Genomic DNA, 71400 nt, shown 5'->3' with positions numbered 1-71400 from the left:
GTAGCACTAGCAAGAAACCCATAGGGCATATAATCCTTAAAAAATCTACCATCTAGTATCAACCATCATACAAAAAAACCACAAAAAAATCATGCTTCTTTCTTTCTGCATAAAATTGCAGTGTTTACTTATCAGAAGGAAGTTGCTGCTGCTGCTGTTTTTAAAAGAGTTTTGATAACTGTTACCAGGCTCATCCCAAACCCTTTGCATTTTTGTTTTATTTTGCATTGGAAAAGACCGAATAACCCAAATTTCTAGCCATTTGTGGTTTGGTTGTTTGGTTGTTTTTAAAAAAGAAATAGTCCTTTGTTTTGATAAATAGCCTCTAAAATGACATTTCTGAAAAAGGCTTTCCTAACAGTTATTTTTTAGGCTGCAATTGCCACATCCCTGGGATTAAGTCCCATTAAACTCAATAGGGCATCCTTCTGATTAGACGTGTACAGGACTGCACAGTCCACCCTATTTTCTAAATCAAATCCTGGAGAAGATAAACATTGAAATTATTTGTCTGACAGAACATAGACTTTCCACCCAATAGCCGAAGAGGGCAAGATTGCTCTGTGTGCGTGTGTGTGTGTGTGTGTGTGTGTGTGTGTTAAGGAAAATGTAAGTTGAGCTGTTAATGTGCATTAGAACCAGTCCAGTCACTGTGCACATTCACTAGGGTTCATGGAGAATGTGTGCATAACCATTCCACGAAGAAGGAATTGTGCACATTAACCTGTGTTAATCTCCAACAGGCCTTGGGAATTATGCATATCTTGGCTGAATTTTGTACTATTTAGTTTCCTCCATGGGTGTCTAATGTGCTGCTCTTCCTGGCAACCTCCTATTCTCATTGGCCTCCTTTTTGTGCATAAATCAGTCTTTGCCAACCTGGTGCCCTCCAGATGTTTTAGACCACAACTCCCATCACCAGTCATGCCAGCTGTGGCTGACAAGAGTTGTGGTCTGACAGATTGGGAGGGTACACGCAGTTGCAGCATGCATGGAGAAGTCTAGATCCAACATGTTAATTTTATTAGCCATGACTGTATCAACTATGAAAGTTATCATAAGGTGTTTTTCCCCCCTTGGTTTTTTGTTTTTTTTTTAAGGATTCTATCTATATATCCCAAACAACCTTAGTTATCATGGGCACAACCCACAAAGAATGTCTCTTCCATGAGTCCCTCTGAAATGAATGGGGACTGCACCATCATTTCAGTGCAGGAGGACATCCCAGTGGGATGTGCACCCAAATCTTTTCAACCCCCTGGGCCAAGTCTTGTCCAGTCAGTGGGAAGAATTCCACAACAACCTCATGTCTTAGTAACTTGTTGAAAAATAGGTGGATCTCAGGAGCTTCTCCCAGGAATCGGGGCCTCCACCGTGCTGAGATCTGCCTGTAGCTTAGAGACACGAAGGGATGGCGACCCACCTCCGACACTTGGTGCCCGGCCTGTCTTCTCAATGCCATGCCAGGGAACCGAGAGGCGGTCTTCTCTCGATCTCAGCCTCTGTCCACATCTTAGTTCTTAGCAATGTGCCTAGAAGCAGAAGGCTTTCCACTCGTTAAGACAAAACAAACTACTGTACAGTGACTGTGACATGTGGTTCCATTTTTATTGTAATGAAATTTAGCCGTAATGGAAACAATACTGATGATTATGATATTATTATTATTATTATTATTAAGAAGAATTAATAAGAAGAATTAAAATAATTACTGTTTGATTACTCCAGGCCCAGAGCATTGCTTGGGAGGCATGCTGAGGGGCCTGGTCAACCTTTGAAATCGTGGCTCTCTGGTTTCTTATTTGAATTTTATAGGGATGTAATAAGCTGCCTTATACTGAATCAGACCATGGGTCCATCTAGCTCAGCGTTTGTCTTTGTTGACTGGCTCTCTGGGATTTCAGCCTGGGTTCCCTCCCAGCTCCACCTGGAGATGTCAGCGATTGAACCTGGGGACTCCTGCCTCCAAAGCAGGTGTTTAACCACTGAGCAGTGGCCTTTCTCCTAGGTGGTCTGTCTGCCGCTGGCTTGAGGAAAGGTGATTGGCACTGCAGACATTATGGAGAACTGTTCAAAAGGCCAGAGTGAATAAATAAAATCTGGCACTGGAGAAGTCCCATGTTCTTCTATGGGATCAGGGTGGCTCCCATGTCCAACTTTACAGAGGACGGTCCTCCACTGGAAGGGCTGCCAGTCGTCTGTTTGAAACCGTCCTGTTTCATTGGTCTTCAGCTGGTGGGACATGGCCTGATCTCAGGTGGGTTACAGCAGCAGCAGCAGCAGCAAGCAAATAGACGGTACAGAATTAAGAAACAAGTCCCCAGATGAAGACTACTGCTTTAATGGAAGGGGTGTCCAGTCCAGGAATGATTTAACGATACAAGAACCATAAGGAGGGAGAGCAAGAGAGGCCTCAGAGTTGGCCAGCCACCACCATCAGCATTTGGACAACAGACTGAGCAGGCAGGCACAGAGGACACCTGGTCACAGTCTTCCCTACTATGGAGAGATGAACTGTATTTCTATTTAAATTACAGTAATCATTTCTAAGTTTGCATCTGTACATATAAATTAGCACATGCAAATTTTATGCAAATCTGTATCCTCTTTTGTCCTCTTTCTTTCTTTTTTGGTGATGGATAAATTGCCACTCTAAGGAGTACACACCCACCCACCGACTGTCCCCATTGGTGTGGGAAAGTGTTTATTCACTGGTATGTGTCCCTGGCTGTATCTTGCCCCTGTTTTCATTGATGCTTTTTTTAAAAGGGTGGGGGGAAGGGAAATGTGCTCATGGCCAGTTTACTGCCACCTCCTGCTTCAGGAGGAGCCAGCACACAACTGTCTGTTGCAAAAAAAAAAGTGGATATCTATAGCCAGAGTTGCCAGCTTTTCAACCATTCCCTGTAGCTGTGCCTTCAATAGTAGCAGGAGCTCCAGCAATTACATTTTTTCTCAGTTATGATTACGTTACAGTGGTACTTCAGGTTAAGAACTTAATTTGTTCCAGAGATCTGTTCTTAACCTGAAACTGTTCTTAACCTGAGGTACCACTTTAGCTAATGGGGCCTCCCGCTGCCACCAGGCCACCGCTGTGTGATTTCTGTTCTCATCCTGAAGTAAAATTCTTAACCTGAGTTACTACTTCCGGGTTAGCGGAGTCTGTAACCTGAAGCGTTTGTAACCTGAAGAGTTTGTAACCCGAGGTACCACTGTATATACTGGTTAATGTCAAAATAGGCTTCTTGGTGGTTTACAAGTACACAAATCAATTCAAACACTGAAATATGAAAACCACTCAAAACCTTGGAATAGAAACCTGCATAGACAGTGTGGCATAATGGTTACAGTATCAGACTAGGACTTGGCCAACCAGGCTTCATCACTGTCTCTTAGCCTAACTTACCTCACAGGGTTGTTGTCAAGGATAAAATGGGGAGGGGGAGAATGATGTACGCCACCTTGAGTCCTGGGGGGGCCGGGGAATGGCGGGATAGAAATGTAATGATAGATAAATAAATAAAACAGGCAATAAAACGATCTCATTAAAACAACACAGTACAGTAATTAAAAGAGGAGGCTCAGTCAGGAGGAATGTCTGGGTAAAACCTGTGGCAGTGATCTGGTCCGAGATTAAAGGCACAGCAATAAGGGTATGTTTAAAAAGCTGACAACTCCACATACAGCAGGCCAAGACAATGTTTCGGTCCTTTCTACATTTTTAATCTGTGAAGCACCGGCAAGTTTCAGTCTGGCCTTCCTTCAGAGAGTAGGCCAAGCCAAGGCAAGATGCTTGGTGGGTGAGGCACCACTGAAAGCCAGAGAAGCAAGCTGGAGTTCATTTCCAAAAGTCAAAGCAGGTAAGCAAGTTGTGGGGAGGGAAGGAAGAAGCCGACTCTGGGGCGGCTGAAGGAACAAGAGAAGCTGACCCAGGCAGAGATGATGCGATGTGCGGGAGGAGATGCTTCATTGCGCAATGTCTGTGAACAGTAAAAGGACGTTAATGTGAAGGGAGAGGGGGAAGTGGAGGGTGGCCTTCAGGGGTGGAGGACCTCCATTATTAGGCCAAGTCATGGAGGATAAGACTACCAAGGGCTTCTAGTCACAGTGAGTATGTTCTGCCTCCACTCCGCCTCTGAAGGCCAGGTGCTGGAAATACAGGAGGGGAGAGGTCCTGCTTGCATGCTTCCCTTTGAGGCGTCTGGCTGAGAACAGGATGCTGGACTAGATGGGCAATCAGTACAGAGTCCAGCAGGCTTTTCTTATGTTCCTATGTCAGCATCTGGAACACCCTGAACCATATCCGGCCAACGAAGAGTCGGCACATTTGTCAACATCCCCCTATTTGCCAACTTCTAACCTAAAACAGGGGTTGGGACATTGGTTCCAGCCACCAGATTCTTATCCCCCTCAATCCTCATGGGTCAAATCTGACAGGTGGCTGGAGCCGCCCACCTGTCAATCATCTGACATCACAACAACACGTGGTCCGTTTCTGCCTGCATAGTTTCAACGGTGGAAGCAAAGGCACAGGGCTTCCAAAATCCCACAAACAGCACGCTGAAAGCCCCAGCAATCGCTGAGGATTGGTGCATGTGGAGGTCAGTGCACAGGGATTTGCAAGTACCACTGATCAGCTGATCATCACTTCCTGCAAAAAAACAACAACAACCAACCGCAACTGCATCTTTATTTATCCCACACCTCTATGACCAGGTTGGGGAACCTGTGGCCCTCCAGATGTTGTTGCTGGACTACAACTCCCATCATCCCTAACCATTGACCATTATTGCTGAGGCTGATGAGAATTGGCAGCCGACAACATTTGAAGGTCCAGAGGTTCCCCAGCCCTGTTATATGACATCAGGTGGGCATCAGGCAGCTTGGTGGGGCTTGGCCAAAACAGCCTTACAGGCCGAATGGGAAAATCTGATAAGGCCTGTTTCAGCCTGCAGGCTGAAGGTTGCATACCACTGAACTAAAATGATGAAGCCATCCAGGAAAATAATCTATTAACTGGAGCTTTACAGCTATGGCCAGGTCATTCACTGTCTGTTCCCATTTCCAGCCATTTCTGTGTGATCCTTTTAAAATTGTGCTTTACCTCTGCACCAGTTGTGGATCACTTGATTTGACCATGGTTGGAAAAACCTGGTTGTATAAGCTCTGCCAACCCAACCCCCTTTCAACCTCATGAATTCCATGTGGATGATAGACAGGGAAATGGTATTTGCAAGCCACAGTCTGGTCAAAAAGAGGTCTGTAGGCAATATCAAATTCAAAAACATCAAGTCCAAATGATGGAAAGGGAGGTTGAGATAGTTCCATCTAAAGGACCTTCACTCCAGCTATGAGGAAGTTAAGGATGATGACCGAATATTGGGTGGAGATCTGTTTTCTGGTGGTGGCGGCGGCACCGCTGAGGGGAGCGGGAGGCAGCGTACGACCTTCCGCACCATCGTCCACAAATCAGTCCGGAAGCGTTTGATGGAGAAGCAATAGATGAGGGGGTCGATGCAGCTGTTGAGGCTCAACAGAGCCACACTCAACATGTGCAGGTTGTCCAAAAAAGACGGAGGGCTACAGAAGGAACTGGCCATGCGGTCAGCCACCCAGGGAACCAGAGAAAGATGGTAGGGTGCCACACAGACCACAAACACCAGCAGCATGCCCAGAACCATGGCACGTGCCCGTCGGCGGTGCCCACCTTGGCAGGTGCCGGCTGAGGCCGAGAGAGATCTCATGATGGACATGTAGGCCCCTAACACAACCAGGAAGGAGGCTGCAAACAGAACCACCATGGCGCAGGCATAACTCCTCCTCCCTGAGTGTTGTTCAAAGCATTTCATGCTAATTGCTTCCACCTGGTAGGTCTGCTGGGTCAGCAAGGAGGGGACTGCGCAGGCAAAGCACAGCAGCCAGGCCACAGCGCAGCCCACTAGTGCCCCTAAGGGCCTGTTCAAAGCCATCTCCAGCTTGGCAACAGTACAGTAGCGGTTCAGGCTGATGAGCGTCATGAAGGCCATAGCACTGTAGGTAGCCAAGTAGTAAGTGGCTCCAGCCAAGCGGCAGAAGGCCTCCGGCAGCTCCCAATGCCCCTCAGCCAGATAGTAAGGGATCCAGAATGGCAGCGTGAGGTTGAAGAAGATGTCCGCCAGTGTCAGGTTGATGAGGTAGATGCGGATAGCCTTCCTCACCCGTCCGCTCTGTAAGAAGACCAGCAAGGCCGCCACGTTGCCCGGGAGTCCCACACACAACACAAGGCAGTAGACGGCTGGCACCAGGATGAACTGCACAGGGTCGTTGAGCCGGCACTGGCCAACCACCAGCCCGGAGGTGGTGGAGTTGTTCATCCCAATGCTGCCAGAAGAAGAGAAAGGAGGGAGTTTTGTTATCAGACCAAAACAAAGCAAAATCAATGAGGAAAGAAGGGGGCAGATAGGGAGATGGAGAAGGTGGCACACCAGTTTGTGGGTGTTTATGGCTGGCGGGTGGGAAACACTTTGCAGATGGATAGTGTGGGTAGATGGCTAGATCAGCTGAATGGATGAATGATGGACAGGACACTTTTTTAGTGAATGGATGAATGATGGACAAAACACTTTCTTAGTGAAAGGACATGGTGGGTTAGTTAGTACATGGATGATCAAGGCAATGGATGGATGGATGGATGGATGGATGGATGGATGGATGGGCACAGACAGAAAAGGGATGAGCAAGATAGGCAAGACTGAAGAAGCCAACACACGCACGCGCACACACACACACACACACACACACAGAGAGAGAGACATTGCAATAATCCTCAGAAAGTTTTAAGCACAGGAAAAGCCCACTTGCATTCCAGGAAGTCTGACTCTCTCTTTCCAGCACGCTGCTCTGATGCTTGGAAGTTTCTTCTGGAGGAAAGAGTAGCACAGCTGCAAGGAGATGCCTCCGAGAGCTTCCACCCTTTGGTGGAGACATGGCTCCTGGCTCCAGCCAGCAGCTGCCGGGGCTTAGCGCCGGAAAGTCCCGTGCCTCGCCAGCTCCCAACACAGTTCACCTGTTCTTATCCGAGTCTCACTGCCAAGCCAGAGCACAGCTGAAGTTGCCGGGAGGAGCTAAAACATTTAGCTTAGTGAAATCTCCTCTCCCTCCCTCCCGCTCTCTTTTTCTCTCTCTCTCCTCCACAACTTTGGCAGAGAAAAAGGAAATGCAATCCAAAGCATGGATCGGCTAATCAAAGCAAAAAGTAGTTCAAGGTTTATTTTCCTTGGGTCAGAACAAAGGGAAACTAGGGGCAAAGTGGGAATTGAAATTGTGGGTGTCAAACTCAAATATATATATTACTCTTGCAACAAAAATCCAGCTGAAAATTACCCCATCGAGGTTGAAGAAAGGTAGTTGTGGGTTTAATAGTAGCTCAATTATTATTTCACACACACACACACACGAACACACACATTCCCACCAATAACACCATCAACTGTTTCTTGTCTGGTGTAGTGGAGAGAAAGTTGATTTGACTTTTCAATAAGGAGGTTAAAAAACACAACAAATACACCTGACACACAGACATTTTAACAGAAAAAATACCTAGTTCTTCATTAGCAAAATGCTTTATACTAAACTGGCCCTACACACAAACATGAATTAGCCAGCATTTCACCAGATAGATTTGGGGTGATTGTTTCTTGCTGCCATACAGTTCTGCAAGGGAAACCACAACAGAATGAAATAATTTGGAACCAGACTGGCGTCTTCTGCCGTTTTGCCTAGTTGCTCACACCTGAGCACACTCACACTGGAGAAAATCACAGGCATCATTTTTCCAAGATCCCTCTAACATTCCATATCAAGCCTTCCTGAGTGAACATAACACTAAAACAATAAAATAAAAGCTAAATAAAAAGTAGTCTGAATTGGTCCCAGTTATAGTTGATGGATCTTAGAGGTTGCCAAACCTTTCTCACTGTCCTTGCTCCTGTGCCTTTAGCAACAGTTTGGCATGTAGATCTTGAGCAGGTGGAGGGGTTCCCCCCCATCCCTCCCCCCCCCATGGAGTTACCATGCAATACCACCTGCAACATTTATTTGGGTCAAGCTGCAGAGGAGCCCGGACAATAAAAAATGTTGGGGAATTCAGTGAATCTATTGCACAGAAATGAGCTCCAGGGCAGAGTCGATATCTTTCCAGAGCAGAGATTGGTGCTCCTAAATCAGCTTAGGTTCCATTCTTACCCAGCAAATGCAGTCAAAATCCTGGTGAGCGTAGCACAGTGTGTCTCGATGCAAATCTGCCGTTCTGTCTCTGCTTCCAGCAAGCCAAACTACCCATGCACAAGAAGCCCACTTAAAGCCCAGCTTTCTGCAACATGCTAGCAAACGACTGTCATCATTTTTTGTGGTTATTTATCACAACTGAGTCATTTCGATACCAGCTGGGCAAAACACTGTAGGGATAGAGCAGGCAGGTGGAAACAGTTGTTGATTTACAGTATTCGCAAAAGTTTTGAAAATCCAGCTTTGGCAGCGCAAAAGTAGCTGGGAGGGTTTTTTGTTTTCTTCTGTTGGCTCAACATGTAAAAATGCAGGGTCAGGGGAGCTGGGCTTCAAAGCGAAAAGGGTGTGGGGTCTCATGGGGGGATTCCCATTACAAAGGGTTAATTGATGAGATGGTTGAGATCTTTAAAATGGGACTGAGCATGGGTCTTGAGGAGGGCAGCTTTTCCGGGGGATGAAAGCACAGTTCGAGTTCAAATGGGAGCTACGTTTTGTCTGCCAGAAAGTTATAAACCTCTGCATATGTGCACATGTGGCTTCATCTTGCCGTGGCTGCAGAGGTGTCCTCAAGGCAGGGGACAAAGCGTGACAGCTTGGTCCTAGCTTGGTCCTCTGTGATTTTGTCAAATCCCCTTTTCATTGAATCATAGATTTGTAGACTTGGAAGGGACCCTGGGAATGCTTAAGAAACCAAGGCTGGTGATGCCTGCTTTAGCATCTGAAACGGCACCTGGGGCTATAAACCTCCCTCCAACTCAATAACTAGACACACAACCAGGCAAATCCTTGCAGCTCCAATAGCCCACTTCACCCCAGTTGGCCCAGCTGACCCTTCCAAAAATCTTTCAGTGCTTTCTCCTTGGAAGTGGTGGCTGGTGCCCCATAGGGCAGAAGGCAGGGAGGCCAACAGTAGGTGGCGCCAGAGCCAATGACAGGCAGAGCCCACTACAGTGGTACCTCAGGTTAAGAACTTAATTTGCTCTGGAGGTCTGTTCTTAACCTGAAACTGTTCTTAACCTGAGACACCACTTTAGCTAATGGGGCCTCCTGCTGCGCCATCGCCGTACAATTTCTGTTCTCATCCTGAAGCAAAGTTCTTAACCCGAGGTACTATTTCTGGGTTAGCGGAGTCTGTAACCTGAAGCGTCTGTAACCCGAGGTACCACTGTAGTTATAGTTTGCTTCCCATTCTACTCCCTGCTGAGTTCTACAACAATGAGACTTGCAACATGCATCCTTTTTTTTTTTTTTTTTTGTACGTTCATGATGATTTGTCCTCTTGATGCCATCAGTGAGATCACACATGATCTCACTTTTAGTATTGTTTGTTCCTGCATTGGGGAAGCAATACAGAACAAACTAATGCAGATTAAATCCACCTGATGCATTTTAGTTGCGTCAATAACTTGTTGCAGAATATGCCCAAAATAAAAGAGCAGGCTGGAGGGGCCCCAGGAGGAACAAGCTGGTGGGTCGTTTCATCCCTGGAACTGGCTGTAAGTAGAAGGCAAGCATGTGGGGGCTGGCTGGGGGCAGAGTGAGGTTGGTGGCGCAGCACCCCATTCATTCTAATGGACCATCCACCATTGCTCCTTCGCACCATCCTGCTGACCCAGGAAAACCTCAAGTCTCACTCTAGGCATGGACAAGTCTGTTGGTTTTGGTTTCTCTCAGGTTCTTTTTTTCCTACTCTTAAATTCAGCTCTCCACATTTCTTCATCAGTTTGGTGGGGTGGGATCTCAAGAAAACTCACCAGCATTTTAGTCTCCATTTCTCCTAACATTCACATTTTTTGCTATGCAATTTTCCTTCCGTGTATGTTATTTTCCCCGATGTATCCATTCTTATGCACAGCAATTGCATTTTTCTACACATTTCTTTGGCTGGAAAACCGCATTGCAAAATTCGGACAAGTGCGCCTTTTGGAGGATGGCTGCGCTTTGGTTCCCATATTGTTTCAAAAACTGGGAATTAAGTTGATTAAGGCCAACTGTATCGAATTTCTCCTGCATCCCCAGAAGGAAGGCAGGTGGAAGCTGCCTGACGGCAGACTAAGGTTGGTGAGGCAGCACCTCGTTTTCCCTAATGGAACGGCCTCCAGCACATCCTTGGCACCTCCCTGCCAACCCAGGAAAAACTCCAAGTCTCTTCCAAGTAACCTTCTTACCCTTCCATGGTGGTCTGTATTCCCTGCTCCCACGGTGCCAAGAAATCCTGCTGTGTTCTCTCTGATGTGCGAGTCTTGATTTGCCCCCCTCCCCTGTGGCCTCCCTCTATCTTTCTCCCCACACGCACAACCCTCCCTGTCAGAGGTTAACCCTCGCAATTGTGCAGACAGCAGCTGGCCGTGGGGCAGTGCACCTGTGCATGTATGTAAAGCGGATTTCCCCAAAGGAAACAGGAGTCAGAGTGGCATTGCTAGGGGTGGGGGGACACCGGGAGGCCAATGAGTCCAACCCAGTGTTCATCTACCCCTCACACATCACACACAGTGCAAGAGGAGTAGCAGGGCTGCCAATGCATTGTGCTGCCTGCAGGGCAAATAGTGGCAGCTGGCTCAAGGAAGCCAGCCCAGCCGCAAATAATAATAATAATAATAATAATAATAATAATAATAATAATAATAATTTATTATTTATACCCCGCCCATCTGGCTGGGTTTCCCCAGCCACTCTGGGCGGCTTCCAACAAAGTATTAAAATACAGTAGCACATGACCCCCACGAGGCAAAAACGTTGATTGTAGCATCCTCAGGGCAGAATGCAGGCCTTTCTCTCACTGTTGTTGATTTTAGGTTTCCCCCTTTTTATTTCTACAAATCTTGAGGTTCTCCCAAACCTACTTATATCTTGTGCCCATGGAGCTGTTTTGGGCTACATAAAAAATGCCACTCACCACCTGAAGATAGAGGAAACAATGTTGCCTTTAAAAAGAATCAGCCACAGTCCTTTAAACCTTTGTGATAATTTTTTCCCTCCCTCTCATTCCCCAAAATGACACACTTTCTGGGGTGGTGCTTGGTTCCCTCCCCACTTCAGCCCCATCCCCCACAACGCATGTTGCACATACACAATTGCTCTTGTCTTGGCAGAACTTGCATTGCGGGATTGTCAGCAGAACAGAGCACAAAGAAATGGGGAGAGGATATGAATCAGCACCGGAAAAAAGGATCTCTGCAAACAAAAGCATCTAGGTCGCCCACTATATCCTGCAAAGTTTAACAGTACAGTGCCTGGAAAGCTGAATAACCAAAGTGTGGGATCCCAGCAAAGGAAGCTCCTCTTATTTCCATGCATGCACACATATTCATCTGGTGAGCAGAAGTGAGTAGACTTGTCCCTCCCATGTCCCATTTTGGCATTTAGCTTTTCATCCTCCCTCTCTCCTTTCTTCTCATCAAAGGAAAGGCACAAAAAGAGCATCACAGAACTGCAGAATCAGATTAGGAAGGGACCCTGAGGGTCATCTAGTCCAACCCCCCGTAATTCAGAAATCTCAGCTCAAACATCCATGACAGATGGCCATCCAACCTCTGCTTAAAAACCTGCAAGGAAGGACAGTCCACCACCTTCCAAGGGAGGCCATTTCATTTCTGAATAGTTATTACCATCAGAAAGTCTTTCTGGTGTTTAATCAGAATCTCCTTTCTTCTAACTTGAATCCATTGGTTTTGGCCCTCCTTTGCTCCATCCTCCATGTTGCAGCCCTTTAGATATTTGAAGATAGCTATCACATCTCCTCTCAGTCTCCTCTTCCCCTGGCTGAACATTCCCAACAAACTCAACCGTTCCTCATAAGGCATGGCTTCTAAACCCTTGATCATCTTGGTCAGCCTCCTCTGCACATGTTCTAGCTTGTCAAGATCCTTCTTAAATTGTAGTGCCCAGAACTGGACACAGTACTCCAGGTGTGGTCTGACCAAGGCAGAACAGAGCAGACACTATACTTCTGTTGTTGCAGCCTAGAATACCATTAGGGTATTTTGCTGCTGCATCACACTGTTGGCTCACTTTAAGCTAAGACACCTAGATCCTTTTCATATGTAATACTGGCAAGCCAGGTGTCCCCATCTTATATTTGTGCAACTGGTTCTTCCTGCCTAAGTGTGTAGGCTTACATTTGTCTATATTGATCCATTTTGTTATCATTGGCCCAGTTCTCCAATCCATTAAGGTCATCTTGAAACCTGATTCTGTCTTTCATGGCATTGGCTCTCCCTCCCAGTTTGGTGTTATCTGAAAATTTGATGCGTATCCCTTCAATCCGTCATTTATAAAGATGTAGAACAACAACAGGCCAAGGACAGAACCTTATGGCACCCCAATTGTTACTTTTTCCCAGGATGTTGAGGAACCATTATAGTGAGCACTATCTGGTTTTGCTCAGCCAACCAGCTACAAATTCACCTAACAGTTAGCTCATCCAGCCCACATATCAGCAGCTTCTCTGCAAGAATCTCATGGGGAAACTCCTGTGTTAGAGGGAGACAGGCAGATAATATGGAGGGGTCCCTGATTCAGGAGGCAGTACCACTGCTGATAGCAATTCCAGGTTTGCTACATAACTGGTTGTAAGCTTGCACATCAGCTGTAGGAAGCCTGAAGTACAATGGCACAGTAGGTCTTGCTGCTGTTGTTATTTCATTAATATACTGCTTAATGCCCAAATGGATTTCAACCGGCCTGCAAAACCTAAAAACCAACGGTATGACATTATTAAAATACAGAATAATTAAAAATACACCATAATTAAAATGCACATTAAAACAACCCCATTAAAAATGGCCATAATTAAAATGCACCATGAAGCAATCCCATTAAGACAACCCAGCAAGTAAAACAAGAGCTTATTCCCATCCATAAGACCATTCAGAGTCTAAAATTAAAACAGGCAATTTAAGGGAATCAGCCACAGCTCAGTGACAGAGCCTTTGCTTGGCATGCAGAAGTTCTCAGGGTCTGTCCCCAGCATCTTGACTCCAGGTCAGGGTTGGAGAGATCCCCGTCTGAAATCCAGGAGAGCCACTGCCAGTCATTGTGTAGACACTGCTGAGCCACATGGACCACTGGTCTGATTCAGCATAAGGCAGTTTCCTCTGTTCCCAAAGCTTTCTTCATTTCCACAGCCTAAGTTACATGAGGAAAGTTGTTTTGCTGTTGCTTGTTAAACAGCTGGGTGTCAAGAATCCCCGAGATCCACCAGTAGGCCCTAGTCTACCTTCTGCCTGTCTCTGGATACTACACACTGCAGCCTGACTATACCATTCATGGCATTTTGTGTGTATTGGCTTCTTTCCATAACTAATTTCATTCCTGCTAGCCATAGACAAAGACAAAGAGCATTGCTGGTCACTGTAGCCCCACTCACACCCAATATGGACAGCACTGGAAACTTACAAGCCCTGCTCAACCCCCTCTCGGTCTTCTCAGATTTCATTATCTACCATTTGCTTTCAAGGTTATCTGTCTGAAGAGCCAGCAGCAAGCTCAGCACTTGATGGCACGATTGTGGGAAGCCCAGAAAAACCTTTTGGCCTCAATGGGACACATGTGGCTATTTTGATCTCCCACCATTTTTTCCATTCTGGAATGAAGCAAAGGTTAAGCATCACATCTGTCACTCCACCACTTGTTGCTCCCGGCCCCATGCACCAGTCATGTGGACCCTGGAAGGTTGCCTCCAAGGAAATGTGGCCCTAGGGCTGACAAAGGAATCCTCCCTTTGCCCTGAAACCTCCTGTTACTCCTCCTCATAGCTGTTGCCTGCTTATCTGCCATCTCTGAGCAAGTGGGAGAGAAAAAGAACAAGGAGTAGCTCATGTGCAGGGGTTAGAGGGTCTAACTAGGGATCCAGGAACCTAGGGATCCACATTCAGCAACACTGGGCCAGTAACTGCCTAACTTACGGTACCTCACAGGGTTCCTTTGAGAACAAAACAGAGAGGGAGAAAATCATGTATACCTCCTTGAGCTTCTTGGAGGAAAGGTGGGACAGCCTATCTTACTATATAATAAAATTGTAAAGCGTCATCACTCTGTTCTCACTGACTCTTTTCCAAAGTTCTAAAAGCAAGGTGAGGTGAAGTTGCTCTGAGAAACAATTATTATTATTATTATTATTATTATTATTATTATTATTATTATGACAGGGATGGTGAGTTGAGCACACAACAAGGATGGGGGGGGTCACTGTGAGCATCTTGCCTGCAGGAGCATCTTGGCTCCCACTGGAACCAGCAGCACCACCAATCCAGGCATTCTAACTAAACAGCAGGCAGAGGGTTAACTGAGCAGCCACTTTGCTCAGCCCTTTGAGACTCAGTGAACACCCCATAAGAAAGGCATAAAAGCTGCCTGAGAGGCAGGGGGTGGGGTGGGGGTTCACTTTCCAAATGTAACAGCTGTGGAAGGAAGAGAGCAGGGAGACAAAAAAGAGAGATCAAAGTTAGAGCTTTTTTCTTCTTTTTTTCTTTTGCCTTTTCAAAGAGACATTCAAACTTCCAAGCATCAAAGACACCCAAAAGGCTGAATTATGCTTATGTTAAAAAGTGTGCGCTCTGATTTGCAACACAGTGGAGGATTCAGAAGAAGATATAATTTTTAAAAAGTCTGAATTTAGCAGCTTCAGTCAGCAAGATGGGTTAAAGCACTGTTCTGTACCACCACCTTCCAATAAACCTAGAAATAACCCTTAAAAGGCAAAAGGCATCGAGGAGTGAGGAATGTACGTAGGTAAGTTTGTGCAAATTCTTCTCTTTTTTATAATATTTTATTAGGTTTTAACAATAAAAGAATTTTTTAAAAAACAATAGGAAAGACAAAAAAGATACAAAGTTATAAAATACAAAAATACAGACATTAAACACAAGAAAAAAGAAAAGAAAAGAAAACACATATAAAAAAGACAAAAATTCCCTCTTTCTTAAGTTCTCTTCTTTGGTTAACTTATTTTCCTGACTCCCTCACGTCTCCCATTTTTGAATCCCTTTTAAAAGTTGGTTCAGCAAATTCATGTCCTGTTAGTCTATCTGTTATTAATCCAATCTTACATTTTACCTTGTTGCTAAAACCCCTGCACTTCAATTCAATGTCCTCAACATTCAAAAATTTTACAATATTTCTGTAAATACATTTTAAATTTCTTCCAATCTTCTTCCACCGACTCTTCTCCCTGGTCTCGGATTCTGCCAGTCATTTCCGCCATCTCCATATAGTCTATTAGTTGCATCTGCCATTCTTCCAAGGTGGGTAGATCTTGTGTCTTCCAATGCTTTGCAATAAGAATTCTTGCTGCTGCTGTAGCATACATAAAGAAAGTTCTATCCTTCTTTAACACCGATTGGCCAACTACGCCCAGGAGGAAGGCCTCTGGTTTCTTCGGGAAAGTATATTTAAATACCTTTTTCAATTCATTATATATCATTTCCCAGAAAGCCTTGATCCTTGGGCACGTCCACCAAAGGTGAAAAAAAGTACCTTTAACTTCTTTACATTTCCAACATTTGTTATCGGGCAAATGGTATATTTCTGCAAGCTTGACTGGAGTCATGTACCACCTGTACATCATTTTCATAATATTCTCTCTTAGGGCATTACATGCCGTGAATTTAATCCCGGTGGTCCACAACTTCTCCCAGTCAGCAAACATAATATTATGTCCTATATCTTGTGCCCATTTTATCATTGCAGATTTTACCGTTTCTTCCTCAGTGTTCCATTTCAACAGCAGATTATACATTCTTGAAAGTATCTTAGCATTGGGTTCTAACAGTTCTGTTTTGTGCAAATTCTTCAATTCACCGTTAAGTACATGCCTGCCCGACTTCCATTTGGAAGTTGTGGTGCCAAAAATGAGGAAAGGGCCCCATCATGGCTTATGTCTAGACAGGCGGCAAACCCCTTTTAAAATTCCAAAACTCCTGTTTTTAATTGTCCTTAACCAGGATTGGGTATAACTGCCATCTAAGGCTCAAAGTCCCTTCTCTATTGTGATCTGCTTGTATAAAACAGAGGATAGCCAAGGTTAGTCATTCTCAGAGTAGATCCACTGAAATTGACTTAACAGATCCATTAATTTCTGAGTCTACTCTGATTCCATGGTCTATCACCCAGTGTTTTCTATTATGTATTGCTGTCTCATTTGATCATTGTAAGTGATCTTGAGAATTGTTGTTAAGTAGCAAGTGCAGTCAGTGGTGAGAGATGAGGGGAAGCTCAGAGTCCAGCAATATCTGGATAATAAATAATAATAATAAACCTTTATTGTCACTACCACCTGTGTGCAGAGAAATTAATGGCCACAAGGTGGCTGCTCTACAGCTCACGGGAAAGTACAGCTCCTCTTACATGGCTTTGCAGAACCTTTTAAATGATTTAGGTGGTGCTTTTATTGGTTTTAACAATCTCTGCCTATTCGGAGCACCTTTCACTGCTTGTTTTTACAATGCAGACCCATGTCTGCTCAGAAGTAGCTCTCATTGAATTCAATGGGGCTTACTCCCAGGAAAATGGATATAGGCTTGCAAGCTCCTCCTGACATTTTCAACTGTTGATTTATGATTTGTGAATGCTGCTAGCCACCTTGTGCTTTTTATGAGGAAAGACAAAGTACAAAAGTTTTAAGTAAATGAAGTACAACTGCATTGTTTCGTTTTGCAAGTTGCTACCAATGGGCTTCTTTACCATCTGTTTTAGTGGATTCCAAACAATCTAGTGCTCACAATAGATTCATCTATTTCAATGGACAATTTTAGTGCTGGCACCAAAGGTAATATGGAGCCAGGATTTTTCCCTGATGGTACCGCTATTGTGCAATTCCCTAAAGAGGCTGAAATATAAAGCACCATCAGTATTGGCATGCCACCAGCTCTTGAAAATACACTTATTTCCGGAAGCATTCTCCTGAACTTGAACTTCCTCATCTGATTGTTTTTACTGTTAAAACTATTTAATTGCTTTGTTTTAATGTATACTTTAATTGTGATTTAATGTACCGGTAATTGTTTTACAGTGTATTTTAATTATGTATGAATTTTATAAATGATTTTTTATAAACCACTTAGAAGCCATTTTGGCATGTAAGCTGTATATATTTAATTAACAGCAGTAACAATCATTCTGGTTTCTTTTACTTCTTCATCTTGATTTCTGTATAGGAGAGCAGGAAGAAAACTACAGAGAGAAAAATGAATTTTATACTTTTCAAATAGCAGAACCACTCTGAGCAGACCTCCAGACTGCCACTCTTTTGCAGGGTTCCAAACCAAGAACTTTAGTAAATTAAAACCCACCCCGCCTCCCATTGCCCCAGTAAACAATCAAACTGTTATTTTTTTAACTGGACTTTTTGCAGCTAAGAACATGGGAGTGAAATGTACTGAGAAGTGTGAGATTAGCAAATGATTAACAGGAAGGCATGTCAACATTCCCCAACCATGTGAGCTTTGTGCTAGCAAATCAGGATGTTCTGGAGAGGACTTAAGGAGCCTGGGAATGCACTAAGGAAGAGCAGAAAGAAGGGAAAGGAGGGCTTCTTCCTTCACCCACAGCAACAATCATTTCCAGCAATACACACACACAAAACTGCTGGTGTGTGGAATGGAAGAGAGGCATCTTTCAAACATGGCTCTCTTCATTTCTCATTTTTCCAAACTTAGGTCTCATTAAAATTCACCAGTATTTCAGTGAGAATTTCTCCTAATATATTTGTTAATATGCAGTTTTACCAAGCACACACATTTTGCAATGAAATTTTCTTTAAAACAATGTATTTTTGTATGCTACTATTCACAAACATGTACATTTTTATGACTCAGCACACACATTTTTGTTCCATTATTTGACTGAAGAACCACACCGCAAATTTGGAGAAGTGCACATTTCAAAGGACGGCTGTATTTCAGTTCTTGTGTTTCAGAAAGTGCAAATTAGGTAGGCAGGCTGGCTCATCTTTAAATGTGAACTGAATGTGAATTTCCCCCCAATCTCTAGCGTGGGACGTCCACTGCAATTCCACTTATAGTTTACAATAGGAAAGCAGTGGTTTTACAGGACCAGGAGGAGCCTTCAGTCTGGAAGCATCCTACATTTGTCAGATCTGCAAGAGGACGTCTGAAGCATCTAGCCTAGTGCAAAAGAAAACTATGACAGTGAGAGAGGCAATGAGGACTCTAAAAACAGGCATAGGCAAACTCAGCCCTCCAGATGTTCTGGGACTACAACTGCCATCATCCCTAGCTAACAGGACCAGTGGTCAGGGATGATGGGAGCTGTAGTCCCAAAACATCTCGATGGCCGAGTTTGCCTATGCCTGCTCTAAAACAATCCCTTGCCCAAAGTAACTGATATCACTGGGAAAACTCCAGGATTTAGTGTGTAGCATCTTAAGAGGGCTGGGTGTTGATACATTTTCCTTCCATGAACATCAATGAGGTGTGACTGGTGCAGATTCTTCTGCCAACTGGTCCATGTGAATGGCCATCCCAAGGACTTTCTTTTGACGCCTGAAATATTATCCAAGGAACCTCGTGACAATTTAAGAGGACTTGGCTATTTAAAAATATCATCAGTGTTTCTGGATCTGAACAGTTGCTGACAGATTTCAGCTTCTTCAATAAGCTAAGACGGTCCCAGCTTACACTGCGTCAACCAGCGACGCAGCACCACTTACGGTATTTCATAGCAGGGTCAACGGTGCCATCTCCCAGGCTATTTGCCAGTCTTCTGCTTGTCAAATTAATAAGCCTTCCTCCAAGAGCAGCACATCAAATAAGCTAAGCAGAGGACTAACCCCCAACCCTTTATTATGACCAACAGCATGCCACAAGAGAGTAAGCTTTTGCATCTTTATCAGAAACAGCAAAATTGGAAGAGTGAGTGAGAGAAAAGCTGGCCTGATATGGATGCCATCATGTAGTGACCTTTTTTTTTTTTTTGCTGTAGTCTAGGAGCCTAGCTATGAGGGTATGGCTTCAGGGTTGCAATGAAGAGATGTCCACTACACAACGGACATCTACTCAAAAGTTAGCCCTGCCAAGCCCAATGACGCTTACCCCTGGTAATCTAGGGATAGAATTGCAGCCTTCATCACCACTGTGCAAATTATTGCGTGCAATTTGTAGCACCGAGAGTAAATTCTTGAACTTCTGGTAGCAAAAAGGGAGTGGAGAAAGACTCCCAAGAAGGAGAAGAAATTATGGTTAGCTGCTCGGATCTTTCTCTCTGGAGAAAGGTTGGTGGTAGAATTATGAGGCTATCCAAGCACGGAACCGAACACTGCTCTAAACAATATTACTTGCCACACTCCACAAATGAATTACTCTAACATCAGCCCTGATATTACATATTTGTATTCTTTCTATAGGCAAAAAGGACTAAACCGGCACTGGAATGTGGAATTTGGCTTTGTGGCTTTCTCCACAAGAGTGGGGAGGCTAAAACTGGTTTGTCAGAAGTCCATAAGAGAGCTCTCTTAGACTGACAAGTTTCCCTATCAAAAGCAGAACAAAGCAGGCCTCCTTGAGAAATAGAAGGGAAATCTAGACAAGGCAAGGCAAGGCCTCTGCCAAGAGCATTGCTTTGTCACCCAGCAACGGAGAAATGAGCAAATTGGCCTCATCTCAGGAGGAGCCCATCACACCTGTTGCAGACGTTAAAAATATCTGTTTTATCTTACATGGAGGAAGGACCAAGAGGTGCTGGTGCCTGAAGCTCAGTCTCACAATGGATGACCTTTTTCAGAAGAAAGCTGCCCGAGGGCAAGTGCAGGGAACCTTCCTCTCACTACCATGGTGAGACAGACTCCTCCTTCTTTTTAAGGAATTAAGCACATTTGTGAACAAAGCACAACTTCTTCACACTCACTTTGCTGTTTCAAATCAAGCAAGCAAAAATATGATTTGGTGTGCCTCCCGCACAGCCAAACTGTTGGGATAACCTGCCCACCCACAGATCACTTGGATAAAAGAGGTAGCAAGGGTCTCATATTTGGGCTCCATGACTACCTTCACTTTGGATCCCTATTTGAAGGGCTGCCAATGTTTTGAACTGGCTCGGATGCCTTTAACAGAGGAAGTGATTAGACGATGACTTTCCTGGCATGGAGATAAAGCAGTAGGGAAACATTCATTTGATCCATTTCCATCTCTTCTGCCCAGCTTCACTGAGGGCAGGTGTGTCTGCTCTTCAGCCTTCCCTCCATCCCCAGCTCAGCTCTTATTAAGTTCCTAGAGTAAAGGACGTTAGGGTGATGCCCTCTTTCTCCTCTCAGGCCAAATAAGATTCATGATGTGTTTTTATCTTGCCTGACAACCAGCTGTTTTATTTATTTACTTTTTAAAAAGACTCTGCCCCTTCCTCTAACACTGGCTATCAGAACCTCTGATGGCATCCCTCAAAACAAAGAAAAATTGAAACGTTTTAAAAATCAGTCAACACTTTAATCACCAAGGAGTCAAAAGACACAGAAAAACATTGCCAAAGCGGATCAGTAAAGCCAGCACCAAAAAAATATATGACTGAAACAAGATGGATGTTGTCCGTTTCTTAGATTACAGTGCCTTGTGCCCTGTCTAGTAAAGGACTTTGATAATCAGAAAGCAACCACAGTAAAAATCCAACCTCTGCTCATTTCATGCCTAATCTCTAGAACAGGGGAGGGACCGGTGACGCTGGAGATGTTTTCTAGCCTTCAACTCCAATCAGCCCCAGCCAGCATGGCAAAAGGACTGGGGTGAAGGGGATTGCAGCTGGAGAGCCTCAGTTGATCCCCATATTCCTGCCCTGAGGGAAAGATCTCCTGCATAAGAGCCTCTGGTGGCCATCTCAGTGACAGGCAGGTGAAGAGGGGAGATGGTGGGACCTTAACAGGTCCACAGCAGGGCGAGAGCTTTTCCTCTTCTGGCGAACTTCCTCCCCACCCCATGTTCATCATGAATGCCAAAGAGTATATAAGTGCAGGAAAGCATTTGTCACCCTTTCCAGAGGCAGGCTTGCTGAGAAGCACTCTCCCAGCAGGCAAATACTGGGGGGAAGGCCGTGGCTCTGCCTGGGATGCAGAAGGTCCCAGGTTCAATTCCTGGCTGGGAATGTCCTGCCTGAAATCCTTGAAAGCCACTGCAAGTCAGTGTAGACAATACTGAGATAGGTGGACCAATGATCTGATGTTTAAAGGAAAGCAGCTGTATCTTAGTGGACAGACCACAGATCAGTGGTAGGGGCAGCTGCTTCTCTCACATAGTAGCCAACAAAATCCTTCAGTGCCACTCAATGAACCCCACAGAAATGGTTTGCCCTGAGCCAAAAAAGGGACTGTCCTGTGCCAGGTGTTGTTGTTTTTAAGTGTGCTTCTATTTTCTCCCAAGGATTACCCAAAATTTATTTCACACATCCCCTTCCATTTCCTTCCTCCGCTTCCTCAAGCTATGAAATTCAAAGATTAAGGCAGCACCCGGCTAATTTAGCACTTATGCCAGGCCTAAGATGGGAAAGAACACTGGTCAACAGGGTAACTGAGAAAGACCCAAAGTCTAGCTGCCATCGATTTAAAGCAGGAGTAGGGACCCTTAGGACTCTGCTGGTTGTGCCCCCACCCACCCCGCCCACAGCCCTCACTGGCTCTGCTTCACACCCATTTTTGCCTGATTGAAATGTGTCCCTTAAGTCTGACAATTATCTCTGGCTTGTCTGGATGGAGGGTAAAGAAGGGATTGTGAGTGTGTGTAGAAATTAACCTGTAGTACAAAGGTAAAAACTTCATTTGTTGCTGTGCCCGCTTTTGCCTGTGGTCCCTGCTCACCACTGGCATATGGCCCTCAGAAAGTCACCCAGGAGGGAATGTGGCCCCTGGGCTGAAAAGGGGCTTCATCCCCCGATCTATGGTGATTTCAAGGTCACAAACACCCCCTGGATCATACACCCATAGGACCCAGTTTATACCAAGTTAAAAAGGACCGAGCAAGGGGAGGAGGGGTGGAAAGCACACAGACAAAAAAGGGCCAACAAGAGATTTGCTGCCATTTCCGAACTCTCCCCTTCTGTCCTCTCCAGTTTGACACCCCCTCACTCAAACTTTGACTTGGTGGGTCTCCCTCTTCCCCGGATATTGAGGAGAAGCAGAAGACCCAGGGAGATAGTGGCCGGGGCACACATGGCAATGGGCTCCTTCAAAACCAAGAGGCTGTAGATGGCACCTGCAAAGAGACAAAGGGGGAGATATTTAAAAAAATAATTGCAAAAAGAGAAGGAGATTCATTGGCCAAACGACTCTCCACCCCATGGCAATCTCTAGCCTCGACTTGCTCCTGTTTTTGTACATGTTAGTCATACTTGGGAGTAAAGGTAAAGGTAAAGGTACCCCTGCCCGAACGGGCCAGTCTTGCCAGACTCTGGGGTTTGTGCGCCCATCTCACATCTATTGGCCGGGGGCCAGCGCTGTCCGGAGACACTTCCGGGTCACGTGGCCAGCGTGACAACGCTGCTCTGGCGAGCCAGAGCCGCACACGGAACGCCGTTTACCTTCCCGCTGGTAAGCGGTACCTATTTATCTACTTGCCCCCGGGGGTGCTTTCGAACTGCTAGGTTGGCAGGCGCTGGGACCGAGCAGCGGGAGCGCACCCCGCCGCGGGGATTCGAACCGCCGACCTTTCGATCGGCAAGCCCTAGGCGCTGAGGCTTTAGCCCACAGCGCCACCCGCGTCCCTATACTTGGGAGTAGACCCCCTGAAATTAATGGGCATCGTTAACTTAGGGTTACCTGTGGGACATTATTGCAGTCAAACCCATTCATGTTTTGCCAGATAGGAACATGAAGGGACTAAGGCTTACATAGCTTTCCTGTAAAATTTGTTGGAGAGAACTCTGTGAAATCACTTGGTCTGCCTTGGTGGGAATACTTCCTGCCTAGGCATCTCTCTCTTTCTTCATCATGCCAAATTTCAACCAAAAATTAAGATGCATAAAAAGAAATCAACAAGAGTAAAAAGAGACCCACTGTAGAAGCGGTTTAAAAAAAATGATATTGAAGACAGCTAGATAATGCAGTCTCCTGACATCCCTTATAAAGCAGGGATCCTACTTTTTCTGCTTTAGAAAACTTCAGCTCCTAAGTCTATGCATGCTTACTTGGAAGTAAGCCCATTAAACCTTCCCTGGGACTTCTGAGCAAATATACATAGGATTGTGGTGTTCAGGCTGTTTGCTCCCTGGGTCAGGGGCCTGCTTTTTCCGGCACATGAAACTTTGCAAAACATCATACACACAATGATGCTGATGTATAGAAGAAAAATGTATCCTTCTGAGCAGCATCAGCCTGTTTGCCAGTCCTCATATATAAAACAGCTTCACCCAGTTGCTGTCCAGCTTTCCCTTCACCACCACCACCCTCTGACTAGATCTCCTGCTCCTCCGGTCAGTTTTACCCAGAGGAACTCAGGGGCCTGATAAAATCCAAATGTAGCTTTAAGGGAGCCAGGAGTGATTATATCAGTAGTCAACTACCCAAAGCTAGAAAAATGGTACATCTGTAATAATAATTTTTTAAAAGCTTCCAGGCGGTTGGTATCATCATGAAGACGAGTGTGTGTAGCATTAATTAAGGTCAGGGTTTTGAATAAAAATAGAATTTCCCAGTTGATGTGAGGAACTTTTGCAAAACAGTGGCTTAATTAGCAAGCAACATGGATAACTAATTAGCTTCTGGTGCCCCCTACTGGAACATGCACAAACAGACTCACACTTTGTCATGCGCAGAAGTTGGGCAGCTTTGAATAGAGTCATGTTTATTATTTGTAATCAAATAAAACATCAACATGTAAATAATAGGGACTAAAAAGCTACATTACAAGCCAGTTTCCTTGTGAGGAGAGCAAATGGTGCCATTTGTACTTTTTATTTTAATTACAGGTTGAGAAGACAAAAAGCAAGCATCTCTGCACTGAGGCAGCACTTGCTTCCCAAGCAAGATCAACTGATTACCTTAGAAACAATTTTATGAGGTGGGACAGAGCTCAAACTCAAGTTATAAGGGGGATTACCTTGGTTTTGAAGCTATGTGAAAAAAGCAGACTTCTGTGCTTCGGTAACACAGTTCAACTTGCTGAACTGAGATCTGCTTTTACTAAAGCCAGAGAATAATTCTTAGGCCCTCCAGATGTTGGCAGACTCCAAAGTCCATCAGCTCCAACCAGCATGGCCAATGGGAGTTGAGGTCCAACAGCATCTATAGGGTCACAGGTTCCCCATTCCTGGCCAAAGTGATATACTATGTTTAACCCTAAAACCAATATGGCTGACACCCATTATTTATAAGCATACACTTGAAAAACAAAACACACTGTTGCTTTCAGCCCCAATACAGCCTCATCTGTAGTTGAGATCAGAAACACTCAAGAACTTCCCTCAGGGCAACGCCATTATCCAAGAGGCTGGGTTCTACAGCCTCTCCCTGCAAAGACTGAAATAAAAAAGGACGGTAAGAAACTTTAAAAAAAAGAAACACTCAAGAACAAGGACTTTCAGCCAGACTTCAGCTCCTGAAGAACAGTTGTACTTCAGTAGCAGAACATCTGCTTTGCACGCAAAAGGTCCCCGGTTCAGTCCCTGGCATGTCCAGGGAGCACTGGGCAAAAGACTCCTGCCTGAAGGCCTGGAGAGTGGCTGCCAGTCAGTGCAGGCAATACTGACCTAGAAGGGCCATTGGTCTGACTCTGTTCCAGCAGCCCCTCTCTACCTTGCGGAAGGGAAATAGCCGACCCCTGCACAGCTCTTACCTATCATGACGATCGTGAGCACAAAATTGCTGATTTCCTGCAGCAGCTGAGGCCCAAAGGCCATGAGCAAACCAGCTGCCAGTTCTATCCAGCCCACCGTTTCCAGGTACTGGATCGGCTCTGGCTTGTAGCCAAACTCCTTCAGAGGAAAGGCGTCGGCAAACTGCACAAATTGCGTTTTCTGGAATAGAGAAAAGAGTTTAAAAAGCGCCAGTGTGGTGTAGTGTTTAGGGTGCCCACCCAGGACCTCCTTGGAGGAAAAGTAGGATATAAATAAAATAAATTCATAAATCAGTAAGTGTAAAAGAGATAAATGGGTGGTGGTGGTGGTTCAGTGGTCACCCTACTTTGCAAACATCCCCAGAAATAGGAAGTGGGTCCATGAGTGAGATGGCTGCAAAGGGGTGAATGGCAGGTGAAGAGAGGAGCCACACAGGAAGTGCCCCTCCTTTTCCAGTGAGTGGTTGGCTCCTCCAAGTTACTCTCTAGGTCCATGTTTCTCAAATGTGAGTCCCCAGTTGTTGTTGGGACTACAACTCCTGTCATCCCTAGCTAGGAGGACCAGTGGTCAGGGACGGTGGGAGTTGTAGTCCAACAGCTGGAGACCCAAAGGCTGATAAACACTGCTCTAGATCAAGAGGGCACCGACCTATTTTGAGCTAGTTGGCACACCCGGAATGTTGAGAAAGCTATGGGCACTGGTCACAAAATGGATGCCACGGGAACATGGCATAACACAAAATGGATGCCATGGGGGGGCCATAATGGCTGCCACATCAAAAAGAGCAGAAAAAATGACAGGGCCATAAAACGGTGCAAGCATGTCCCCATAGAATCATATGGTATACAAGTATCATAGAATCGTAGATTTGGAAAGAACCACTAGGATCATCTATTCCAACCCCCTGCAATGCAGGAATCTTTTGCCCAACATGAGGCTTGAACCCACAACCCTGATATTAAGAGTCTCAACAGAGCTATCCCAGAGTAATAAAAACCATCCAATAATGCCATAAAAAAACAGTGTTAATTAAACACTGTGGAAGGATGCATTCTTGATTGCCTGCGCAGGCCTGGCAGAATAGACAACTTTTCAACAGACACATATTAGGGAGAAGTGTGCATTCAAACCGATATACTGTATTAGTGAAAATAACATGCAGAAATGAATTATATTATATTAAAGGAATTTGCAAAAATGTGCCTATTAGTAAACTGAATACATAAATATGTTTATTAGGAGCAATTTGTACGAAAATGATAATTTTCATGAGGATTTTTTTTAAAAAAATGAATGATTGCTGCAGAAATGTAGAGAACTGAATTTAAGACTGCAAAAATGAGAAATGAGAGAACCGACATGGCCAGAGCCTTCCATCCCTCATGAAGCTGCATCTCATTGCTCAAACTTTTTCAGAGGCCCAAAGGGGCAGTGGTACACATGGCAGTGGGTTTATGTACACCCATATACAGGCCGAACTTAAAGTGGAAGCGTCACACGTGATCCAGCTCCCCTTTTAGGTTTGGGGTGGCACCAAGGCCAATGCTTTGGATTCAGCACAGATAGCAAGTCAAACCTTTGTGCCTTTCCACCTGCAAGGATGCAGACATCTTGGTGACATCCCCTCCAGCCACTGGGTGGGGAAATGTTGCAGCTATAAAGCCACCGGCTTAGAGAGGTCCAGAATGAAACTCTTCAATCCAACCCCAAACTATTTTAGATATTGTTCCGTATATTTGTTGTTCTGAATTGCACATTATAACCTTTTTGGCTTTCTGAGTCCATCCTTATATATTTTTTTAATGGCAGGCTCAATAAATAGACTAATCACACTATTGTACAACTGAATCAATTATCAGTAGGCAGCATTTGATAAGTTCATGTTTACCCAAGCGAATCTGGTTTGGGGAGTACTGGCTAGAGTTTTCTTCTTTTCTGTTGAATTCCCACCAAACTCGACTAGTGAAATGGAAAAGGCTCACAAAATTCAAACCCCAACCCGATTCGCGCCAAAACAAAAAACTGTTTCAGCAGGCAGCCAGGAGAGGGCGGAGATGTCAGATTTGGAAAAAAAACGATTCATCTAAACCTACTCGAATTATCTGGGGTTCTGCTATGGCAAAATAGCCAACAAGTAATCCCCAAATCACAGATTTAGCTCTGACACAATCCGGAGTCCAAGACCGCTCCAAAACGGTTAAAAGCCCGTCCACACCGCGCGCGCATTTATATCAAATCCGACAGGCGGGATTAAGAGCTGCAGAAGCATTATTATTGGGCGGACCCTGCAAAAACGATAAGCAACTGTCTGTCGTCTCTAAGAGGATTACAATACTCTGCGTGCCCAACCCGATCCTATGCAAGTGCATTCGGAAGTATGCTCCACTTTGTTCAAGGGTGAGGGGGGCTTACTCCCAAGTAAACGTGCACGGGATTGCAACCTAACGCGCCAAAGGCAATGCACACACGGGCTTTTATAAAAGCCCCGATGGATCCAATAGGCGACGTACTTCCGAGTATAAGCGACCAGGCTCTGAACCGTGCAAATCTGGCGCGTATACTCGTAAGTAAATCCGTGCACTGAGTGAAGAGTGAGCATCCTCCCTCCCGTAAAACCCCGCGACGTTTTACCTCTGCTTAAGGAACGTGTCCCAGGAATAGGCCAGGCGAGGGATTCCCCCTCCCCTCCGCAGAACTCACTGGCGCTTCCTTGCGAGTAAACGCGTGCTGCGGGTGGGCTGCGCGCTTCCTCGGGAGTAATAAGCCTTTATTCCGGGCAAGCACGCATGAAAGATCGGTTGCACGATTTAATACCGGTGGGGAATAAAGAGGGGTGTTTTTTATTTTTAATAGCCTCTGCGCAGCTTCGCCCACACCCAGTTGCAACAAATTGCAAAGCAAAGCGGAGGAGGGCTCCTTTGCACGCTTCCCTTTCTTCCCCCCCACGCACCCAAAAAAAAAAGCCATTGCTAAACCGTTTTCCCTTCCCCTGCACACCCGATTTGCCGCTCACCAGCTGCTCATAAACTTCGCCTGAAATCCGATCGGTCAGCTTGACGACCCCGCAGACGGAAAAGAAAAGGCCCAGGAGCACGCGGATGGCGGAAAAGAGCAGCGCCATGGCTCTGGCTTCTCTCGCTCTCCTTCCCTTTCTTCGGCTTACTGGTAGCTGGGGCGGGGGGAGGGGGAGGGGAATAAACACTGGAAACGGGGAGGGGAGGAAACGCAGCCACCAAAAATGGGGTTTTTCCTTGTCTTCTTTCCCACCCACCGCTGGCTCCGGTAATCGAACCGGCGGCGCAAACGCGACACAGTCGCGACAGAGTTGGGTGAAAGATGAGGCGCTGTTTTGCAAGTAAATAGGCGGTGTGATAACGGCCTGGCACCTTTGAACGGGCGAGGGGGTCCCTAAGCATGTGCAGAGAGCTTGATTGAAAGCCGAGGGTCGCTGCTGCCTGCTCTCAGCTGTTTAAGGACTTCTCCTCTTTGAAGAACGATGTTTAAGGATAAAATTGATCATAAATCAAGACCACCTACAGATAGTATTTTAATGTTGTAAAGCGGAACGCTGTGTCCAAACCAGTTCTGCGCTGGTTCGATTCTTTAAATATACATTTTATATGTAATATCACCCCTAATTAATACATGGTAGGATGCAAACAATGCAACGTGTCACAAAATAAACACAAATTATTGTTATTCATCAAAACCAAATTAAAAGAGGCAGTAAAACAACAGAGCAATCACCAAGTGCTTGAAATACCTTGGCAAATAAGCAGGTTTTGTGCTAGAAATGTATTTTGTACTTATGTGGTGATTTGCAGGTGGGGTCTTCCACAGGCAGTGAAGGACTGGCCATCATGTTTCAGGTGGCAAGCTTAGGACTCATCAGGTCTCGACCTCAGAATAGGTGCAATATCAAAGAAGGTGGTTCTGAGCACCTGCAGAGTGGCTTTCCCTAATCGCTGGAAATAATTTGTTCGGTGATGAGGAAAAGACACCAAGAACGTAAGAGGTTGCTGGCTAATGCCAATGGTCCATCTCGTTATCACAGTGGCCAGCCAGGTGCCTGCAGGAAAACCTCAAGCTAGATCCAGGCACATGAGTGCTATCCCCTCTTCTGGTCTGCAGCAATAAATAGCCTCCCCCTCCCCCATGAATTTGCCCAATCCTCTTCTTTGCAAGTATATGTCCTTGATCTTTGATAATGTCTCTTGCTTGACTGGGTGGAGAGGGCTGGGGCAGAGGAAGGGGGTGCGGGGGGTGCAGACCACCCCAGGTGTCCCCACTGAGGGGGTGACAAAATGCCAGGCAGCACTCACCGCGGGGCCTGCAGTGCACCTGAGCCACATGTCTCTTCAGGGAGAGAGACGGTGGCTTCGGCACAGGCACACGCAGGCTCCATGCTGCCCAGACGGTCCGCCCACTGCCTCCCCCCAGCTGTAGGGCAACTGAGTGGGAGGAGGCAGGCAGACTCAGGAGGCCCCATGGTGCGCCCAGCCCCCATGGACAGCTTGCGCCGCCCCAGGGGCCCGAGCGACTTCCTTCGCCACTGGGAGAGGGCAGTGTTAGTGCAAAGAGAAACCACCCTGCCATAGAAATAGAAAAGGAAAGGGAAGCTTTTTAATGTCTAATGTTTTATTATGTTTTTATATATTTCCAGAGTGCAGAGCAAAGACAAACAAGATGAAGGAACCTCACCCCATTTGGGAAGGAACTAGAGCAGGAAACAAAGAGCTGTGAGAAGGCAGCGACCTTCAGTCCCCACAACTGCCCCATAAGTGCAAGATCTACTAGGATGAATTACTGTGCTCACTAGGCCTGGCCTTCTGAGCCGATTACTTTAAATAGTTAACTTCACTGGCACTATGTGTTATTGCCGACCTGCTCTTGACACCCACTCTGATACCACACTAGAAAGTAGATTCCTCCAAACCCCCACCCTCCATTCCCAGCTAGCTATGGGTTGAATGTTTTTCAGGAACTGGAATCCTGCAGGCCGAGATCATTTGGGTTTATTGTCCATCTCTTCCAAGAAACCTTCATCCAGTGACTCAGCATCAGAACACATTTTCCCATTGGGGACATAAACATGGATCTCTGTCTTTGGTCTTGTAATCTGGGGCAGCAAAGATGAGTTTGCTCTAGATGATGATGATATGCAGGTCATCCCACTGACCATTAAGTCCTGCATTGTGGAGCGAGCAGCCAGCCTGCGAGATCCCTGCGGAAGATCACACCTAGCTTTGCAGGGAGAGGGCTTCACAGCAAGCTGAACAGGGCTGGTAAAGTGAAGATAGGTGCATTTTTGCTTCAGGCAGCTGCCCGACCTCCTAGTAGAAGAGAGGTTGTTCAGAATTCCAACACCTTTTGGCTGAACTGGTCCAGCAGGAAGCTCTAGGAAAGGCAGTTTTACATTCTTCCAGCTTTTGTACCTGTTCTGGTTAATTAAAAAGAAATCTCAATGTTTGGATTGTTGGAAACAGTGTTCAAAACTCCCATTGTTCTAGGCGCATTTTGCGACAGGGAATTTCATTAGCGCAAGCAGTTTCTGAGCTCTGGGCGCAGTATTGCACCTAAGATTTCAGATTAAAACTGCAGAATGGAAGGAGGATGTTTTTCTGCTTCCCCACTTCTAGCTACTCTCTGAAAAGTGGAGAAGAGACCCTCTTAAGAATATTAGGCAGGTGGGAGGGAAAGGGCAGTTCCTTCACTTTGCAGCTTTGTATTCTTGTTATTTAAAAAAGTGTGCCTAGACATTCCATTTTTGTGCCCATAACCTAGGTTTAAGAGGCCATTTAGTGCCTAGCTTTCATATCTCAGTTTCTAACACTGGTTGGAAACAACTGGCAATGTTTTACACCAATCCCATAAACTTTGTCTTATACAAAGCCAGACCACTGGTTCCTCTGAAGCAGGGATTGTGAACACAGTGCCGTCCTGATGCTGTTGGACTCTCATCAGCCTAAGGCAGCATAGCCAAGGGTTAGGAATGATGGGTGTTGAGTGTCTTCCACCAGTTGTTTACCCCTTCTCTAAAATACCTTTCACACAACTTATCCTCCAGAAAGTGGGGCAGAGTATTGAACCAGACATCCCTACCAGCAATGCATTTGCTCCACCTGAATGTCACATAGACATTGCTCTGAAATTTAGATTTGAGGAGCAGCAGTACTGTGGGGAGCAGGCAAATGAGAAACTAGGGCTAAAGGACACAAGGCAGGCACTTTGCTTACTGAACTTGTTTTCTGTTCAGCTACCTGCAAGTTTTCCCAAAGCGAAGTCACCAGGGTTTTTTTGTTGTAGGGAGATCGGGAGCTACTATTCATTAGTACAGTGGTACCTCAAGTTAAGTACTTAATTTGTTCCGGAGGTCCATACTTAACCTGAAACTGTTCTTAACCTGAAGCACTGTCGGAGCACGATTTCTGCTCTCATCCTGAAGCAAAGTTCTTAACCTGAAGCACTGTTTCTGGGTTAGGGGAGTCTGTAACCTGAAGCGTATGTAACCCGAGGTACCACTGTACTCCATGATCATCTTAAGATTCCAGGAGAATCAAGTTATAGACAATTTTATTTTGAATGGCTTAAAATTATAATTCAGTGGCACTGCAGTGTGCAAAAACCCTGGGACACATCCTCAACAGTTGTTTCCATACTGCTGCATCATAATTTCTTGTGTCAACTTTTTTACCTTGAAACTTTGTGTCTTGGTTTACCACCACCCATTTACATAGCAGGCAAAGCCAAAGTTCCTCATTTTATAAAATGGAAATGTACAGCTATACCTCAAGGCTTCTCAGAAGAGCAGTAAGAGAAGAAAACTCACCTGAGGAAGGAGTCGGCTGCACTTCTCCATTAACTTCCAGCTGCCAGGTTGGTAACTACCAAGATGGGAAAAGCGTGTAGGTAGGCATGGAATCAGTGGAGCCCTTCCTGTGCCCACAAAAACAATATCGGCACTGTAGTCTCTCTTCATTACCGCTACCAGTCAGGTTAGGCTCCTTAATGAGGAGGGCAACTGCAGTCTTATTTATGAATGACCCCCAGCTGCTTTTTCCTCTTTGTTTCCATCGAAGTTTGACAATCAATAATTCAAAACTTGAACTCTATGCAGTATTGATGAGCAACAGTGTGGGGTTAATTTTGCCAACAGGCTTTGTAACAGGAGCCCTTCCCTCCTAGAGAAATGGCCACAGCACTAACAGAAAATAGTCTAACATGGATGGAAGTGGGAGAAGGGCCTCACAGTTTGCACAAAAATATCAAAGCGTAAGGGGCTGTTTTTGATTGCCTTCAGGAATAGAATACATCAGCAAACCAACCCATTTTTTTAGGAATTTGCTTAACTTTCCCAAAAGAAAAACTTTAAAAATGGGCTTTCATAAAAACAAAGGGACTAATTCAATAAACACAGCCTGAAAAGTTCTGTGTTTTTCTGTTGATATTTTGTAATTTAAAAGATGAACACATTAGCTAAAAATTGTATCCAGAATGGCAAATACTGGTACATCCACAATGTATTTTTTTAAGTGCATTATAAAAACACATTCTGTGTTAAAACACTGTAGAGAACTGAAAACATTCTTTTGTCCAATAACTCAAGAGCTGCCAGGAACATGGTTATTTAGTCATAAAATGCCTGGATAGAGGTGTTTTCAAAGCCTATGAAGGTGCATCTCACTAAGGCAGGATGATCAAACACACATCTCCAAGGGCTGCATACACCCCAGTGCCATTTGTGGTAGCCCGTTGCTGCCTTTCCAAAGCCTGGTGAGGTGCTGGGCTTTGAGACAGAGGTGTAAGTGCTGAGTGTCCTACAGTCCCACCTTCTGAAAGCCGAGTTAGTGCTTTCCCAGCTTTGGGAAAGACAGGGCTCTAGGACCCTACCAGAGCCTTGATGCGAGGGCTTGGGGGAGGCATCAAATCTTGGCCATACTCCCCCACCCCCTGCAGTGTGCAGCGTGTGGGTTCCGCATCCAAGTATTCTTACGGCCCACTTGATATGAAAAGTTGGACCACCCTATACTAGGTGCAATCCACAAATGAACCACCAGTGAATAGGCCCCATCACAGGTCAACACCAAGCAGCCCCTGCTTGTGGCACCAGCACAAATGCCCAACCTGCCAATTGTAGGGTCCGAGATGGTTGATAATGAAGAAAATACTCTTTCAGGCACTTGGATTTAGGGCACAGTTCCCATCACCCCTGACCACTAGTCCTGTTAGCTAGGGATGATGGGAGTTGTAGTCTCAGAACATCCAGGCCCAGTTTGCCTATGCCTGATTTAGGGCTTTATCTGCTAGCACCAACACCTTGATTTTGGCTCAGAATCTCACTGACAGCCAATGTAGTCCTCTCAGGGCCAGTGACTTATGGTCTCATCAGGATGTCCCACTTGGTAGCATAGGAGATGCATTCTGCATTACCTGCAGCCTCTGAACCATCTTTAAGGGCAACCCCATATAATGCATCACAGTATTTCAGGACAGCCAGTCACCAGAGCATGAGGCTACCCCTGCTGCACTGAAACACATCCTCTTAAGTCAACTTGAATGTCATGGTATTGGGAGAATCTCCACTGTACAAGGTAGTCTCCCACTATTCTTTAATGAGCAGATGGTGAAGGGTTGTATGAGGAATTTCCTAAAAGTTAAGAGTATAGGCAAAATTTCAAACCAAAATTTTGTTTCTTGGTGCAAGCACTACTGTCAACCCATGCCAGTAACAGCTCACAGGAATGGTCTCCCATGCAACAACGATGGGGAAATTATTTTAATTGCTTTGCTTCCATAACATCAATCTTGCTGCATTTAGGCTCACAAGAGACCCCATTTGCACACAGCTGGCGATCAGTTCTTCCTGAAAGAGTATATGTAACTTAGAAGTGTAAGAGGTTCCAGAGACCTGGATCCAAACTGATTCACAGTAGTTCAGTTTCCACAATGTTCTGCCTTCATGGATATGGATCAAAGTGCTTTTAAATGTATGACATGGGTGTGATAAGTCCCTAGTCAGTGTGGATTTAGGATTTAGGAGTCCTAATTTCCCCCAAAGAAACCTGCAAACTAACTTGGTCAAGGGTGCTGAGCTGTAGCTCTGTAAGGGGCCTAATAGCACCTCTCAGCACCCTTAACAATTCCCAAGGTTCTTTTTTTTTGGGGGGGGGGGTGCGGCATGACTGTTGAAGCAGGCAGACTTGCTGAAATAGTTTTCAGCAAGTGTCTAGCACAATATAGCAGTGTCCCTCCCTGGTGTCTTATTAACACCAAAGGTAGCTCCTTTGTGACGTATGGGGCAAGACAATCCCTTAAGTAAACTGTTCCCAATCTTTATATCAATTGTAAAACTTTGAACCTGGCCTAGTAACAAATAGGCATCCAGTTGTAGTATGTTGATGGGGTATCACACTCTTGTTGGTAACCATGCTGTAGCATTCTGCAAATCAATTCAGTGGGACTTCCTCTACTAGTACAATCCTAAGCATGTCCTACTCAGCCTTCTAGAAGCAGATTTTCACTTAAAGTACGTAACTCAAGTTTAGCACTTCTAAACCTTGATAAATAAGAGTAAGAATCAATTTTTTAACAGATCTGTTATTTTCAAGGAGTTCAAATTATATTAGAGCACTGCATGAACTTTTTATAAAGGAGAGTAATCACACTTCAAAGTTTGAATAATTTATTGAAAATTTAAGAGACTGCAACTGAAGCCCTGTACACTTTCCTTCGAAATGCAGGAACAGTTTCTTTCTCCTGCGGAATAAAAGTTAGAATCTTAGCACTAGGGAGACAGTATGCATTCAACAGCTAAAACAAGAGCAAAATTTTAACAGCTAAACATCAGTGATGCTATTACTGTATTAATATTAAATCAGAACCTGGCATATCAGATACAAATTAACACAGCAAGTATATTAAGAGAAACATACATTTTTAGCTACATTGCCAGATTCTGAACCTCTCTATTTTCCCCTCCAGAGTAACAGGACTGCAGCACTGTTCAGAAGGATGTTTCTACTTGAGTGGCATCGTTTGTATGCTTATCAGCATTTTCACATTCATAGTTTTGAATTAGTATTAACTTACACATAAGCAATTTTCTTCCTTCTAACACATTTGTCCTATAATGCCAAGTATGCATTTAGAAAATGGCTGCTTACAAAAATTATTACAGTAAAAATGTCCTAAAGTTTAGATGCAGCTCTTCTACTACATACCTCTATAGTATAGTTATGGTGTTCCATTCTCCTTCATTCAATCGTGCTGGGACCTACTGGCTAATGCTTACTGTAAAAAAGTAAAGTTTGAATTACTACATGACTAAGAAAAAATCCAAATAGGCATTATTTCAAAGCTTTTCACTGAAGGTACGTTAAGGGTGATTTGGTACTGGCTAACAGTCGGATAAACTTCACTTCTTTAGGCAAGGGACTCTCGGCTCTTTTCACTTCTAACTCGAAAGAAAATGCTTCAAATACAATGAATTTTAGTTATCAATTCCTTGTAGTATTAACATTCAATATTGGACAATTAATGTAATCAAAGGAAGTCACAGAATAAAGATCTACCACTTACACAAATATACCATTAAAGAATGGCCAAACCTTAGGTAACTTTATTAGCATCAAGCGAGAATTTCCTGATCTTTGCTAGTATATAGTTTATGGGGTTTTTTTGCCACAGCTAACTATTAGAATTTCTTGCTTACCTCCCTGAACCAATATAACACAGGAGACTCCCTTACAGGATATTTCTTAAGTGATACATGATAATAATTCTAAAATCATGGTCAACTTGAGTCTTGATTTGGGGACTTACAAACATAAAATGCCAACTAAGTAGCCATTTCCAAATGCACATGTAAAAGCCACTTTTCCACTCTGTATTTAATGCTACAAATTTTCTGATAGCAAATCATTTATTTAAGTTTGAAAGTCTCACTTAGCACAATAAAGCTTACTTCTGAATAAACACCACAGACATCACTGTACATTTGTTAATTTGAAACCATAGTTGATCGGTTTAAGAAAATAGGCTTGCCCTTATCAAGTAAAGAAAAAAACCCAGAGCTAGTATTCTGTACCATGCACCACCAAGTACATAGTACATAAATTGCACCAAACAATAGACAGAAACTTGCTACCTCTTCAGCTGCTACCTCTAGTGTTGCTAGCCAATGACAAAGTCAGAGGGAAGAAACAAGATAGCGCAACAGGAAGGATAAAGATTACATAAGGTATATTGGGTAGACACCCTTCAAATAAAGGGTTGCATTTTTCCTCAGAGGAAATGGTTGGGGGGTACATACCAGCAGTGGGCAGTCAAAGCAAAAGCAGGCAGAAACACCTTTTCTTTCTGTAACCCCATCCATTTGCTTATACCAAAAGGAAAGGTCAAACCTCCACAACACACAGTGGAAATCAGCTAAGTGGCAGGATCCTGCAGCCCATGGTGCAGGTGAAAGAAGGTGCAGGACTGCATAGGCGGATTCCTCCATTTTAAGGGTAGACAGATGATGGAGATGCTCTCAAATAACCCTTAATCATTGTCTGATCTCAGCAATCAACAGCCCCTATCCCCAAGTGTTTAGTACCTGGTCACAGGAAAATGCATTCATTTGAGAGTCTTACCTCATACGCAGAAGCACTCTGGTTTCACCCAGCTGGTATTGCCTTCACCTATAAGGATAAGAACGGAAGTTACTAAGGGAATACAGACTGCAGAGTTTCTGAAAACAAAGTTTTAAGTTTAAACATAAAATGTATGGAATAGTAAATTGAGGGGAAATTACAAATTCTATCAATATTCAGTTGTTGGGAAGTAGCATGGGGCACAAGTAGAAGCTGAATGCTTTATTCCAAATATTGAAACACATAGTGAACAAACACAACTAGTCTGAATAAATTAAATCCCAACTGCCAACCTAAGCATAAGGATATGCAGCCAGAGGTACGTTACCCCTTACGTGCAGATGCAAAGCCATTGCATTCAACTATGTGGTTGCTTTTCTGAATTGTTGCCATACACCCCCAACCCCAAAGCAAATAGTCCTTTGAACTAAAGGAAGGCCAGTCTAAATGTCTCTTGAAATCTCACAACAGAAATTGGAATTTGTTTATCAATCTTTCTAGCTTTTTTTCTGCAGTTGTCCCTCTATTCCCCCCAAGTCCCTTTCCAGTCTCATTAAGGGCATATAGTAAGTGAAAAGACAACCTTTCCACCTGTAACTAACTCTTAAAACAGCCCTTTAAGAGGTAAGAGACACTGCCAGTCAGCCAATGTGCCAGTTTCCTCAAGTCCACATCTTAGCTTAGTACTTTTGCAAAATGGAAGGAACACACATTTTAGGATAGAGCAACACAAATTTATGTTCTTTTCAATCACTAGCTATTTCAGTCATCCGTTCCCACATCTCACATTGTACAGGGATTAAATGCAAGTTTTGTCTGAGGGGAATTTATATACACCACCATGGGTTTTCATAGGCACATGCTAATGCAACAATCCAGAGTGGGAAAGGTCTCCCTTTTCTCCTCCCCCTCCCAATCCCACCACCCTCACAGCATTTGCTTAACCCCAGTGAGTGGCATAAAGGCAGATCTGCAACTGACCTGTTGATTCCAACCTTGCTAGCTGTGATGGTGGAAAACAACCAATGGTCCAAACAAACCTAAAAAAGCACAATCTCTTCATATTGGGCTCCATTTAGAATGAGTGACTAAAGGCCTTCCTGATTAGCTGGAGATCATTAGCAGATATTGTTTGAATGCCGAACTATCCTCAAACATCTGTTGAGCTATCAGGGAGGGACTGCAGCCAATAAAAGCTTTGCACACTCAGTATAGTAAAGCCTCCCTCCCCCACAAGGTTATGAAGTGCTTCTCTCCTGACAGCACCAGTAATCGGAACCGCCTAGCAGATTACGCATAATGTATTCTGGCACCACACTTCTGAGCTCTTAAGTCAGTTTTTGTAAGAAATCAAAAGTATTCAAAGACCAGAATGAAGAGTTTAAAAATGGAATACAATGCAAGCACTTTGTTATTTATCATGCCACTCTGACAAAGTGGTATTTTCAGCAGACGAGTTACTGCCTAGGATATGTACTGTATTTCTGTTTGTCACTGCATTTAAGTATGTACCCCACAGCCTTATTCCAATTCATCTGGTCTAAGTGAGAAATATCTATTAAACCCAATTATGCAGAGATCCACACTTACTGGTTATCATCCCACACCAAGTAAACCCTGGGCATACTGGTCAAAACAGAGTACTGTGGCTGGTACATATTTGCAATCCAACTATTGCAGTTGTTTTATTGCATTCCTAGTAGAACTATTATCACTAGACTTTGGAGATCTAGCTTAAGCTTGGGTGGAATTAGTTGCACAATGCATATGCTGCTCATACCAGTATTTCACAAACACTTTTCGGTGGCAAACTGTTAAAAGTACAGAAGGCATGTTTATCCAGTCTGAGACTGCTGCTGCTATATGCAAGATTCATTAATGAATCCTGCTCAATTATTAAAGTCCTTGAAATACAGTACCTACGTTTGACAGAAGCACAGTTCAGCCCAAAATAAAATATTTCTAATTCTTGTGCCAGATCAGATGGAAACACTTTTTTTAAGACACAGAATATTGAACTACCTAGCAAACAAAGCCAACAGACCTGGAGGGTAATACATGTTAGGTATGTAACCCCATTATGTATTTTCACCATCAATGAAACAGAAGAAGCTACACCTTTTTGGTAAGATGTATATGGAACATGAGAAGTGGGAGTTCTCGATTTTTCAGTGTATCATTTGAACAAATTCCACAGCCATTATTCCACAGCCACCCAAACACATTACATAACTAACCACTAAAGTTACAAAACACCACTCCCCACCAGCAACCAGGGCAAGTTACATATGAATATATAGCTTTCTAGCCAATAAAGGGCTGAAATGTGGATTTTGCCATGAAAGTGTAAAATGTATTAAGAGTACTTATTCCTATGAGCAACAAACAGGACCTTGAGTAGATATTTACAAGTTGTACTCCCTTTCCCATCCCCATTGATCTCTAAGAATCTTTTTGGTACACAGTAAAGATGGAAAAAAGTCATATGCACGAAGGAATCACGGGTCTGAGGCACACATCTCAGCATCACGGTTAGCTTGCCTAATGCTGATTGCAGGTTAGGCCTCAAATCTAAGCATCATACAGTATGAGTAGTGCTGCACTGAAATCCCATGGTCAGAAGTGTGATGCCAGAGTACCCCCACAGCAAGATTACACAGAAAGTCACCAAGTTAGATTATAGTGCTTTTTACCTACCTGTATGCAGGCGACAAAGAGAATCTCGGAGCAAGCAGGAATACTACTTCCAGGTCCTAATGTCCACTTGTGGTACTACGTTCCTCACAGTTATGCACTGCGAAAATGCTGACTAAGTGCTGTTATGTAGCAGGCCACTACTTTTTAAACAGTGTCATATTGCAGTCTCAAACTCCAGAAAAAAGCATGCTGCCACAAGTGGTTGCCCAGGAGATGCCAAGAGGTTGTTTTAAAAAAAGCAGATACCACAAAATACGCACAGAAACATAAATTCAGTTTTTCATTGTAACTGGCAAGGATGTGGTTATAGCATGCTAGGGGTATAAGAACATGGGAAGATAGAGGAATTTGTACAGAGGCCCTTTTGTTGACTGAAAGCATAGTGGGCATGCAGAAGTGTAATAGTCACTCTTCTGCTCAAAAAGGACCTGCATGTAAGCCCAAAGAAGTGTTTAAAACACATTTTTAAAAGGATAAAAACTAAATAGAACACCCAATTCAATGAGAACTCAGAATCAATTAATTTGCTGGTACTTGGGGTCCTGCTTAATATGCTTTGAAATCAAACTACCATACAGGTATTTAAATGTGCAGTTGTCAAGACTTGCCAGGTAAGGTAAAAGAATAAACTGCAGCTCACTATATCTGTCCAGATTTAACATCAGCCTAGATTTAGACAGAATGAAACAAGAAATGAACCTTAGGAAGGTAATGGGACCATCAGCCTCCTTCACTCTTCAAGATTACAGTACTAGAAAAGAGCATGGTTTAGGGTATGTGCCAGCATCCTAAGGAAAAATGGCATGTAATCTGAAAAATAAACTGAAAATTAGTGTCCACGTCCAGAGACCCCACCACTGACAATCTGAGTTTCTTCCAGTGGGTGTCACATGAACACCCTTTCAGAAAATGACCTGCAGGTGACTGAGCCCCTAATATCAAATGACAATGAAGCTGAACTTTTACGTTTCACTGACCTGTATACAAGGGTTTATCTACACAGGTATCCAGCTCAAGAACTGCAAGTTAAACATTTCCCTACTGTTCCTATAGCAGCTGGTTTTGGATCTAACTTCCTGAAAGGTTGTGGAAATGTAGCTCAATCCAACTGAAACACTAAACAATCATCCAGCAGCCTTAACCACCATTTCCCAAATTCTTGCATTTAAAATGTTGCATAGCACAGAGCTTTGTGCTAATAGTTTGTATGATCAAGATGTAATAATTGATGGCACCAAGGTTTATCTGCTCCTGTTGCAAACACATTACAGATAGCCCATTATTGCCAAAACAGAGTAACACATTTGAAGGATTAAAAGCTGTAATAGTCAATTGTTGAATAGACATCCAGAATAAAATGCAGAGAATGGTCCAACCAAGCAGGTTGATCTTCATTTCATCAACCACAGTATTTTTTGAACTGGGAAACACTGCTCCCAGCATTTTAGGTGCCATCAGGGTATGGAGTCCAGGACACCTTGAATTCATTCATGTCTTTTAATAAGTTAAGGATGAAAGATTCAACCACCCTACTAGATTTAACACCAAATGTGTAGTGTGGCCTGAGGTTCAAAACTTCCACAAATTTTAATATTTAGAACCTCAAGCATCAGGTTTGTCTGGCAATTTACTACAGTGCAGGATACTATGCATTATTAACCCCAAAGTGACAAAGGATACTTTCATTTCTGTACTCCAGTTCACAAACGAGAAGAGTTATAAAATACAAGTACCCTCCCGTCCTGAATGTTTTCTAAGCATTCTGATTAAACATTAACAGTAAAATAGGGCAGCCAGGTCTTATAACACTGAACATGTTGGGGGCATGTCTCACTGAACAATCCTTTAAAAGAAGTTCAGATAGAAGTTCAATACAAGCCATGTTATGAAACCTGAAATGGGAGATGCTTTTAAGATGCTCAGCAGCAAATACTACCAAATGTCTGCCAACACATTTCCCTTCTCCGACCATCTTACTCAAGACTAAAGTCTAAGTTTTGTGTATCTGCATCAGATTGCCTGAGCTTCCTTAACTGCAGGGCAATTAAAGCCTTTAAGCCCCTTAACACTAACTGCATTGCAACTTTGGTAGAACGAGCATAGAGGTGTATTTTCAAGGTTGAGTCCACCTCTTAAGTTATTTCATACTCATCTAATTAGATCTTATTGCATATTGATAGGTCAGTAGCTCAATTAAGACATTTTATGGCAAAGCAGCACCCAGGTCATGTTGTGCCAGACACCAAATTAATTTCAAACAATGTATGCACAATGGAAGGTGCAGCATCTTTGCTCTGTATACTTGGATCCAAGAAGGATAACGTTTAAGATATAAAAACCATTGCTACATTTAATCTATTTATTTTAGCACAGTAAAAAAAGTTTACACTTGGGAATTCAAATGGCACACCGTACACTGCCATCAAGGTAGGGACGTTATACATCAAAAAAGCTAGGTTTTGAACACTGCATTACATAATTATATTTTTCTTGCCCAGACCACTTACAAATTCTAGGTCATTAAGTTTCTAACATCCATAAAAACATAGCTTTCTTACTAAAATGCAAGAATTAAAAAAAAAGTAGTGTCTAAACAAGACAAACGAAACAAACTGGAATGAAAATCTACAAGTCACATCTAAAATCGGGGTTTTTTGTTTGGGCCTTCATATTCTTCTCTCCCTCTCCCATAAGCTGCTGGAGTTCCAGGCCCCATTCCTCTAGGACCCTGGCCACCTACAGGCCCCGCACCTCCCTGCCCAAATCGCTCTGGGCGCTATTAGAACATATTAAAGAGTTCATTATATGTAGTTGATGTCCATGTGTTTTAAGTATATATTTTAGAAGGTTCCGTAGTCAACGTTCGTCGATACAATCACCATTGAGCCGATCCACAGGGTACCGGGAACATAGAAAGGAAAAAAGGGTAATTTAATAATTAGTTTAATTTAATACATGCCTTGAGGTATGTTCCCAACTTGATCCATTCTCAAATGCCTGCTTCAGCAAAAAGATCTCCCTGAAGTGCTAAAAATGTAATCATTAGTATAGGCTTGATCTAAGAATTGTCTCAAAAAGAGCGTTCTAGGAGTCTGCCACAATTACTTTGCTCATCTGTACTGCAGAACAAAGTTGTCAGTCAACAAGGCCCAAGTAAGCCTAGCCATAGGCCAGGTTCAGCTCCCAAAAGGAGTCATCTTATGTAAAGCAGATGACTACTCACCAGTTTAAGAGTATGAGACCATTCTTTTTGTCATGACTCAAGACTAGTCTGCTTACTGAAAATGCAGAAATCTGAGAGCAAAAGTTGTTAAGACACCAATGAAGAACAAGGAATAACATGAGCCTAATGATAGATTTACCTAACCAAGACAAAGTAATATGAACTGTTTGCACAGCCTTTTGCTTTTTAAGTAGTTTGACTGCTCTAAACAGCCCCATGGAGGTCCCTAACCTCATGAGGTTTAGCAAGAAGTCCACTATGACTCTGCAGTTACTGAACGCTTTCAATTGGTTTCCCATGGATTCACAAAAGTTCAGACAATGATAAAGCAGAGCAGTTAACTTTCCAATTATCTGCTGTATTTTCTTTTATTGAGCTATTAGGCACCAAGCAGAGTGAAATGGATCAAATATTTCATGTTTAGTCCTGTGACGTTAAACCTAGAACTACTTTCATACAAAAAAGGCTTTCTAGAAGCCAATTCATTCAGCATGGCTCCTTTGAAAACTAACTGTATGAATGCCTTTAACCAGATACACATGCAGATTTATTTTGTGAAAGGCTCATATACACACCCAGTTTTCTCCCCAGTAATCCCACAAACCAAAAACCTAGAACGCTCCAACCACAAAAATCACTAATGACAAATCACATGCATGAGCCCTTCACTGATTTGCATAGGTATCCAATCTTGGAATCACCAAGAGTCTGGAATTCCTAATGTGCAAACAAGCAACCTTGGTAAAATTTCCTCATGGTTATTTTAAAATACCCGAAGGCCAAGAATGAGCGTATCCTTTGAGGAAAGTCTACTTTTAAAGGTTATTAGCAGGTAAGGCAGCACATTGCTACATGCAAAGCACTGCCCACTGGAACTTCAAGCATTCTTCCAATACCACCAGTTCCAAGACTTTTGAGTATTTCATATGCACTGTTTATACAATTTCAATAGAAGCCTAAAACTAATCCTTTAAACTGCAAGGTCACATAGTTCCTAGAACACCATCTTAAGAACTAGTTTTCCTGGGGGGGGGGGTTGTTTCCCAAAAAAAAAGGGGGGGCACACAAGGTACTAGTAGTTTATCTTAGTGAGCAAATAGCTGTAATGCACACATTCATCTTGTCCCCACACTTGGCCATCATGGATTATAGCATACCCTTAAGGTGTATGTGTACACCACACCAGCACTGACTACACTTGGATTACAGAATATATTTTCTACCAGTTATGAGCACTGCTGCCATGCCATTACGTTATTCAAAGCAGGCCCAGAGACCATACCACACATATAGTGTGACTGCATATTTTTACAAGGCCTACTGTACTAGTACAGGCATAATGCATGGAGGAAAAGTCTATCAATATATCTACTAGTCCACCATGGCTATACAGAGCCTCCAAATTCAGAGGCACTATGCATCTACATGCCAGTTAGCTAGGGAGCAGCAAATTCAAAGAACGCTACTGCCTTCATGCCTTCCTTGGGGTCACCCAGATGCATCTGATTGGCCACAAACCTTTGATCTCATCCAACAGGGCTCTTAAGTAAGGTAATTTAAGCAGTATCTAAACATCGTGACCGAATTATATATTGTCCTTTAAGCATCAACAAGCGACTTAATCAAGAAGTACCGTACAATGAGAACCTGCCTACCCCGAGCAAGAACTGCTTTGTTCACATGCTATGGCAGAAGCCAACAAATACAATACGGTATACTGTTTGTATTTGACTGCTCACTACTATCTACCTGTGACTAATCAGCTGCATTAAGTAGTAAAAAGTATGGGTTTCACAGGGTGCAGTGATTATAATTAGACTTGGAAGAGTGTGCCTCCATCTATTTTACAAGTATTTCACTATCACTTTTATGTCCCACAGTTAACTCAAGTTCAGAAAGTGACAGACCACTTCTGCTCATTAAGCTAACAACAAGAACTTGTAATTTTTCCAAAGACATGACTTGATGAATTCCTTCCAAGCTTAACCAAAGAACTCCAAACCCAACCAGCTACTGTAAGAGCAATACCCGAAGCAGGAGTGTCCAAGAAGACCTCCCACCATACCAAGCAAAGACATGGCTCAGTTTTCATTGCCCAACAAGCCCCTTGCTTTGCACTATTCACACTTCCAGAAAAAGGAAGCCTAACTCAAAATGCAGATCACCTAGAATCAAAACAGGTAAGAGGTGCTTCACATCTACGGAATTTGTTTGGAATTGAAGTCAAGCTGCCACAGGATACATTACCATATCGCTTCCCATCATGGAGCCACTCATAGATGCTTGTCCAACTCCAGGACTGGTTTCATAGCCAAGGCCAGTACCACCTCCTAAAGGTGGGAATTTCTGAGCAGCTGTACCATAAGGATCTATAAAAGAAATCCAGGTGGTTATATGCAGGATAGATTACAATCATTCTTGTGTGAAAGGTTTAACTGAAAAATTATTTACCTCCCATGTTCATTGTGCTGGTACCTCCCATTCTCATGTCCCTCTCCCTCTACAAAAAGCAAAATACAGAGTTTTAGGAAAGAGTAAAACACTTCATGCTTTGCATTCTTGGTACACAAATCAGAGTAAGATAGCACTATGTCTCATAAGATTGCTGAAATAGACAGCAAAACTGGAGGAATAATTTAGAATTCCAAGTACAGAATCAATAATGTATTTTGAACTCCTAGGGATCAAAACATGAGGTGCAAGCACCTGGGCAACCAATTACTGGGATTCTCATAGCCCTAACTTACAGGGTCCATGTAACCCATTCTACTATAACTTTCTTCTCTCTGTCTTCTCATTTGTTCTTCCATCTCACGTTGGCGGATCATCATCTCTTCCTCCCGCCTACGGCGCTCTTCTTCCTGTCTGAAAATTCAGATTATCCATTAGATTCCAGAATATCACTAAATTCTGCATCTCTGTAGTTATTAAGTATCATGAAACTGTCAAACTTTGTTGAAAGAGCCAACGTCAATGATAATCTGAACACAATTAAAGAAACAAACATGATAAACAGCACTCCAAGACATGAAACAAAAAAGTAGTTTTACCTCAGCTGGATTTCTTTGCGTTTTTGCATCTCTTGATTGTGAAGTTCTTCCATACGCCTCAGTTCTTCTTGTCGCCTCATGAGATCTGAAAATTTGATTTAACATTATCACCAATTCACCATACATAATAAGCATCTTACTCATTCCAAGACAGAATCAGAATTTTTTAAAAAGCAGTCATGTGTGAAATTAAGCTAAAGTAAGTTTTAGCAGTAAAAAATTTATCCCCTACATAATACAACCAGCTGTCTAGTTCCCCTGCTTAAACTCACATTGTTCTGGTATATATACCTATATGGGGCAAACACTGCATTGGCACTGACCTAACTACTTCCAGCCAGTGGTCTGAAGTGGACAACATTCACATCTTGCAGTGCCTCTCCAAGAAGCATTCCAACCATTACACTTCCATTTGTAAATGGGATTTAGGTACTTTAAAGATTTCTACAGTTAGCTCTTGCAGCAAGTTATCATGTACTTTGCACTCCATAACATATTTGAATACAATAGTAGGTCACAGAATCCTAGCACTATAGAGTTGGAAGGTATCCCCCAATAGTAGTCTAGCACAACCCCAGCAATGCAGGAACCAGAGCTTATTTAGCCTCTGTAGGAATAGTGGACCCAGAAGGTTCTGCAGAACCCTTTTACCAATAGGTGAAGATGCTTCTTCCCAGAAAAGCTCACATAGCTTCAGAAGGCCTCAGTTCCGCTGATAATGCTCTTCAGGCAAGTTTTGCAAGCACTCTGAGTTTAGGGAGGAGATGTGGAAAATCAATAAATGACTGGCACAATACCTTGGCGCAAAAGATTTGCCTGATGCTCATGGTATGCATCTTCCATTTCACTTTCCAGTTTGTCCTTGGCATCTTTCATGTTTTTCTCCACCTGATCTCTCTGTTGTTTCTCCATTTCATCCAAAGACTTCCATCGCTGAGAGTATTCATATTCAAAACTTCCAGGCTGTGCAAACCGTGGAGGAGTCTCTCTCTCCCTAGATACCAATTGAAAATCCAGTTAATAATGACAGTAGAGCTGATTTGCCAAAATGGTCAGCAGCAAGAAGAAATGATAAATTCAGGACTAGTGAAAATCCATATGGAAACTTAGAATTAGGACATAAAGGAATTTTTAGATTGGTATCACTATAGTTACTGAGAACCATTAATATATGATAGAAAAAAAGGACCAGCTAAAGCAACTGCAGCGAGTTACTCTTCTGATTAGGACAAATGAACAGAAATATCGGATGGGAAAAGTACTGCAGAGAATTATTCACTTTTATAAAGGTGCTGTTTCATAAAAGAAAATTAAAGACAAAAACATGTCTAATAAGCCACTGAAATAGATAAGTGAAATCTAAAGTAACATGTTGGATGTTTTCCTTGTCTCCGAACAAGGCCACACTAATTTCTGTTTCCTTTCCTAATAAATCCAATATTCTGTAGTTACTGAGTTCTGTTCTCATTAGGATGCTGGGGCTTGCAATTGATTTTTTAAACTTCTGCAAACCTTGGGGTGCCCTTCAGCATACTGACTGATACCTCTCTCATTTTTCAGTGGTTCTGATTTGGGCTCTAATCCTGTCAGCATTAAATCACGTATTTAAAATTCAAGGTATACGCAATACTAGCCAAATGTAAAATGTCAAATTGCTATCCCAAAGCAGTAGAATTTATGTTGTGCTAGCAGGTTTATTGCCCTTTCCCTCTTAACCTTAATGGAAGGCAGGGGTGGGAAACCCATGTCCCATGGACAAACACTGCTGACTTCAGCCAATGTATGGCAAGACAGGGTAAAATTCTGAATTGCACTGCTTAAGTATTTCGCCAGCCAGGGCTCCTGCTCATCAGCTAACCAGCATGGGCTATATATCTGCACAGACAGCCAAAGCAAGTATGTAAACTGCAGGCTTCTTTCTTGTGCTTCCCACAGGAGGGAATTGAAGAAACAAAAAAAAACAACCCCAAACTTTTTGTCTTCATTCCCCCTTCAGCTGCTGCTGCTCGCTCTTCCTGCAGCACTGGCTAGGTGGTAAGAAAGAGGCTTTGACGGGTGGCTAAGAGAACTTTTCAGATACATCATGTAATATGATGTGCATTTTAGTAAGCAAAATTAACAATCAAATGAATATGTCAAATCAGATCTCTATCCATTTAGCTTGATGGGAAATTTCTCAAGGCTTTTTAGGTTCAGAAAACACACATCACTGAGAAGGCTTGACTGACAGACCCCCAAATAACCAGAGTTTTTAAAAAATCTATGGTAAAATCAATGGTAAATGTGCTTACTTTTGATACATTGGATTTTTCTGAGCCAGCTTTTCTGGAAGACCATCTTCATCATCCAACTGTTCAAGGGGCTCCACAATAACAGGTCTTGGAGTACTAAAAGTAAGAGCAAAAGACACTTTAAATAGTTGCTGGAAATTTCAAGTTGCATGTAATGGATTAAAAACTACCATAACCACACAAATTCCAATCAATTATTACATTTACTCACGTTGTCAAAAGAAAGACACCTTCAGAGCAACGTTCAAATGCTTTCCGAGCTGCTGGCTTAGATGCAAATTCAACAATGCCCTTTCCTGTTGATCTGCCACGATCATCTACAATCACAATAGCTCTTTCGATTGGGCCAAACTGAGAAAATGCTTCCTCCAGCAATTCATTGGATACATATGGGGAGAGATTACGCACAGAAAGAGCAGCAGCATGGGTGGCAAAACGCACACGAAGCTGCCGTCCTCTCATGGGAGTATCATCAAGTTCAGCCTTTGCAATTTCAGCCAGAGCTCGGGATTCCTGTGAATAGATTAACAACAAAAATGTTAAGTCTTTTAAATTCTTAACCTTCAAACTATGCAGAACGTTAAGCAATAATATATTACATATAACACATATGAGAAATTTATAGAAATGACACTCACCAGTTTAATAAAGCCAAAGCCTTTTCCTTTATTGATAAAGACTTCACCAGGTTCACCATATTTAGAAAATAACCTCTTAAATTCCTCCTCCGTTATATCAGCAGGCAAGTTCCCAACAAAGAGACGACAGCGCTGTGTGTAGGTCTTCTCTCCAGGCCGTCTCAGAAGCGACAAATTGGCTTTAAAGCCCTAAAAATACAATTAATGACATGCTTTATTTACTAAGCTTACAGGAACTGCTAACTATGCAGAATAACGGTAACTCTGCAAATATTAAGCTAAATATGAACCTACTCCCAAGAATAACGGCTGCTAATCTGTATCACCCTCCAGATTTTGCTAAACTATAACCTCCTATTGCTTACATTTAAGGCTTAAGAAACCACTTTTCAACAAATGTTTTAGTTGCGTTGTACATCAAAAATATCAAAAAACATACATAGCAAATATCTATAACTACATATAAAAAAATCATCCCTGACTATATTGGCCATAGTAGGTGGGGCTGATAGGAAGTGCAGGTTTCAGTAACATCAGGGTATGTGTGTTCCTGATTCCCCATGTCTGCTCTAAAAGACAATCAAGTTACTTTTAACTCCTTCCCTTTCTTATGTACATTTACAGAACTGCACACTTCCAGTGCCTTGCTACATGCATGTCAAAATTCCAGACCAGCACACCGATCTGTAATAATCAGTTCTACTCTTCTGCCCCACCCCAAGCTATCACCTTGTTTACATAACCAAAGGTAGCAATTTTTTAATAAACAAGTTTTCCTCTTAGACGGAAAAAAAAACCCTACCAAGCAGCTTTATAGCCACTTGGTTAGTCATTTTCCATTCCCATTCTACTAGGCTTCACAATCAATCAGTGTATATGTTACTCAATAACTCCTATTCCAGTATGTCCTTTTTTGGAAAGGAAATATATTCTAATTGATGCCTGCCACAATGCTGTCTTTTTATGACAATTGTAATTTCCAAAGTACTTCAAAGTTTTCCACCCATCATACCAAATTCTTACCAAAATATGCTCCTCTAGACCGAATAACTTTTTCCAAATTAGAATCATGACAAAAAGTATTTGTCAAAAAGAGTATTAATTTCCTTATTGAACACTATCCCTACTAAACATACAATCTGTACACTCACTAGAATTATCATTTAACATAAATTATCAGTGGCATAGCGTGCTACAGTCAATGCTTACATTTCAGTCATACCATGCTGCATTCTGTGGTATAGTCCTGCTTTGGAAACTAGCTTTATCCCTTTACGGCCACTGTAGCTCAAACCCACCCTATCCCCAAGTCTGTGAATACAGCGCCTCCAAAACAGAAACAGGCACTTAAGCTCCAGTCCATTCAAATGTCATTTACTGAAACAATCCTGTTAATACCATTCTTCAGAGTTCACCAATACATGGCTAGAATAAATATCTACACACAAGTACAGACAGACTTCTATGACAAGCCAAATTCCTGCCTTTTCTACAGCTCTCAGTACAGCCAGCCCTCATCTGGAGCAAAACTCGCTCTCAGCAAAAAGCATTCCAGACCACTGTAGGGCTAAACTGCCTACATTTCTCAAGAACTAGTAAGAGCATATCAGCAACCATAATGCAAGCTCTCCTTTGCTCTTTACTCACACACCCATCACACTTCTACACAGCCTTTGGGACGTTAATGATTTCCCACTCCACTCAAAAATGTTTCCCCTGTCAAACTGCAGTAAGCACAATGGGTATTCGCCTATCTCAAAAAACAAATCATTTCATTTGTTAAGTATATTGTAGCGCTAAATGCCTGTACTCTCTCACCCCCATCTTAAGATCCGTAAACTACTTCCAGTCACTTTATTTTCATTGTTAACAGCTTTAAAGCACCTCCTTTAAAGAGCAAGATTTCCCATTGCTGTTGCTACGACAGAATGCAAAACCTGGAATAAGAATTTTGGGGCAGAGTAAACTTCGTGACAAGATGTGAATAACGGTGGACGTATTTTTTAAAAAAACAAGATACCACAAGATTTAAATTGAGGGAGTTTTACCTATTCAATCCCACCACTGACGACTCCACCCCTTTCAGCGACTCATGGCCACGCCCACTCCCCCGAAGCAAACGCGCGGAGCCTCTACGAACGCTACCACCTCTTGCACATGCGCACCTCAAGCAATCAAAATGGCGCCGAGGAACGCCGCACAGGGCGAGGAGAGAATAGCGAGCCGTATGAGCCGCCATCTTGTCCCGAATGCCTGTCATGACAGGGCTTGTTAAGGGCCCACAAATCTACCCACCTCCGCATCGGACATTTTCTCCCCGCCGGCACCCTGCTGTTGCTGCTGCTGCGAGTGCTGGTGCTGCTGCTGCGAAGGGTGCTGGTGCTGGTGTTGATGCTGGCCTTGTCCTCCGCGCCTCTCACCGCCGCCGCGGTGCTGCCCCGGCCCTCCGCCCTTGGGGCCTCCGCCTTGTTGGGGGCCTCCCGGCCCGCCCTTTAAGCCACTTTGTCCTCCGCCGCCTCCGGAGGACTGACCGGGACCCTTTTTAGGTCCCCCCTGGACCGGACTTTGGCTGGGCGGCGCAGATTGCTGCTGAGACGGCGGCTGATCTCCACCTCGGCCGCCGCTCTGGAGCCCCGCGGAGGCAGCCGGAGCGGAGGTCGAGTTCGGAGTGGGGGCGGAGGAAGAGACCGGAGGCGCTTGGCCGACCTGGTTCTGGGTGGGCCCCACGGAAGGCGACGCGGCTGCTGGGCTGGAGGAAACGGAGACGGAGGCCGCGGAGGAAGGCGGAGTGGAGGCCGAGCTGGGTGGCTTGGCAGGCTCCGGCTTCGGGGGGCCTCCAAGACCACCGCCAATGTGGTGGTGGCCCCCGCGGGACTGGCCTATCCCGCCTGCCATGCCCGGCGGCGGCGAACGGAAGTCGTGGTTCCCCGGGAGGCCGCCTCGGCCTCCGCCGCCTCCGCGCCGATGGAAGCCGCCTCCACGGCTACGGAAACGGTCTCTCGACATGGCAAAAATGGTGGCGGTTGGGGTGGTACCGTACAGCGACACGACTCTTTTCTCCTCCTCGGAGTCCGACCAAGATCAAAATGGCGGCAGGCGCTGAGGTAAAAACGGCCTCGCGCCGCCTTTGTCCCACCTTTATATAGCCTCGCAGTACAAGCGCAAACTCCGCCTCTCTTTCTCCCCTCCACGGCCAATCCAATAAACAATCGCCCTGGTCGGATTGATGGGGACGTTAACCAATCAGTTTGTCAAGTTGTTTCCCTCTCAGGAAAAAAGGGCGGAGGGAAAACCCCTTCTCCCTCTATGCAACTCACTAAACCAATAGTGAGGCGCAATACAAGAAAGATTGACAGGGAAATTATACAATAGGCATTTGAGTTCGTAGATAGAAGGCGGGCAACGTCCGTTAACTTCTCTCTGCTTTGATTGGGTCGTTTGGTCAGCAGAAGGCGTGGCTTACTAATACATGTAACTAATAGAGAGGTTCAGATTGTGCGCATACCAGAGAGCCTTGCTGCAGACTAGCCGGAGGCTATGGGTGCCACGTGGTTCGCTATGGGTTTAACCCAGTTTCATTATTACGTGCATCTTATAATAAATAGCTGTGCAACTGTTACCATTATATTCCCATAAATGCTGTGTTAACGTGGTCATGACAGTAATCTTAAAACTGCTATACAGTATAGTTAAAGTGGGTCCAGCACCAAACTGCTACCATAGTCCTTTTTCACTTGCCCTGCTGTTCCTGCTTGCAGTTCCCCACCGCATGCCAATCCATGTGTGCACAATTTAAGGTAATACCTCTTGCATGTGATGGAAAGTTTCTGCCATAATTTAGGATGCAACAAGACTCATTTTTGCTTGAAACAAACTTACACAACAACCCTTCTGTATTTGGGTGAAAAACGTACAGTATTTGTATGCTTCAAATTAAGGGAGCTAATAGCAAAAAAGACTAGAACAACCTAGAGCAAATTTTAGCATTTATCATATTTTATAAAGTCAACCATTTCATTTGCAGTTGCTCGCCTCTTTCACAAAATCATAATATACAGAGTCCTTTGGGAAGGAAAGAAACTGACAAACCCATGCAAAAGTTTGTATTGTAGGCCTGCTGTGAAATTACCAGGCCCCATTGCTCTAAAGTAAACCCCCAGCATGGTCACTACCAGAGATTTTTTAAAAGGGGGTACTCAATGGTACGCAGTGCCAGCACCTCTTTTTTGTTGTTGTTAAAAATTGTGGCACTTACTGTAACAACTACATGGTGAGTACCAGAACCTATTTTTCTAGAAAAAAAACACTGGTTGCTACCAATTACTAAGCATCCTCAAAACGTTTGTGAGTTCTGACCCTGTACTAGTGGCAATTTTGACCTTAAGCAGGAGGCATTTCCCCCTGCTTGATTGCCAATTTGACATTGTAGTGGTCCTAGCAGTCAGCAGAATGAGTCTGATGGTGATGGCCGCGCTTAAACAAAATGGACGGTCCTTTTCAGAGGTGAGGCTGCATAAGCCAAGGACAAAAAATGTTCCTACCACTAGGTGTCTCAGAGCACAGCCGCAGGAGGCGATGGTCAGCTATTCCCCATTCTGGGGCGGGGAAAACAGTTTGTAAATGCTTCTTACAACAGTTATTTGTTTCCTTTCAACAGTTATTTATTTCAATATTGACCCATCTGCCCTTCTAATACTTACACATTAAAGTGGGCAGCTTGCAGCAAATTAAAATCAACGTATTGCAAAACAACATTGTTACAATACAAAAGGAAGCAGGCCTTACATATTAAAGACAACTCTTCATTATTATTTACCCTGCAATAATTAAACTTTACTAACTGCCAGAAGACAGTAAGAAGAGGGGGGGGGACTTTTAAATTATCCTGAGTGGTTCCTATTTGCCAGAGGTTCCTACCTTGTAAATGTAAATTCTGGAAGATTCATCGTGGATTATACCACTTTGGAAACCTGGTTTCTTTTTAAGACTATTGATGCAATGTATAATAGTCAGATTAAATGCTGCTAGAGGGATAAAAGTGGGATTGCTCTCATCCATTAAGTCTACTATTTATTCACTGGCAGACAGAGTCATTCCTGGCTAGCATAGTTCCAGGCTTCATTTTTGTCACTGAACCTTCATTTAAAAAAGGAATTGTAGTAAAGAATTACAAGGCAATTCAGAATTAAACTGACATACAATGCAGCCCCCCTTCCTTTCCCCCTGCTATTCTCCTCTCTAACCTAAAGACAATGGCCACAATACCAGAAGTGAGTATCATGAGTGCTGGTGGGGATTTATTTCCACCTGTTATGGAACTGCATTTGTGGTAACAAGCAGCCATACTTTTTCACATGTTGTGGACTGCTCTCCCTGCTGAACTATGGGACTCCCCATCAATACAGGCATTCTGCCAGCTCTTGAAGACACATACATGTTTAGACAATAATTTTCTAGATTCCCTGACTTGAATCCACTGCTTTGATGGCTGTTTTAACTCACACCATTTTAACGAGCTTGTTTATTATATATTTTATATATTACCCCTTACATGCCCATTAGTTACTGTGTCTTGCAGGAGAGTATTTCTTTCCTTAAAGTCCCTAAAAATATCAGAAAACCAACACTCCACAGCAGGTCAGAGCAGAGCTTCCAATGTGGCTGCCCTTGTTTTATGGAACAAATACAACAGGCACCCAACTGTTTGTAGTTTCCAGCATAAATCAACAACATTTTTGTTTCAACAGTTTTTTTAAGGTCTCAGCTTTGGGTGCTTATTTGCATTATTTTAAAAAAGGAACCCTTAGATTTAGCTGCTTTTTGTATTTTCAAAAGGTTTAGTTTAGTTTTTATTAATAATTGTAAATTGCAGTGAAGAGAGTCCATAAGCTCAGTAACAGTTCAGTTATTGAGTCCTGTCTGGGTTTATTAAAATCAGACATCCAAAGGGGAATGGGGTCCATCAAACCTTTCCCCAGCCTTATGTCCTTAGGAGTGTTATAAGAAAAAACTGCTCCCTTTCCCTTATGGGGTAGAGCCCGTAGAGTCCTTGAGGGTTCCCATGGCTGTAGTGAAATTTGTTTGTGTGTGAGGGGATGGATTTTTGGATCAAGTTAGCCATATTGATTTGAATGCTGCTGTTGGATTACTGTTGTCTTGTTGGGCTATGTATGTGATAAAGGGAAACCATACCAGAGTGAAGGTGTCTTCTTCTATTTGTCCCTGTGTCAGTTTCAGTTTACCTGTATTGTTTAGCTTTTCTAGTAAGGCTGTTTCCCATACTACTAGACAGCATTGGTCCATGTTTACTCCTGGCAGGTCTCTCCAGTGTCTGGCTATGATGCTTCCGGCTGCTGAGAGTAGGTGGGTTGTAAGCTCTCTATAATGTGAGTGGGCATTATTATATCAGAAGATGTCCAGTAGGGCCCCTGACCATTAGGTCCAGTCGTGACCGACTCTGGGGTTGCGCGCTCATCTTGCTCTATAGGCCGAGGGAGCCGGAGTTTGTCCGCAGACAGCTTCCAGGTCATGTGGCCAGCATGACTAAGTCACTTCTGGTGAACCAGAGCAGCACACAGAAACGCCGTTTACCTTCCCGCCGGAGTGGTCCCTATTTATCTACTTGCACATGACGGGCTTTTGAACTGCTAGGTTGGCAGGAGCAGGGAGTGGGCAACGGGATATATATATATATATATATATATGCAGGTTTTGGTGTCTTCGGGTGTCTTCCCGTGTAAGAGTCGGGGTGTCTGTGCGACGTTTCGACGAGGTCTCACTCGTCATCTTCAGGCTGGTGCTTTCGGCTTCTTGTTACTGGGACAATTTGAGCTTCCGACTTGGAGAGGTCTGGATGGCCAGTGCAATCATTGCCAAATAGGTGTAGGGGGGCTTGGGGTGTCGGTGGTAGTTTTTCTTCTTCCTCTTCGCCTTTCTGCCCGCCTCCTTGGCCGGACCCTCGCCCTGCCTGCCACCAGGCTCCTCGGCAGAGGTCTGGGGTCTGCCGAGGAGCCTGGTGGCAGGCAGGGCGAGGGTCCGGCCAAGGAGGCGGGCAGAAAGGCGAAGAGGAAGAAGAAAAACTACCACCGACACCCCAAGCCCCCCTACACCTATTTGGCAATGATTGCACTGGCCATCCAGACCTCTCCAAGTCGGAAGCTCAAATTGTCCCAGTAACAAGAAGCCGAAAGCACCAGCCTGAAGATGACGAGTGAGACCTCGTCGAAACGTCGCACAGACACCCCGACTCTTACACGGGAAGACACCCGAAGACACCAAAACCTGCATTCCTGTACCCGTGAAAATCTACGAAAGCAAATATATATATATATATATATATATGCAGGTTTTGGTGTCTTCGGGTGTCTTCCCGTGTAAGAGTCGGGGTGTCTGTGCGACGTTTCGACGAGGTCTCACTCGTCATCTTCAGGCTGGTGCTTTCGGCTTCTTGTTACTGGAACAGAGCAGAATCTGGTGTTTGAGTTCCTATAAATACTGTTGAGGGGTGTGGTGTATAGCCTCCAACGTTCTGGGCAGAGAGGAAGTTCCTAGATTAGTGTGCCTTTTCTTCTTTTGTTCCTTAATTACTTGAGGGATATCTTGGGTGATTTCATGAGTGATATTCTGAATACCACTGGGTGGGTCATTAAGTGTAGATTAGTTGCTAAAGCTTTCGTGTCTTGACCTCTTGAGCTTGTGAAGAGTTTTTCTGAGAAGATGGCTGTGCTGCATTTAGTTGTGCTCTGGCTTGGCTTCGTGTATAGGGGGGAGCTGTGGTTTTGTGCCTTGTGCCAGCCAGATCTGTGTAGGGATTGTAGGGGGGTGCAGCATCCGGAGGTGCCACTATAGTTTGGCTACTGGATGGAGTCTGTAATATGTCTGTGGAGAGGGTCTGGGTTTGGGTCTGGTGTGGTCGATTGGTGACGGCGTTCTGTGTGCCTCTGGTTCTGGTGTCGGTTTTTGTGGGGAGGGCTAATTTCCAGATGTCTGGCAGGCGGGACGTGTCGTCACGCTTGTTCATGTTGTGAGGGTGTTTCTCTATCTCGATGGCTTCCATGATTATTCTCTTGTGGTGATGTTCCATGTTAAAGAGCAATTTGGAATCTGCAAAATTAATTTCGTGTCCTGTTTCTTTCATGTGTTGGAAAAGAGAGGAAGTTTTTTCTTCTTTTTTGACGGCATTCTTGTGTTCTGCGATACGTGCATTTATTCGTCTGTTTGTTTGTCCAATGTACGTGGCTGGGCAGACTTTGCAGGGTATTTCATAGACCCCTTGGTTTTCCAGCTGGATTTTGTCTTTTGGGTTTCTGAGGATATTGGCTATTTTTTGGTTGGTGCAGAAGGCTGTTTTGATATTGTGTTTATGGAGGATTTTGCTGATTTTGTCTGTAGTGCCCTTGATATAAGGAAGGAGGGCCATGCCATTGTTTTCTTCTGTGTCTTGGTTTTTGGGGGGTGTTTCTTTTTGGATTAGCTTCGTAACCCTGTTTTTCTGGTATCCATTGGCGATTAACACATTTGAGAGATTCTGTAACTCAGTTGTCAAGTGGTCTTTGTCAGCCAGGCGTTTGGTTCTGGAGATGAGAGTCTTGGCTACGGAGTTTATTTGTGCAGGGTGGTGGTGTGATTGTGCATGTAAGTAGCGGTTGGTGTGTGTTTTTTTCCGGTAGATAGTGTGTCCTAGGGAGCCATCAGGTTTTTTGTAAATCCAGCTGGAAAACCAAGGGGTCTATGAAATACCCTGCAAAGTCTGCCCAGCCACGTACATTGGACAAACAAACAGACGAATAAATGCACGTATCGCAGAACACAAGAATGCCGTCAAAAAAGAAGAAAAAACTTCCTCTCTTTTCCAACACATGAAAGAAACAGGACACGAAATTAATTTTGCAGATTCCAAATTGCTCTTTAACATGGAACATCACCACAAGAGAATAATCATGGAAGCCATCGAGATAGAGAAACACCCTCACAACATGAACAAGCGTGACGACACGTCCCGCCTGCCAGACATCTGGAAATTAGCCCTCCCCACAAAAACCGACACCAGAACCAGAGGCACACAGAACGCCGTCACCAATCGACCACACCAGACCCAAACCCAGACCCTCTCCACAGACATATTACAGACTCCATCCAGTAGCCAAACTATAGTGGCACCTCCGGATGCTGCACCCCCCTACAATCCCTACACAGATCTGGCTGGCACAAGGCACAAAACCACAGCTCCCCCCTATACACGAAGCCAAGCCAGAGCACAACTAAATGCAGCACAGCCATCTTCTCAGAAAAACTCTTCACAAGCTCAAGAGGTCAAGACACGAAAGCTTTAGCAACTAATCTACACTTAATGACCCACCCAGTGGTATTCAGAATATCACTCATGAAATCACCCAAGATATCCCTCAAGTAATTAAGGAACAAAAGAAGAAAAGGCACACTAATCTAGGAACTTCCTCTCTGCCCAGAACGTTGGAGGCTATACACCACACCCCTCAACAGTATTTATAGGAACTCAAACACCAGATTCTGCTCTGTTCCAGTAACAAGAAGCCGAATGCACCAGCCTGAAGATGACGAGTGAGACCTCGTCGAAACGTCGCACAGACACCCCGACTCTTACACGGGAAGACACCCGAAGACACCAAAACCTGCATTCCTGTACCCGTGAAAATCTACGAAAGCATATATATATATATATATATATATTTGCTTTCGTAGATTTTCACGGGTATAGGAATGCAGGTTTTGGTGTCTTCGGGTGTCTTCCCGTGTAAGAGTCGGGGTGTCTGTGCGACGTTTCGACGAGGTCTCACTCGTCATCTTCAGGCTGGTGCTTTCGGCTTCTTGTTACTGGAACAGAGCAGAGTCTGGTGTTTGAGTTCCTATAAATACTGTTGAGGGGTGTGGTGTATAGCCTCCAACGTTCTGGGTAGAGAGGAAGTTCCTAGATTAGTGTGCCTTTTCTTCTTTTGTTCCTTAATTACTTGAGGGATATCTTGGGTGATTTCATGAGTGATATTCTGAATATCACTGGGTGGGTCATTAATTACTTGAGGGATATCTTGGGTGATTTCATGAGTGATATTCTGAATATCACTGGGTGGGTCATTAAGTGTAGATTAGTTGCTAAAGCTCTCGTGTCTTGACCTCTTGAGCTTGTGAAGAGTTTTTCTGAGAAGATGGCTGTGCTGCATTTAGTTGTGCTCTGGCTTGGCTTCGTGTATAGGGGCGAGCTATGGTTTTGTGCCTTGTGCCAGCCAGATCTGTGTAGGGATTGCAGGGGGGTGCAGCATCCGGAGGTGCCACTATAGTTTGGTTGCTGGATGGAGTCTGTAATATGTCTGTGGAGAGGGTCTGGGTTTGGGTCTGGTGTGGTTGATTGGTGACGGCGTTCTGTGTGCTTCTGGTTCTGGTGTCGGTTTTTGTGGGGAGGGCTAATTTCCAGATGTCTGGCAGGCACACATCTCACACATGTCTGGCAGGCACACATCTCACGCTTCCTCACACATCTCAACAGCCTACACCCCAAAATACAATTCACTATGGAAATAGAAGACAACAACCAACTCCCCTTTCTTGACGTCCTAATCTACAAAAAACCTGATGGCTCCCTAGGACACACTATCTACCGGAAAAAAACACACACCAACCGTTACTTACATGCACAATCACACCACCACCCTGCACAAATAAACTCCGTAGCCAAGACTCTCATCTCCAGAACCAAACGCCTGGCTGACAAAGACCACTTGACAACTGAGTTACAGAATCTCTCAAATGTGTTAATCGCCAATGGATACCAGAAAAACAGGGTTACGAAGCTAATCCAAAAAGAAACACCCCCCAAAAACCAAGACACAGAAGAAAACAATGGCATGGCCCTCCTTCCTTATATCAAGGGCACTACAGACAAAATCAGCAAAATCCTCCATAAACACAATATCAAAACAGCCTTCTGCACCAACCAAAAAATAGCCAATATCCTCAGAAACCCAAAAGACAAAATCCAGCTGGAAAACCAAGGGGTCTATGAAATACCCTGCAAAGTCTGCCCAGCCACGTACATTGGACAAACAAACAGACGAATAAATGCACGTATCGCAGAACACAAGAATGCCGTCAAAAAAGAAGAAAAAACTTCCTCTCTTTTCCAACACATGAAAGAAACAGGACACGAAATTAATTTTGCAGATTCCAAATTGCTCTTTAACATGGAACATCACCACAAGAGAATAATCATGGAAGCCATCGAGATAGAGAAACACCCTCACAACATGAACAAGCGTGACGACACGTCCCGCCTGCCAGACATCTGGAAATTAGCCCTCCCCACAAAAACCGACACCAGAACCAGAAGCACACAGAACGCCGTCACCAATCAACCACACCAGACCCAAACCCAGACCCTCTCCACAGACATATTACAGACTCCATCCAGCAACCAAACTATAGTGGCACCTCCGGATGCTGCACCCCCCTGCAATCCCTACACAGATCTGGCTGGCACAAGGCACAAAACCATAGCTCGCCCCTATACACGAAGCCAAGCCAGAGCACAACTAAATGCAGCACAGCCATCTTCTCAGAAAAACTCTTCACAAGCTCAAGAGGTCAAGACACGAGAGCTTTAGCAACTAATCTACACTTAATGACCCACCCAGTGATATTCAGAATATCACTCATGAAATCACCCAAGATATCCCTCAAGTAATTAATGACCCACCCAGTGATATTCAGAATATCACTCATGAAATCACCCAAGATATCCCTCAAGTAATTAAGGAACAAAAGAAGAAAAGGCACACTAATCTAGGAACTTCCTCTCTACCCAGAACGTTGGAGGCTATACACCACACCCCTCAACAGTATTTATAGGAACTCAAACACCAGACTCTGCTCTGTTCCAGTAACAAGAAGCCGAAAGCACCAGCCTGAAGATGACGAGTGAGACCTCGTCGAAACGTCGCACAGACACCCCGACTCTTACACGGGAAGACACCCGAAGACACCAAAACCTGCATATATATATATATATATATATATATATATATATATATATATATGAGATATTAGTTTACATAAATATGTGCATTGTCTCTTTTTTCAAGTTGCGTTTTCTTCTGGGGTGACTTCTAATACCTGCTTAGCTATTTTGCAAAGACATGGGGCTTCTGTAGAAAATGCCCTCCCCCTTGAACCCACCAGTCTGACTGCTCTTGAAAGTGGGAACATCAGGAGGATCTCTGTTGTCAATCTTAAAGTACAGGAAGGTTGATATGGGTGAAAGCGATACTTTGAATAACTTTAAAGCTGAGGTCGTGAACCAACGGCCCTTGAAATTATGGGCCCCTCCAGAGTGGTCATGTCTGTCTGCTCTTTTGTTTGCCGTGACCTGTTGTTTGTGCTGCAGCTATAATAATAATAATAATAATAATAATTAATAATACATAAATAAATAAATAAAAAATACCTTTATTGTCAATATTGTTAACATTTTTAATGTTCTCCAGAAGGCTGCTGCAGTGACATTTCTGAGGTAGTCCCTTGCAAGGCAAAAGAGTATTGGAAGTAATCACCAAACCACTTTGGGAAAAGCAATAATAGAATTGTAGAGTTGAAAGGGACCCAAGGGTCATCTAGTCCAACCCCCTGCAAAGCAGAAATCCTGGGTGGCCTCGAACCACCAACCTTCTGGCTATACAGTGGTACCTGTACGCTTCAGTGGTTACATACGCTTCAGGTTATATACGCTTCAGGTTACAGACTCCACTAACCCAGAAATATTACATTGGGTTAATAACTTTGCTTCAGGATAAGAACAGAAATCGTGCAGCAGTGGCGCAGCAGCAGCGCAGCAGCAGCGGGAGGCCCCATTAGCTAAAGTGGTCTTCAGGTTAAGAACAGTTTCAGATTAAGAACAGACCGCCAGAACAAATTAAGTACTTAACCCGAGGTACCACTGTACCAGAATAACAGCCACCTTAGTCAATGAATGTTCTGTCTGGGGATACAAGTAGAGAACACACAACTAGAAAATATTGTTACATTATTCCCTGCAAGTGTCCCTATTTTCCACAGACGTCCCTGATTTAGAGAAGCCATCCCAGTTTCTGATTTGATCCCGGAATGTCTCACTTTTCCTTAAAGGTAAAGGTACCCCTGCCCATACGGGCCAGTCGTGTCCGACTCTGGGGTTGCGTGCTCATCTCGCTTAAGAGGCCGGGAGCCAGCGCTGTCCAAAGACACTTCCGGGTCATGTGGCCAGCGTGACGAAGCTGCTCTGGCGAGCCAGCACCAGCGCAGCACATGGAAACGCTGTTTACCTTCCCGCTATAAAGTGGTACCTATTTATCTACTTGCACTTAGGGGTGCTTTCGAACTGCTAGGTGGGCAGGAGCTGGGACCGAATGGCGGGAGCTCACTCCGCCACGGGGATTCGAGCCACCGACCATACGATCGGCAAGTCCTAGGCACTGAGGTTTTACCCACAGCACCACATGCGTTAGGATGTCCCTATTTTCATTGGAGAAATGTTGGAGGATATGGCGTTATCTGATCCCCAAGCCGTCTGAAGGCAATCCTGTATAGGGAAGTTCTTTTAGTGTTTAATATTTTATTATCTTTTTATAAATATTGGAAACTGCCCAGAGTGGCTAGGGCAACCCAGTAAGATGTGTGAGGTATAAATAGTAAAATTATCATTATGGAATGCGACGTCCCTGTTTTCATCATCAAAATGTTGGAGGGTATGTTACATGGCACCCCAATCTGTGAGCAGTGAGACTCCAGGGGCTCCAGTTCTTTCCCAGAGTTCTGTTACCTTGGAATGAAGGTCCAAGGTGCATTTAGAGAGTGTGGTGCATTTAGGATATATGGCTTAATTTATTCATATATACAGTGGTACCTTGGGTTAAGTACTTACGGTAATTCGTTCCAGACGTCCATACTTAACCTGAAACTGTTCTTAACCTGAAGTACCACTTTAGCTAATGGGGCCTCCTGCTGCTGCCGTGCTGCCGAAACACGATTTCTGTTCTCATCCTGAAGCAAAGTTCTTAACCTGAAGCACTATTTCTGGGTTAGCACTATTTCTGACTCTGTAACCTGAAGCGTATGTAACCCGAGGTACCACTGTACAGCCTGAGCATTGGATGGGAGGGCTCATAGCATTAAGACTCCAACAGATCTTGCTTCTCTATTAGGGTTCTATGGAAGCCCCAAGTCAGAGCAGACATGTCTCTTTCTCTAGAGCTTCCAGCATCAGCCATATTTACACACACAACTCTTTCATACACAGCTGCACGCCGCCGCCACCCCCAGCTTGGCCTAGTATTTTCCATTCTAGTATGACCTGGCACCCAGCCAGTTGAGGGGGTGGGGAAAATGCCTTCCTCCTTCCTGAGAGCACTATCACTTAGCTATCCCTATGGCAACCTTTCTCGTTTTTTAGATGCTTATGAGAACTTAACAGGCCAAATGTCGCCATTGGCTTACAAAAAAACAACACAACCCTTGTGAGAGTGGTTCAGCAGTCTCCTCTATCAGATCTTAAACCTCACAGGCTACAGGTACACAGGTCTGGCAGGGACTCATGGGTACAACTCAGACTGACAATTAAAAAAAAATGCATTCCTGGAAATCCTAGCACAGCCCATCAACTAGGGGTAAGGACACCATGGGCACAGCCAGGGGGGCTGTTGCCTCCTCTAAATAAAGTAAATAAATAAAATACTTAACCAAAATTATAAATTGTAGAAAGGTTATAAAGATTTTTCTGAACACTTGGGGTCAAAATAAAATAATTCAAAACAACTGTTTCATTCCGAATCTGCCAGACAGAGCCAGAGTATGATGACAAGTGGGTGTCCTGCCCCCCCCAACATAAATCCTGGCTATGTCTATGGAAGACTCCCCTCACAGGCAGATTTACGTTTCCGAGCACAATTCAAAGTGTTGGTACTGACCTTTAAAGCCCTAAACGGCCTCGGTCCAGTATACCTGAAGGAGCGTCTCCACCCCCATCATTCTCCCCGGATGCTGAGGTCCAGCGCCGAGGGCCTTCTGGCGGTTCCCTCATTGCGAGAAGCAAAGCTACAGGGAACCAGGCAGAGGGCCTTCTCGGTAGTGGCGCCCACCCTGTGGAACGCCCTTCCAGCAGATGTCAAAGCGATAAACAACTACCTGACATTCAGGAGACATCTTAAGGCAGCCCTGTTCAGGGAAGTTTTTAACGTGTGATATTTTATTGTATTTTTGGTTTTTATGAAAGCCGCCCAGAGTGGCTGGGGAGGCCCAGCCAGATGGGCGGGGTATAAATAATAAATTATTATTATTATTATTTAAGGGAGTGCACACTGGGTGCAGAGCCTCCATGCACCACAACTATTATGTAAAATAGGCAAGAGGCAAGGAGGGGGTGCTGAGTTTTAGCACTACACAGGGTGCCACTGAAATTTGAAACTCCCGGGTCCACCAATGTATCCCTCTCTGCTGCATCACCACATGCAGCACACCAGACAACCCCACTCCATCCAATCCAGCGGTTGTCATGCCCAGTTTCTGACCTGTTGCCAGACAAGGAGTCCTCAGAAGTTGAACCAGACACCCATAGGTCAAGGACCTTAAGGAGAAGGCAGGGAACAAGTGTCCCGGAACAAGTGCTGAAGATCCCCTTGAGGCCCAGACCTGCGGAAGAACCCTTAGAGTTGTCAGGGGAGGAGACACAACTCAGTCCTTGAAAATAACAGTACAGTGGTACCTTGGGATAAGAACTTAATTCGTTCCGGAGGTCTGTTCTTAACCTGAAACTGTTCTTGACCTGAAGCACCACTTTAGCTAATGGGGCCTCCCGCTGCCGCCGCGCTGCTGGAGCAGAATTTCTGTTTTCATCCTGAAGCAAAGTTCTTAACCCGAGGTACTATTTCTGGGTTAGCAGAGTCTGTAACCTGAAGCATATATAACCTGAAGCATATGTAACACGAGGTACCACTGTACTGTTTGCAAATGTTTCAGGATGTGCTGTACATACTGCTTAATTTCTAATAGGTCATGTCCTGTAGCTTCCTGCAGAAATCCTGGAACTTTTCATATGACAAATGTTCCAGGCCTCCTCCACCCCAAACTTTTGTTGTGCTAGATTGTCGCTAAATTAGAGAAGTATTGCAGAACAACATAACACTGAATGATGTGCGGCCAGTCCACCACTAGCATACAGTACTATTATTGTGCCAATTGCACGTTGTGGAATACACTCGTGAAACAACACACCAATCTGGTGGGGGCCAGCAATTAACCTGTGCAGGGTTTAGCTTCAAACTGCCTCTAACATGCACACCGTCACAGATTGGGGGTTAAAATGAACATTATCCTCCCACAAAAACCCTTCATTTTGAAATAGATCAGCAGCTGCTCTCCTCCTCCCACCCTCTCCCCAGATGGACGAAGTCCAGGAAGTGTCTACCAGTGGGTGGGACAAAAGAAGGAAGCTGAATTCCAAAGGGTCTCATGTTTCACCCAGCAACTCCTCACCACCCCACGCCTGTCATGCAGTTTAGTGAACAGAAGGCCTAGCAGCTGCAGAATTATTTCTTAGCAAATGAAGCCAGATCCTTATACAAAAGAGACACTGCCTCTCAGTGATGTATTTAATAGATACTAGTCTCTCTCTCCCCCCTCTCTCTTTCTCACACACACAGCCTTCCTGAATGTTTAAAGTAAGTTACGTCAAAATTTACAGATTTACAATATGTTGAAACAATGTAATGGATTAGAATTAATATGTTTTATGTTACACGATGCACAGTATCTCATCTTTCAATCATCTACATTTCTGTTAATGTGTATGCAGTTTGTGAGTTTCATTGCTGAGTGGCAGTGTGAACACCAGTCCAACAGTCCAAATCACTACATCCCATTGGCTCTTCCCCCCACTTTTTAAATGAGTGTGCATTTACTTACTGAAAAAATGTTTAGACCATCTTTAAGGGTAAAATTCTTACAGAGTGACTCAAATGCAATAAACAACCACAACAATAAAACCAGCAGTGAAAGACAGAAATAATAAAACTAATATCCAACCTGAAGACACTAAAATGCAGAGCACAACAACCACCCAAATCAGGAGGAAGAGAGTAAAACTCAGTAAAAAGGCTGCAAAAACAAGTGGATCAGAAGGGCTTTCTGTCAGAGCACAGTGGGTAATGAACAGGCCCCCCTCAAACGTCCAAAGAAGTCCAGGCCACATCCAGGTTTTGAGGCCCATAGTCATAGTGATAATAATTATTTAAATAAAAACTAAAAGATGATGACACATGTAAGCAAAATAAGGCACCCTGCCACCTAAAGAGTGGGAGGACATTGTTAAACTGCTCCCTTTTCCTTATGGGGTATTCCAGAGCCTGTATAGAGTCCTATCAGTAGGAGAAAATAATGGAGGCCAACTAGAGTATATTGAGAAGCAAAGCAGCTAGTAAGCCTGATCTTTATTAAAGGAACTGTTGCAACAGGGTCCCCACTCACCACACACAAGAGGGAGGAGAACCCTGAACAACGGTGCACAAGCTCACAGAAGGAGGCAGTCTACAGCAGAAATCTTGCCTGCCAGGATACCTGATAATGGTCACTGACTGCATTGCCTGGGCAGTCTGACCATTCTTTTGTGATTGTTAATACTTTAGTTCCTGAATCCACGTCACAGGCTCACCCTATTCATACACAAATAAGCCCTTAAGACAGGATTTGCAAGACAATGGGAAGGCTTTCGCCATTTGCCTCCCTTACTGCAGAGGAATATTTGAGGTCATTGGGAGTCAAAATGGCTTCGGGATTGCTCTCCCATACTATTTCAGACACATGGTTCATAGATATGTGTGCATTTATGAATATTCTATATTTGAGACCTTAAAATTTTGATAACAGTACTGAAAACAGCATCATATGTAACCCCAACAGTGCCCCCAATACACAGATCATCATGAATGCACAGTAAAGCAAGTGTCTGGAGGAGGCCTGTGTATCTTGTTGAAAGGGCTATGGCACCTCAGAGCCTGTAGACCCGAACTACCAAGAGGCAATCCTTCATGAGTCACACTGCCCTGGGATCTTGTTACAGAACCCCAGCACAATTAGCTCATATCGCGTCTGCTAAAATCCTTAACTGCTGAAGGTGATGTGCTATTAAGGAACATACTTTTGCCTTTGGTGGCAATGCCCCCACATGTTGGGTCCCAGTCCACAATGAACTTTTTAGGATAGGAAAGGAACCCACTCCTTTTGTTCCCAAACTGTTCTTATTATCAGTGTTCTATGGGCCAAGCAAATATATTCAGTCTAAACCACTTTTATTATTTCTATTAATTGCAGCCCAACAAAATACAGCTAAACAGTTTAAGACTTTGAAACAAAACACTTGATTCTCCAAGCCTAATACAGCAATATTTGGCATACAGCTGTGCTTGAAAAAAATTACCCATAACATATACCTCTTACAAGAGAAAAAGAAATAGCAGTTGTTCAGTGCTAGTTGGTAGAACTTCTTTTGTATCCCAGTACATCAGATATGCAGTCCTATACAGTATACGTCTTATGTCCTGTATGTCATAAGACTTTTCTATGCTTGTCTCATTGTAATAATAATAATAATAAATTATTTATATCCTGCCCTCCCCAGCCGAAGCCAGGCTCAGAGCGGCTAACAACAATAAAATAAGACAACAGTTTAAAATCATTTCATTAAAAAAATTACTTCAAATAAAGTTGATGGCAACCATTAGGTAGGTTGCCAAAGGAGGGAGTCAGGCTGTGCCCTGGCCAAAGGCTTGGCGGAACAGCTCTGTCTTGCAGGCCCTGCGGAAAGATGTCAAGTCCCGCAGGCCCCTAATCTCTTGTGGCAGAGCGTTCCACCAGATCGGAGCCACAGCCGAATCCATTGTAGATGGATTTTTTTTCTTCCTCACAATTGTACATCAGTAAGCTTTTGACTTCATATCCATCCAATGTTTGGGTTATATTTGCACTCTTTCCTTTGTCTCTCTCTCTCTCTCTCTCTCTGTGTGTGTGTGTGTATATATATATATATATATATATATATGCAGGTTTTGGTGTCTTTGGGTGTCTTCCCGTGTAAGAGTCGGGGTGTCTGTGCGACGTTTCGACGAGGTCTCACTCGTCATCTTCAGGCTGGTGCTTTCGGCTTCTTGTTACTGGAACAGAGCAGAGTCTGGTGTTTGAGTTCCTATAAATACTGTTGAGGGGTGTGGTGTATAGCCTCCAACGTTCTGGGCAGAGAGGAAGTTCCTAGGAACTTCCTCTCTGCCCAGAACGTTGGAGGCTATACACCACACCCCTCAACAGTATTTATAGGAACTCAAACACCAGACTCTGCTCTGTTCCAGTAACAAGAAGCCGAAAGCACCAGCCTGAAGATGACGAGTGAGACCTCGTCGAAACGTCACAAAGACACCCCGACTCTTACACGGGAAGACACCCGAAGACACCAAAACCTGCATTCCTGTACCCGTGAAAATCTACGAAAGCATATATATATATATATATATATAATGCATAATTGAAAATCTAATTAAAATAATGTAAAAATATAATCTGGGGGGTGGGTCCTCATTTGAATTTCTTCAGGCAGATTATTCCTATAAGTACAGAGCCATTATTTTTTATATGGTTCTATTCTGCACCTAGCTCATATAATATTGTTTATGCTTTAACTATTTACCGTATATACGCCTTTTGATGAAGGACTTGATGGTGGGTTGCTAAATGTATCCTGACTTCTGGAAACTCTTCCATCTAGAAGTACACTAACATGCTGGATGCCAAGCAGATTCAATGCACACTGAAACCGTACCTTTTTAATGACTCCTTCCCAGATCTGTATGCCAGCCATTTGTCAGCACTGTTGCTCTTAATGCTGCTGGGTTTGTTTCATTGGTGTCGTATTATTTAAAATTGATTTTATTGCAAACTGCCTCAAGGTGTTTCAAAATAGGTGGCATATACATATTTTAAAATAAATTAAGGTGTTTTATGGTGTATTCCTATAAACTCTCCAGTTGAGTGCATATCTGAGGCTGCTGAATGCATGCAAATTGAACATGAGTGACATTGTTTTACAATCAGGCCTGTGTGTGAGTTGGGGGCAGGCAGGGGAGAGAGAAAGATTCAGAGGCACAGATGATGCAAGGCACACTGGCTTCAGCATAAGGAAAGATCCAAATGAGCAAAAGAATCCGTGTGATTTCAGTTCCCGTGGGAGCCTTTTGTCCTCTGCAGAGTGCATCCCAATGACATCACCAGTGCCATGGTAATGGGAATTGCCCCCTCCCCTGCAGACTGAACTCTTGCCTCTCCCGGCTTCAATTCCCTTCCTCACTGGGCTCTGCACAGAGGATGTGGAATGATACATGGCTGAATGGATTGCTCTTTCTGCCACCCTCCTGTTCTAGGCCATCAGGAAAGTGCTCCTCGCCCGCACCACACACATTCCCAATAGCTGTGGCAGCAACTCTTCCCCCTTCCTCCCCCCCAGCAATCTGTCACATTGAACCAAAGAGGAAACTGGCGTAGCCCTTGTCCGGCAGAAGTTGGTCTTCTTAAAGACACCTTATTTATTTTGTAGGATTCTTTATTTTGTAATATTGTTGCAGCTTTTTTCATACTCACCAACTGCTCTTTTGTAAATATAGAAAATAAATCTGAATATTTAACAGATGTCCTGTTTAGCGTTCAGTCGTGTGTGTCTGTGGCCAGCAATAAAATCTGTTTTTAACCTGATGTTTTGATGTTAGGGAGAGATTGCAAGAAATGTTGGTATGCTGAGATTCTCTCTACCTGAACTGATGGAGGTTGCCTCAAGGGTAATTATTTATTACATATATTTCTGTTACTGCCATCCCCAATCATATTCCCAGGTTGAATTTAAGCACTTAAAATGTAAATATAAACAAAACATAATAAAATGAATAGGCCCTGAGTTCACAAGGTATCTCTGCCTTTTCAGGGGAATATAGAAGATTTCATAAGCAGAAGCACCCCATGAAAACCTAAGCAGTTATTTGACACCTCAGGCAATATATATAAATAGGTGTGGGGAAATATTTTGCCCCATTGGATCAGGTATTTATTTACCTTCCACTGCAGATTTGATATAGTGGATGGCGTCACTCACCTGTCAATATCTGACATCCTACTGATATTAGGTGAGTGGTTATGCCCATCTGTCAAAGTTGATTTTTGGGGATGGGTGGAAGGGGATTGAATCACACGCAGTAGTGCCAGCTGATGGACAGGTGAGCAAGGATTGTGGGAAATATGCTTATGGACCAACTTGAACCCCCTGACGGGCCAGGTTTGGTCCAGGGGCCAAAGCTTCCCGTCTTCTGATCTAAATGTTACCACAATTTTTAATGCTTAAATGCACTTTGATAGATCCTTAAGTGCTTTACATTAGCTTTTCAAACCCAGGGATAATTGTTGTTTCAGTTTATATGCAATTGCTGACAATTGTCCTAATCCCTTAGAGTCAGTTATACAGTAGGTACAAAAAGAGATAGACAAGATGCCATAACAACAATGTGCTATCTTCTGCCCTGATGTACTTTTATGGAGAAATTGGATCTTAAGTTTCTATCCTATGGACACTTACTTAGAAGTAAGTCCTCTGAATTTGTAAGGAGGGCATACTTCCAAATAAGTATGCATATGATAGGCCTGTTCTTTCCCCCCAGCATATTTCATTTATGTGTAAGGCATTTGAATTCTATGTTTAAATTTTAACGGCCGATTCCAACCCTAAGGTAACTAAAAATATAGCCAAGTTCCTTGTGATAGCCCTCAAAACTAGGTCATTATTATTAAAGGGAGATATGAGTTCTGAATCAAAATGGTCTATTTCTGATTGTTTTTGGATTTTATTACATTTTCATTTTAAAATTGTGCACATGTATATGATTTCTTTCTCTCTGCTATGGCTGTCTTGCTAACCCTATAATGTATTTTATGTTTATGATCACCAGCATAGAATTTGCCTTTTCCACAGCTGGCACATACTGGGTTGGTGTCTTCACTGCAGTTGCGATGACTTGGTTGAGCATGAGACTCTTAATCTCAATCTCAGGGTTGTGGGTTAATGGATCTGCTCTGAGCAAAATTTAGTTGAATACTGACCAATAACTTTATATTTACTTAAGTGCTTTTATTTTGTTAAATTTACCCTTTGAAAGACAATGGATTTTGTAACTTCAGTGTGTGGTATTTGTCTGATCGGTTAATGATGTGATCTTGTCAGTCATTTATCCATCCTTGAGTTGTCTTATTTTTCTTAATATTTTATTAAAAATATTTCTATCCCACATTTAAGGCAGCTTACACTATGACAGATTTAAAAATAGTTTCCAGCATTATTTTTTATTGGTGTTTGATAACGGTTTTCTACGTACAATGGAACTATGTGACCACATGATTCACATCTGAGGTTTTTGAATCTTAGAATAAATTTAGCAGAACTATTTTTTAAATAGTTTGAAAAAAGTCTTTTACCAAAAAAGAAAACTGTGCTCAAAAATAATGGCTGTAGAAGTAATCATGGCATGAGCTACACCTTTGCACACTTTGAGGTGTGAGCACTGAGGCATTGGGGACCTTATGTGCTGTGGAAATGGAGCACTGCTCCTTCTAAGAGTTCCTCAAGCAGCTCACCTCATATTTTAAAGATTTTTTTAACCTTTATTCCTTTTGCACACGATTTCTTATTATCCCTTTTGCTTGGTTTTGATCTATCTCAACCGCCCCCGACCCGAAATTGGTGCGTGGCCCTTTAAGAGG

General features: G+C 43.7%; 3 protein-coding genes across 7 annotated transcripts; all 3 read right to left on the bottom strand.

Annotated features, from left to right (window-relative positions):
- Positions 1–5230: 5230 nt before the first annotated feature.
- On the bottom strand, positions 5231–8785 carry LOC309536695 (platelet-activating factor receptor-like). Of its 2 annotated transcripts, none has more exons than XM_082230857.1 (2): positions 7652–8785; positions 5231–6360 (listed from the first exon to the last, which is right to left on the bottom strand). In XM_082230857.1, the coding sequence occupies exons 1-2, from the start codon at positions 7807–7809 to the stop codon at positions 5349–5351; spliced, it is 1170 nt and encodes a 389-aa protein (XP_082086983.1). In that variant the 5' UTR covers positions 7810–8785; the 3' UTR covers positions 5231–5348. The 2 variants fall into 2 exon arrangements, with proteins under 2 accessions (XP_082086983.1, XP_082086984.1); XM_082230858.1 differs by having other exon boundaries at positions 8224–8785.
- Positions 8786–20680: 11895 nt separating this feature from the next.
- On the bottom strand, positions 20681–28293 carry TMEM35B (transmembrane protein 35B). The gene is made up of 3 exons (XM_082229480.1): positions 28046–28293; positions 25032–25212; positions 20681–22454 (listed from the first exon to the last, which is right to left on the bottom strand). Exons 1-3 carry the CDS (start codon positions 28151–28153, stop codon positions 22324–22326), a joined length of 420 nt encoding a protein of 139 aa, XP_082085606.1. The 5' UTR covers positions 28154–28293; the 3' UTR covers positions 20681–22323.
- A 6404-nt stretch (positions 28294–34697) lies between these two features.
- Positions 34698–51698, bottom strand: SFPQ (splicing factor proline and glutamine rich). Of its 4 annotated transcripts, none has more exons than XM_082233598.1 (12): positions 50860–51698; positions 48565–48753; positions 48138–48439; positions 47927–48022; positions 46433–46629; positions 45636–45720; positions 45333–45450; positions 45037–45085; positions 44833–44954; positions 36666–42138; positions 35249–35322; positions 34698–34788 (listed from the first exon to the last, which is right to left on the bottom strand). In XM_082233598.1, the coding sequence occupies exons 1-10, from the start codon at positions 51568–51570 to the stop codon at positions 42001–42003; spliced, it is 2007 nt and encodes a 668-aa protein (XP_082089724.1). In that variant the 5' UTR covers positions 51571–51698; the 3' UTR covers positions 34698–34788; positions 35249–35322; positions 36666–42000. The 4 variants fall into 4 exon arrangements, with proteins under 4 accessions (XP_082089724.1, XP_082089723.1, XP_082089726.1 ...); XM_082233597.1 differs by having other exon boundaries at positions 35253–35322; XM_082233600.1 differs by having other exon boundaries at positions 36666–36713.
- Positions 51699–71400: the final 19702 nt, after the last annotated feature.

Source organism: Podarcis vaucheri (genome assembly GCF_965113315.1).
Source record: "Podarcis vaucheri genome assembly, chromosome: 7".
In the NCBI taxonomy this organism is placed as follows: Eukaryota; Metazoa; Chordata; class Lepidosauria; order Squamata; family Lacertidae; genus Podarcis; species Podarcis vaucheri.
This window is presented reverse-complemented; position numbering and strand designations above follow the sequence as displayed.

Excerpts from the sequence above, each read along its gene's own strand:
- SFPQ (XM_082233598.1), bottom strand. The coding sequence starts at position 51,570 with ATGTCGAGAGACCGTTTCCGTAGCCGTGGAGGCGGCTTCCATCGGCGC. Across the intron at positions 46,630-47,926 it reads AAAAATCCAATGTATCAAAA|GGAGAGAGAGACTCCTCCAC; the intron begins GTAAGCACATTT and ends ATTGGTATCTAG. Across the intron at positions 45,451-45,635 it reads CGCAAAGAAATCCAGCTGAG|ACAGGAAGAAGAGCGCCGTA; the intron begins GTAAAACTACTT and ends CTGAATTTTCAG.
- LOC309536695 (XM_082230857.1), bottom strand. The coding sequence starts at position 7,809 with ATGATGCCTGTGATTTTCTCCAGTGTGAGTGTGCTCAGGTGTGAGCAA. Across the intron at positions 6,361-7,651 it reads AATCACCCCAAATCTATCTG|CATTGGGATGAACAACTCCA; the intron begins GTGAAATGCTGG and ends TTCTTCTGGCAG.
- TMEM35B (XM_082229480.1), bottom strand. The coding sequence starts at position 28,153 with ATGGCGCTGCTCTTTTCCGCCATCCGCGTGCTCCTGGGCCTTTTCTTT. Across the intron at positions 25,213-28,045 it reads GCGAAGTTTATGAGCAGCTG|AAAACGCAATTTGTGCAGTT; the intron begins GTGAGCGGCAAA and ends TCTCTATTCCAG. Across the intron at positions 22,455-25,031 it reads GCTCACGATCGTCATGATAG|GTGCCATCTACAGCCTCTTG; the intron begins GTAAGAGCTGTG and ends GTCTCTTTGCAG.